At 38.2% G+C, this 72089-nt stretch overlaps 3 protein-coding genes across 3 annotated transcripts; 1 reads left to right on the forward strand and 2 right to left on the reverse strand.

The window, feature by feature from the left end:
• Positions 1 to 30757: 30757 nt before the first annotated feature.
• On the reverse strand, positions 30758 to 33547 carry LOC109239483. The gene is made up of 3 exons (XM_019406057.1): positions 33174 to 33547; positions 32059 to 33125; positions 30758 to 30852 (listed from the first exon to the last, which is right to left on the reverse strand). Exons 1-3 carry the CDS (start codon positions 33545 to 33547, stop codon positions 30758 to 30760), a joined length of 1536 nt encoding a protein of 511 aa, XP_019261602.1.
• A 4591-nt stretch (positions 33548 to 38138) lies between these two features.
• Positions 38139 to 42578, forward strand: LOC109239496 (BTB/POZ domain-containing protein At5g67385). Its single transcript, XM_019406068.1, has 5 exons — positions 38139 to 38597; positions 38751 to 38820; positions 39032 to 39646; positions 39735 to 40265; positions 41795 to 42578. The coding sequence occupies exons 1-5, from the start codon at positions 38491 to 38493 to the stop codon at positions 42329 to 42331; spliced, it is 1860 nt and encodes a 619-aa protein (XP_019261613.1). The 5' UTR covers positions 38139 to 38490; the 3' UTR covers positions 42332 to 42578.
• A 15076-nt stretch (positions 42579 to 57654) lies between these two features.
• On the reverse strand, positions 57655 to 60419 carry LOC109239497. The gene is made up of 3 exons (XM_019406069.1): positions 59804 to 60419; positions 58780 to 58990; positions 57655 to 58565 (listed from the first exon to the last, which is right to left on the reverse strand). The coding sequence occupies exons 2-3, from the start codon at positions 58858 to 58860 to the stop codon at positions 58035 to 58037; spliced, it is 612 nt and encodes a 203-aa protein (XP_019261614.1). The 5' UTR covers positions 58861 to 58990; positions 59804 to 60419; the 3' UTR covers positions 57655 to 58034.
• Positions 60420 to 72089: the final 11670 nt, after the last annotated feature.

Here is a 72089-nt window from a genome sequence, read left to right on the forward strand (position 1 = left end):
GGTTATTATGCGATAAAATACTAGGCTTTCTGCTACTCGACTTTCACTTAGTTATAATTCGGACACTTGGCCACAAAGTGTGCAACGTCCTTTTTCATGTCGTTCCACCAATAAATATCCTTAAGACCATGATACATCTTTGGGGAACCTGGATGGAAAGAATACCTAGAATTATGGGCTTCTAACATGATCTCCCTCTTTAAGTCCATCTATGTCTGGAACACACAATCTGTCTTGGTACCTCAAAGTACCATCATCTCCCCCTTATTTAAAAGCCATCGTTTTATACTTGTGAATCTCCTCTTCAGCTACAACACGTAGGGATCATCACATTGTTTCTCTTTCTCTTCAGCTACTAAGGGGGAACAAGTCATATTCTAGACAACAACTCTACTATCTTTGGAGTACGTAAATCGAACTCCTAACTAGGCTAAGCGGTGAACTTCTTTCACCATAGTTGTCTTATCTACCTCAATCATGAGTTATACTTCTCACACTTTATCTTCTTAAGCACTTCCTAAAAACACTTATAGCATTATTGTGACCTGTCTTTGACAGGTACTCTAAATATTAGAGTCCCATGCAATGGCACTAGCCTCATAACACATAAATAGGCATGATTTTACAGCTTTTCTGTGATCACTTTATCATCAATAACTAAGCTTAGTGATCATTCTACTCACTTTGTATTTCTTACACATGCTAGACATAATCCCTGTGGTAATTATACAAATTCTTCCCTCATTACCGAACTGATGTTTTTTTCTTTTTCATATCCCATGCTAACTATTCGGGTTTCAAATCTCTAACTGGACTTACTGAAAATTTTCACATCACCCCTTAGACCAAAGGTCTTATACTTGTGTATCCTTCTCTTTTTGTTGGGACCTAAATAACTTTCCTTATTTTCTGCAATTCTTTGCAGTATACGTCAATGACGACTCATCTTCCAACTTAATTCTGAGAAATCTTTCTTACTAGGAAAAACTAAATTATTCACTTAATGAAAAGCTAATGTATTCACAACTATCATGCACAATCTTAACAATTTAACTCTATTCACACTATCAAACTTGGGGAAACCCCATTTCGATAATTCCTAAAGGCTATTCTTCTATAGCTTGCTCTCCCACTGCTAGCTGATTTTTTTTTTAAACTATGTGCATAGATCACACTTAGGGAATTCATCTGTCTTAAACAAAATTAGAATATCTAACCCCAAACTTTCTATATAATACAAAATCATATCATACTATAAACATCCGCGGTAATCACTTAGTCATATAACCTAAGGGGGAACTGCCATATCTTTTATCTTACATCAATAGTTGCTTCTTATAGTAGCTTACTAACGTGGTACTTGTAGTTATGATTTGAATAAATCTAAACAACTTAAAATCATTCCTTGAAATTCAATATTGGTTGCTCTTAGTTCTCATTGCATACATCATATCTTCTAGTCATTTGCATGAGTTGTACGAAATCACATCTTTGGTAATAACAAACGTTTCTGACTCCTAGGTATTTTACCCTTAGGCTCTTTTCTGTCCAAAACTATAGTGACCAATGTTAGGGTCTGACATCTGAACTATCATCATCCTGCATGTGGCTCCATTTGCAAGAATTAAAAGAAATTGTTCTCTGAGGTCTAACACATACGATTACCATACACAAACTTATCCTTCAGAGTATGCCATCATTTGATAAATCACTTCCTGCGCCATCCGGTGAGTCTTGGTCTTAATCCAGACCTAAAATATGCGAATGTTTCACTATAATCACCGTTACTTACATTTTCTTTGCGTATCCATATGCATCACTGTATACTCACAAGTCACCAGAAATTTTGATACACTGAAAATTGGATATTTGGTAAACATAAAACTGAATACTGGCGTACTGAATAACCATAAACTTGCTAACTGAAAGACTGTATAACTGGTAACTGAGGTAAATTGATAAACATAAGACATGATAACTGCTTTTGTACTTTTTGATAAGGTTATGATCAAATCTGTAATACTATCCATTGCATCCCACTTTTAACATCCTCTCAAGTCTCATATTTACCAACCTGTACTCCATAATTATACCCCATTAGGCAATTATCCTCTCTAGGACCTTAGGTTTCACCTGCGCGTCGCTTGGGCATCCAATACATTTGGAATTCGATAGGAAGAGAAGGTTAACTATTGCTCTAAGCTTCATGCCACGATCTAGAGTAGAAACAAATGAGACAATCCTAGATGTCTTGGTAGTTAACCATTTATATGAGTGGCCGGCACACACATATAAAGGAAACTCCACTAGACACTGCTTCATAGACTCCCTAGGACTCTTGAACCTTGGGCTCTGATACCAAGCTTTGTCACGCCCCGAACCTGGGCCTGGACGTAACACGGCACTCGGTGCCTGACTACATGTGACCGAGCGAACCAACTAGCTGGCCGAATCAACATATGAAATCATAACATACTGAATGCGGAAGATAAACTAATACATGCTGATATACTAAAAGTTTGGATGATATAAATCAGAGTGCGGAAATACTAATACAATTTTGAAACATATTTGCAGCCAACATAGCTTAACATGAAAACCCTGAGACTCTGTCTAACTCTTACTCTAGTCTATGAAGCCTCTAATGAAGTACTAAAAACACTGACTGTCTGTAAATACAGAAAGACTATAAAGTAATGATAATGCCCCGAAAGAACTGGGATCACCAAATAGCTGGTACGAGAATCCTAGCGCTCTGAATCATCAACGTGTAAATCATTACCTGTATCGTGAGATGCAGGCCCCGGGCAAAAGGGACGTTAGTACATTTGAATTGCACTGGTATGTAAAGCAACTGAAAGAAAGAATTATAAATGCTAAAACTGAAAATAAGTTGATAACTGAGAATTGATAATTAATAGCTGAAATGATAATTGGTAACGGATAACTTAATTGAACTGGTAACTGATAACTTCACTGATAACTGATAACTGAACTGATAATTGGTGACTGAAATAATAACTGATAACTGAAATGATAACTAATAATTGTAACTGAACAAAGGAAGTAAGGATATGAATACTCCATCTTCTAAATGATGAACAACCTGTTTATCTGAATAAATAAACTGCGGCCTCAGGCCCAATACCTGTTTATCTGAATAAATAAACTGCGGCCTCAGGCCCAATATATATATATATATATATATATATATATATATATATATATATATATATATATATATATATATCTGTGTGTGTGTGTGTGTGTGTGTGTGTGAGAGAGTGTGTGTGTGTGTGTGTGCGCACAACTGCGGCCTCGGGCCCAAGTTTACGTATACATAACTGCGGCCTCAGGCTCAAAGATACATAAAGCATAAATTGCAGCCTCAGGCCTAAAGATGCATAAAGCATAAACTGTGGCCTCAGGCCCAAAGATGCATAAATCATTAACTGCGGCCTTAGGCCCAAATATAGGTGTTCAACATTAAGGAACTGAGAATCAAACTACAATACATGATAGTGAAATACTGAATCACACTGAGTTACATGATACTGGAATACTGGATCACACTGAGTTACATAACATTGGAATACTGAATAAGACTAGACTGAGACATGTATTCTTGAACTGATTATGAACACTGAAACTTCAACTGTTTATGGCATACTGAGTAATCTATACTAAGACTCGGGGGCATCAAACCCAAGTCTATATTGAATACGCACTGAGCTCAGAATGTTCAGAACGAAAGTCATGAACGAGTTATGAAGCTAAAGAATAGAAGTTCTACAACTATTCAAGGAACTAGGCTAAACTATATTTCTGAGGAAATTAGTAATGTCGTAAAAGAAACGTAGTGTAGGGAGAATCACTAACATTCCCAAACATAGAGAGTTAGCCTCACATACCTTGACTTCCTGCTCTTGAGCGTAATACAACGTTTGTCAACCCTTTCAACTTTAATCTATAGCAATACAAGTCAAAGGGATTCCATATTAGCTATGATGCTCATGTTTTGGTCACTTAAGTATCTTATCAAACACTTGGTGAGAATAAAGCTTCATAGTCCTTATTAATGGTGTCTCTACACCCAATAACCCATTCTCTTGTTCCTATATAAATTCTAAAGTCTCAAATGGTTATAATTAACATTATTCTTTATCACCTATAAAGTAAATAACACCCTTAACCAACAATCAACAATCAACACCCCAAAACTATAATCGTTCATGCTTTTCTATCAAACCCATCAACTCATATCTCATGAACTAGGGTTTAAAATCATTAAACCAATGCTAGAATCAATTAGAGGGTGAAGACATTACCTTTTTGAAGTTCAAACCCTTTGAATTCGAGTTCTAGGCTTCCTTCTCTCAACAATGATGTCCCAATCGAATATCTAATGATATGGAGGGTTTACCCATGTTAATAAGATGTTGGGAAATTGAAATTAACTTAGAATCACCATTAAAACTTAGCTTGGGTGGTGGAAGGACCCTTAAGGAGCTAGGTTTTTTAGAGTTCCCCTTTCTAGAGCAAGTTTTTATGTTTTGGAGCCGTGGGGGACGAAGTAGGGCTTTAAAACGACCCCCCACGAGCGCGCCCGTGCACCTGTAGACCTGACCGCACAAAACGGCAGTAACACTACCTCAAAAGAAGTGCGGCCGCGCTAGGGACGCGCTCAAGACGCGCATATCGCATACTATTCTGTAAAACGCACATAACTTTTTGTACAGGGATCCGTTCAGGCTCTATAATATATCGTTGGAAATTTATTTCAAAGGACTACAACTTTAATGCTTCAAGTTTTCCCAAATTCCTTACACATGTTCACTTAACCCTTCTGGAAGACAGACCTTCTGCAAACTTAGTCAATTCTGTAAAATCTTATGCACCTCACTTTCCATCTTGATTTTGAAACAACTATTTTACCCATAATCATCCCGATGGGACTTCACATGTTCGAAATATAAACTTACTACTCCTTTCAATCATTCATACCTAAGCCAAATTTACGGGGTGTTACATAAAGCGACAGAGAATGAACATAGATGGAAAGAAGCAAAGATCTGAACCAGATTTTGTTCACAATAGGAGAGATTTGCTTGCCATATTAGGAAAGCAATTATGTAACACCATAAATGAGTAGCCAGTAGCGAGAAAGGCAATAAGGTAAGGGAATCACTGATTGATTCCATCTTAGGTTAGAATCGGAGGGGGTAACAGGTGACGGCGCTAGGGTTTTGAGAGGAAGAAGATGAAGGAGAGGGAGTGTATAGAGACAGCGGGTTGGGCTAAAGTGATTTAGGGTTTTGGCGGATGGGTATAATTAAAAGGGGTGAGGGTGCTGTGAGTCGTTGATCTTTAGAGATCAACGGCTGTGATTTTAAAAAGGGGATTGGGTCGGGTTTTTAAACGGGTATGGGTCTGGGTTAATGGGTATTGGGCTGATCTATTGGGCTAGGGTAATTGGTAGTGTATAGGTCCTAAATTAATTAAGAAAAAAGGGCTAGATTTTAAATACCCAATAAAATCAGTAAATAATTTTTAAAAAAATAAATAATAAACAACAAAAATATCACTTGTGCATGAAAATGATTTAAAACAATTACTTAGTATTATAAAAATATAAAAAGTCATTTTTATCTAAATATTATAATTATGCATATATATGGGCTATTATTGCAAAATATGCAATTTTAGCCTAAGGATGCAAAAAATAAATAACTAAATATATATATATATATATATATATATATATATATATATAGATATAGATATAGATATAGATATAGATATAGATATATATATTACTATTTACTATTTACTATATATATATAGTAAATAGTTAAGGCTTATTATATAAGCATATATTTAATGATTTACTATTTACTTTATATATATATATATATATATATATATATATATATATATATATATATATATATATATATATATATATATANTATATATATATATATAATATTTAAGGCTTATTATGGATATAAATGATGAAAAAATTAAATAGTAAATCATTATAAAATAATTTGTGATGCAATTAATAATTATTTATATAAAAATGCAGGAATAAATTGATTAAAAGCCTTTAAAAATTATAGAGAATTATGGAAAAATATATGCTCATGTACTATTTTGAAGGTATATATGCATATTTGAAATATGCGAGAGAAAAATTGGGTATCAACAGCATTCACTCTCTCCACTAAAGCATCCTTGTCTTTACTTAAATTCTCAACGGTTTCTTTTAAGTCAACGTCTACAACCACCAAATCATCTCTTTCATGTTCTACACTAACAATTTTTTCAGTTAGAACCATTTTTTCATTCTCCAAATCGCTTATGGTTTCCTTCAGATTAACTACACACACTACCAAATCATCTCTAGTTTGTTCAGCTTCTCCTAGTTCTAAGGTCAAGGCATCTTTATCCTCTACAATACTATGATAGGCATCAATTAATACACTTGCTAATGACATGAGTTTCTTAGGGGAGTAGGATTTCAGATTTCTCTGTACATCCCTGAAGCTTACCTCATCATTGTCATCTTCATCTATCGTCTGATTGTGCCATCAAAGAGAATATTGAATCATATTCATTTCTTTCAATTTCAACTGCCATCATAGAACTATCACTTGCACCAGTTTCTTCTTCAGACTCACTTGAGAAATCTCCTCATGCTGCAAGAGCTTGCTTCACAACGTTGTTAGCGGCATTCTTCCTTTTGAAGCGTTTGTCAGGAACCGGGTTCCTTTTAGCTGCTTTATCAAGGTTGTACTTGAAGTGTTCTTGCTTCAGGAGAGAAAAATCTTTGATCAAGTGCCCTGGCTTTCTACATTTATGACAAAGGTCATAATTTTTTGGTCTGCTAGAACTGCCTCTCTTTGGTATCCCTGCATTCCTTCTGACCATTTTTTGAAATCTTTTGGTTAGGTAGGCCATGTCACAGTCCTCCTCACTCGAGTCATTGCCTTCAGCTTTGAGTACCAAGTTCTTTTCCTTCTTGGGTTCTCCTCTTTCGTTGTCCTTCTTCTTCTTCATTTCGTAAGTTTTAAGATTTCCAACTAGCTCATCTATGGTTAGGGCGTGCATATCCTTTGCCTTAGTAATGGCATTCACTTTACTCTCCCACGAACTAGGCAGAACACCGAGAATTTTTCTCACAAGCTTGTTCCTTGGATGATTTCACCAAGCGAGTGTAGCTCATTTATGATGGAAGTAAATCTTGTGTGCATATCTTGAATAGATTCATTGTCTTTCATCCCGAAGAGCTCATACTCAGTGGTGAGCATATCAATCTTAGATTGCTTTACTTGAGTAGTTCTCACATGTGCTGTTTGCAAAGCTTCCCATATTTCCTTGGCAGATTGACAAGTTGAGATCCTGTTGTATTCATCAGGTCCTATACAACACACCAAAATTTTTTTGGCACAAAAATTTTTCTCCACAGCTTTCCTATCTGCATCGTTGTATTCCTTTCTGGTCTTTGGCATCGTCTGGAGGATCTCCGACCTTCTTCGTTGGGACATAAGGACCATCACATATAATATCCCACAACTCAGAGTCTTCTGCCATGATAAAATCATGCATTTTTGTCTTCCACCACCTATAGTATTGCCCATTGAACCTGGTGGCCTATACGTAGACTGACCTTCTTCAAAATTTGGTGGAGCAGCCATAAGGATTCTTCCTATGTGTTAGCCTGATAGAAAGAACCCGCTCTGATGCCAATTGATAGAATATATGAGTCCACCAAACTATATAGAGACCAGGTCCTCTATGAGTTTCCACTGATAAGCTAATAAAACAGTAAGTAAATAAGACAGGGAGTTTTTATGTGAAAAAATCCCTGCTCAAGGGGATGAAAAATCACGACCTACACTGGTAGGATTTCAACTCCACTATGAGCAACTTTTAGATTACAACCTACGCAATCTAGGAATTAAACTCTTAATCCCTCACTAACTTGTAATACACCTATTACAAGCCACTTTGCAATACACCTATTACAAAGACTTCAACTCATGACTAACTCTAGTCATGACACAAACACTAAAGGTTTATGGTTTTACAAGGGGGTTCCTAAGCAACGCTTCAAGATAAGCAAATTAGGAATTACAATGAAGAACAATTACAAAGTTACAACTCAACTAAGGACAACAAGATACTAGATTTAGGAACTGGTCCGTAGTAGTATTAAACTTTGTTCTTGATGCACTTGAGAATTGAATGCTTGATTAGTGATTGGTTGGAATGCTTGAATGCTCAAGTTGATTCTCAAGTGTTCAAGTAATGTTTTGTTGTAATGCTCTTTGTTAATACAACATGGATGACATCACTTAAGTGATGTAAGCACTTGGTAGGTCAAATGAAAAGTGATTGCAGAACCTGCGCTATACTGTTTCTGTGTACAGTGCAGGCAGTCACTTTCGAGCTGTAGACAGTTGACTTCGTACTGCTGTCAGGGAAACACAAGGGTATGAGGTCCCTGCGTTGATTCTCTATCTTCTGAAGTCGTAGCAGTTCTCATTAGCTGGAATCTGTTGATTTGAGTTGTGTACCAAATGAGTCAGGTTGCTTATCTGGTTCTTTGACAGTAAGTTTGTTAGATCATCAAAACACAAAGCTAAGGCATAGTAAACCCATTATGTCCTATTCTAGGTCAGTGGTCTCTTCTTCATTTTTCCTACATCAAGCCCATAACACTTTACACCTTTGATGGAGGAGTGGTTGTTGCCTTTTAAGTTGAGGAATGCCAAAGAACTGGCAATTTGCCTGAGGTTGGTCCCACTTGTTCTTGACTCTTGTAAGCCATAATCAATATATCATACTACAAGTGTAGATCTGCTGAAGTGTCATGTATAAGTGTTGAGTTATTAACAGTGTAGTTTTTTTGATAGCCTAAAATTGCATAGACAAGGTAACACAACAGAAAATTACCATTAGTAAGAAGCAGAAACCTCTTCAACCTGGTTGTTTGTCAGGTGAAGTTTGGTGTGCAATCTCTGTTCGATTAACACAATGCATCCTATATTATAAGGTAAATAGATGTTCATTAAATAAGGTCACGGGTTCGGGTTGTGGAATCAACCACTGATGCTGACTGCCTACATCATACCCTAAGTCCTTAGGGTTCGGTCCTTCCTCGGACCCTGTGCGAATGCGGGATGCTTTGTGCACCAGGCTACCCTTTTAGATGTTCATTAATCAGAAAGGCGTTGCTCTTATATGAAATCCCCTAAGCCCAAGTGTTGTAGTATATTGCATATAATTGGTTTAGATAGCTATTCGCTTAATTATGGATGCATATTGAGTGTTGTAACTGGACTCAAATTTGAGATTTCAGGTTATTGCTCATTACCTTAACCAATAAGTCCTACCCCCCCCCCCCCCCCTCCCGGCTTTTATTTCAATGTTGTCCTCTTACCTCCATCCATGTTTAAATTTCAGAGATTTCATTTTGTGTGATTTTTTAGTTTTTGTTTTCTGGAAAACAGTTGAATGCTTAGCCCTTTTTTCTGAGGAATCACGTCAACACTCCATATGGAGCAGCTCTTTACTGAACCTCCGAATTGTCATACTTCAATTAGGTGGGCTTTTGCTATTTATTTGTTGGTTTGTTGGCTTACTATAACTTGATAGTCCTTTTTTTTTCTTCTACTTCTATAATGGGAGAACACTCTGGAGTATCATGGTCATTGATTGTTGCTTTAGTTGGGAGGCGGAAAGAGGATGGGAGTTAACCGGGGGTTGAAGTAGTGAAAGAGGGTAGGGCAGATCTGATGCAGCCAGCCAGGGTTGGTTTTGCACTTAGAAAAGCATAATTTACAACTTTCAGTCTTTGTGAGGGAAGGATTGCATTTTGTGATGCATATATTTCTGGAGAGAATGGAGACTCTGTCCTTAGATAAGTCCTGCAATCCATATTATTTTTCCATGATTGTATGGATAACTTAGGCATCTCTTTTACATGTTTTGGACTAAGGAAAGCTACATCTAGGGTGTCCTTGGTACGAAGGAAAATGTTTTCTAATTTTTTCATGTTTGGTTGGCCAAAATGTTTTTCAATAGTACATTTTCCTGAAAAGTTGGAAAATAACTTCCCTGGCATGCCTAAGTAAGTCATTTTCCAGATGCACATTGCTGGGCTGATATGAGGCGCCAAAGTCCCGTGCTAATGTGTTCTTTAATCATCTTTCTTTTGATGAGGCTGTGACCATTTGTTGTATATATTAACATGGCCATCTTCCGCTAATTTCCTCAAGGGAGTGTTTTCTTGACTGAAGCTGCGAGCCTGTGGTGTTCTTTTTTTTTTCGAAAAAGGGTTCAAAATGCCCTTAAACTATTGGAAAAGGTTTAAAAATACCCTTCATCCACCTATTGGACTAGAAATACCCCTCCATCCACCTTTCTGGTTCACTTATGCCCTTTGATCGTTAGGTCAATGCTAAATTAAAAATAATTATTATTCTTTTTGTAAAACTTAAAAAAAAATATTTCACAAAATATTTTCGTTTTTTTAAACTAATGCACCAGTAGTCCGCTAATTTTTTTCAGTTTTTTTAGAAAACCGAAAATATTTTTTCTTTTAAAAAAAACTGAAAAACAAAAATAAAACGAAATGTTTTAAAAAAACGGAAAAAAATATTTTTCAAAAACGAAAATATTTTGTTGATAATATTTTTTTAAGTTTTTAAAAAACGAAATATTTTATTAAATTTTTTTCTGTTTTTTACAAAAAAAAAATTCCAGTTTTTACAGAAAAAAAAGCTTTAAAAAAACTGAAAAAAATGAAAAAAAGAAAAAAAAAATTGTAAAAACTGAAAAAATAAATAAAAAGACTTTACTAAATTAGTGGACTATTAGTGCATTAGTTTAAAAAAATGAAAATATTTTGCAAAATATGTTTTTTTAAGCTTTACAAAAAGAATAATAATTATTTTTAATTTAGCATTGACCTAACGGTCAAAGGGCATAAGTGAACCAAAAAGTAGATGGAGGGGTATTTTAAGCCCAATAGTTTAAGGGCATTTTGAACCCTTTTCCGTTTTTCTTTTTTCAGGAAATTTCACTATTGGAAAATATTCTCTACTCATCTACCAGAAAATATGTGAGAAAATAACTTATTTTTTCATCATTTAATGGAAGACATTTTCCAGGAAAAGACACTCTTAGTTTAGCTTAAAGGAGGCCCACAATGCAATCTGCTATCTTTATAGCTGGAGCTTAAGTGAGTCAGGACTTGTGAATGTATAGATGACAGTCAGCCTGTATATTATTGTGCATCTATTGTCTAAAGGTGTCTGAAGTAAGTGTTGAAAATCTTTGTGCTGGATTTTTATCTTATATGGATTCCAACTCATCAAGAATCTTGACCGGACCATTCTAAAAATTATTGGTGCGGTACTGGGCCTAGTTCATCCTTCTATTTCTCCCAGTCACCAGATGGACAAGAAACCTTGTTTCTAATAGTCAGCAAGTAAAAAAAGCAAAATGTTGCTAAGATTACATTTTTTTAAACACTTCATAATCTTATAATATAAACTAAGATGGAGTAAGTTTTGTCGTAAAAAAAAGTTTTGTCGTAAAAAAACATAAAGCAGGTAAAATGTGGCATAAATTTTCAAATTAGAAAGTTGTAACAATACCGAACTTCCTCACTATATTGATAAGAACTGGAATACTAATTACACCCTTGAGATATCAATTGCAACACTCAAACTAATGAATTACAATGAAAACTATTGAAATAACAAGTAACTAAGGATAGAGATAAGAATGGGGATGAGAAGCAGAACTTAGACAAGGGGATGAGGGAATCCAGATACTTAATAACATTTTTCCTAATTCTCAAAACTGTCGATGAACCCCTTTTATCCAATTGTCACGTGCTTCCTACTCAATCTGGATCCCAAGTAAATCTCTTGTTGGTCTGTCTAATTCCTTGGGCTTTTTGCAGTTTAGCCCTAGGCCCAACAGCTTGGCTAGCCTCCGTCCAATAACTAGCCCACAAGCGTTTTTGGAGTTATCCATGTTCACAACAATACTCCCCTCCTCAATAAGAACCTTGTCCTCAAAGTTCAAGATAGGAAATTCTAATGAGCGAACATGAGCATTTGTGTTGGCGTGCACCATTGAAAAGGATTCCCATATGCAATCTTTCGTGACCATCAATGTAGTGTCAGATATTAAGTCAAATGCAGTGGCACTATCATGATCCACAAGTATCCATCGATGAGAAAGTTGAACATCCAATAGAGAAAAAGTGATCCAGCAGCCATCATCACTTAGGCACTTCACTTTAGTTGTTCATGAAAGCATAGAGAACTCATCATAATGCCAAATTGAAGATTGACCATCAGCAAAATATCCAAACGGAATAGCTTGCTGGGCATTGTCAATTGCATTACATTGCAGCTGAAAGAGAGAGCATTTCGTTTCTTGGTGAACTCCACTTAAAGCAACATCTTGCTGCCAGGTCGTAATGTCCGGGGCACTGAAATAAAAGAAAACTGCCACTATGCCCTCATAGCTTTCTGCATTATCATATAAAAACCAAGCGATAACTCGATCGATGCAACTTTAAAGCTTCACCAGTATCGAATGCATACCCAGGAATGGCAAAAATGCTTCCCCTGCCAAAGCCAATAAAGCTAACTCCTTGTGTTTGAGAAGAACTAATGGATCGGCATCGTTGCGATAAATTGAGTTTCAGCAATGCTTCATGAGGCTCTCACTTGAGAGAATGCCCCTCATGAACAAGAATCCAATGATATGAGGCAGAAGCGTGCGGGTGATGCTTAAATCTAGTTGACAATGCTGCAAGAAAGTCACACATTAGAGCACCAACAGTTGCTAGTCCATGCGCGATCCTCCCACGATCATGTTGGATAATTATCGCGTCCAAATTATCTTCAGTTGTTGGAAAGATATGACCCATAACAGCATTGTTCAATTTGTCAATCCATGAATCTACAGCACGGCGCTTCGAACTTGGTCGCAGTTCAACAGAGTGCACGACTTTGTTTAGGATATCCAACAGGAAGCCAGAGAAAGGTGGTTTCAGGATTCGTGGAGGCCAAGGTTGAGTGTTGCAAGAACCGTCCTCCATATTATTTCTCTCTCTCCTGTAGCTAAACTTACCGGGATCAAAAAGAGGGAATATATCCTTATGCATCAACTGGATTCCAGCTAAAATGAAGATGTCACCGTAAAAATTTGGTTGATTAACCACAGTACACCAGTACTTCTCCTCATGTGGAAATTCCTTCGGAAAGATGTTAGTCAGAATAAATGGAAATCCCAAACTTGAAAATATGTTAGTGAATAGATTCTGTGATGGAACACCCATGTGGTCATTCAAGCTTGATCAAATTGCAGTGATAGAGCTAAAGAAGTCCATGCCGAGAATAACACATACAGCGTGTACGGTGCTCACAACTTGAAGGACCTTGTGGTGTCTCATATTAGTATGGATCCTGTCCTCAAGCTGTGAGGCAAGAACAATATGAGTAGTGCATTCCCCACCAAATGTCTCATTATAGTCACTGAAGTATTCACCTACACAATCATGTACAACCGTTCCGCCATAAGCTCCATCGAACTCTTGGATCTGTAGCAAGGAAGCAAAATGTGGATGCTCCTGGCTCACAATAAAGTTGTATACATTGAAAAGCTCTTTCAGTTGCATCATAGGAAAATAAAACTCCAAGCTACCATCAGGTTCCAAATGAAACACTGTATAGTAGGGAACAAAAATTCTATTGGTATCCTTTGCAAGCAGTTCTTGAGCTTTAAACAGATAAAGAAGGGCACAAGAAACAATCACAACAATCCATATAAAAAAATGAAGTGAGTAGTTCAAGCATGTAGAGCAAATGCAGTCACTATGGTGGTTCGCTACTATGAAGACGGATAACGTGGAAATCTATCATAATCAACATAAGGACCAGGATCAAAGATAATATACGGCAAACCAGACCTTGTTTTATGAACTAGACCAAACAGAGAAAACACGAGTATAGTAGCTTTAGTGATCCGAATATGCGGTGACTGTGTGGAGTAACTTTCCGCTAATACCTGGAGCCCTTTCTGTATTTTCTGCTCCCGAGCAAACTCTATGGATTTAGACAACAAGAATCCTAGAAGATCGCGTTCCTGCCCAGTATCAACCCAAATGCATCTGTGTGAGCCAAAGTCAAGGCAAAGTGACACTTGATTTTGAGTAACCCCACCAATATCTCCAAGAGAATTACGCAAGCATGGAATTGTGCGAAACCATTGTGTACCATCAAATGGAAATTCTATTACAGCAAATCTCACACTTGCATTAGACAACACAATTCCTCGGCTAGTAAAAACCAGAAGATCCGATGTATCCCAGTGATGAGATTTGTCAAACAACTGAGCAACAGTAGTATCTCGTGAATGTTCTTCCTCCCCGGTATTAGGTATGATCGTACCATCAAACACCTCACTATGTACCTTTGTTTGGAAGCTGGAATTTGCGCATAAGCTATCGTCGTGCACCTTGGATACTGTAGTAACAGAGTTGTCTCCCCCATGGGCAATAGCGTTAAGATCATGAATGCTTAAGCGCATTGCGGTGTGTGAACTGTCGTCGAACACCTGATCATCAATAGTGGCAAAATGTTTCGATACGAATTCCACTACCTCTACTGATTTTGCAGTCCGAATTTGAGGTGCTTCTATATCTGCAGGAGTTGCAGTCGCAGTATTACTTCTAGTAATCAATGCCATGGAATCTACAGTTTCACACTGCACTGGCAATTTATCGAGCATATGGGCCGCCTTCGAGTTTCCATTTTCATATGCCGATTCAAATGCCGATGATGTAGGAAGAAGGCTTGGAGCAGGAAAGGGAGACATAAGAGCTGATTGTGACACTATAGGGACAGGATTAATGTAGTTAAAACTAACCTGTGAGGAATCAACGAGACGCCTCACCGGATATGTTTCTTTTTGCTGGCGAAAATGCTGAGTAAATTTCTCTTTGAAATGTGCCCAATCGAAAAATTGCTTGTTCCGAAACAATCAATTGAACCAAGTAAGAGCTTCACCATCAAGGTAGAAGGAAGAAAGAGGTAGCCAGTCCTTCTCTGAGAAGCCAAGGTAGGTGAAGTACCGCTCAGCTCGAAAAATCCAACTTTTGGGTTGCCGATGCCGTTAAATCGGTCTAGTACCACCGCTGCCATTGGAGTCCGATGGATGAAAGCACCAATGTAACAATACCGAACTTCCTCACTATATTGATAAGAACTGGAATACTAATTACACCCTTGAGATATCAATTGCAACACTCAAACTAATGAATTACAATGAGAACTATTGAAATAACAAGTAACTAAGGATAGAGATAGAATGGGGATGAGAAACAGAACTTAGACAAGGGGATGAGGGAATCCAGATACTTCATAACATTTTGCCTAATTCTCAAAACTGTCGATGAACCCCTTTTATCCAATTGCACGTGCTTCCTACTCAACCTGGATCCCAAGTAAATCTCTTGTTGGTCTGTCTAATTCCTTGGGCTTTTTGCAGTTTAGCCTTAGGCCCAACAGCTTGGCTAGCCTCCGTCCAAATAACTAGCCCACATGCGTTATTGGAGTTATCCATGTTCACAACAAAAGTTCAGTTCCCTGCTAGATTAGTGTTCAGTAGAATTTTGTCTTTGTGTCAGGGGCAGATGCACGCAACTCGAAGCGGCGTCGGAAAATTTTACTAAATACACATATAGACACTGTAGACAAAGAAGTAATTAATTAAATGACACTATGTGACAAACTAACTCGCCTGGTCTGATGGGCTGCGCCACTTTTTTTTGCACATTTTTAAAGCATTTTTAGTTTAAAATTAGATTATGTGAGGATTGAACTCTCTATCCTCTAAGATAAAAATATTAACTAAAGTGATAAATAAATAAACAAATATAACATGCAATTAGTTTAGTACTTATAACTTAAAAGGATTTATTACTATAATTTGAAAAAATATTACTCTAATTTTTATACAATATACAACTTCTAGGTGACCGAATCTGCTGGTGCTACTCTTATCAACTTTTTATTTTTTTATGTCGTTTTAGTGATTTGTTTCTTAAGTAATAACACCGCTTGCAAAAAATCTTGCGTACGCCCTCATTCATTCATGCGGAAGACTAAACCGTCTCTTTTGACTCTTTCAATTGAATGCCATGAAAGTGAAAGGTCTTTCATTTATCTGCAGGCTATTACTCTGATTTTATGTGTACACTGCTGAATAACCCAAAAAAAAGTAATATTGGATGTCATATATTTCTGAAATCGCTTCGTGAATGCATCAAATCATGCATAATAACATCCTGATGTGGCATTTAGAATTTCCTTTCCAAATCCCCAAATGTGAAGTTCCTCGCGGCCCTTGAAAGATTAACAAGGTTGACAGCATTGTAGCTGCTTTCAATTTTTTTTTTGTTTTTAAATAATTACTCCCCCCGTTTCATATTAGATGAGGTACTTTCCTTTTTAATCTGTTCCAAAACAAACGACATATTTCTAAATTTGAAAATAATTTAACTTTAAACTCTTCATTTTACTGATTTACGCTTAATGAGAAGCTTTTATAGTCCCTCAAATGTCATGGCCCCACAAACCTTTTACCCCTTAAGCTTTTAAGACCACAAGTTTCAAAAATCTTCTTCTTTTTTCTTAAACTCCGTGCCGAGTCAAACTACCTCATCTAATATGAAACGGATGGAGTAAATAACAGCAAACATTCATATCTCATGTTACTTTATATTCATCACTGTCAGGTTTGGATGGAGTTTAGGGGTCTGATGTTGAAATAACGATCCTGTAGAATTGTGATCTATATCTGCTGGACAAACTTGTATTCCAACCATCTAAATCTGTTTTCTGCAGAAAAATTGCTGCTTCATTTTGTTTATGCCATCAATTATTTTGGTGTAGGTTTCTATTGAAGACTGAAGAAGACAATACGAGCTGCCAGGGTTGATGCAGGAGAAATAGGGTGGCTGCCTAATGGCCACTTACTCTGGTCTCTGAATAAGATGACCCAATACTCTCTCTCTCGCTTTCATGTGAATCCTGTGATAGGTTTTCTAAATCCAACCAAATATTTTTTAGGATAGAGATATATCAGTCATCATAACTTAATTATGTACGAAAACTTTTTAACTGCATGATGTGAAATAACGTACCTGGAGGAGCCCATTGACACCAGCTATTTTATTATCGACAAATGCCACAGCAATCATTCACAGACAAGGTCCAGTGGGTATGCTGTTCCAATTATACGAAGCTAGGTCCTATTCTCCTGCTCAGATATCGGGTCCAATTAATCCTTGTAGCTACCTTACTACTGCATCTGCATGCTGTTCAGGTTGCAATGCCGACACACTTATTTTGACCATGGTGGGTTTATGTTATCAGGGGCGTACAAACCGAACCGGAAAACCGCATCAAGCCGAAAAGTCAAACCAAACCGATTAAAAAACCCGATGAGGTTTGGTTTGATTTGGTTTGGTATTGAGTCAAAAAACCTGAACCAAATCGACATATAAATATATAATTTTTATATATACTTTTATGGCTTTATATAGAATTTTTTGTTTAAAAATGTCGAGAAATATTTGATATTCATTTCTGGGATGTAATATTATATAGAATATGAAGTGCTCCATTTTTATTAACTTTGAATAATGTGTTGTATGATCAATTTCTCATTAGGTGTAATTGAACTGCGTCAATCTCTTTGTTTTTCCATATTCATATGTCAAGATCTCTTATATTCTTATATCTTTTTCGAATTTGAAGTGGTATTCCGATAATTGAAAATTAAATAGAACATATCATTATTTAGGTATCATATTGATTTTTATGTTTAATTATTAAATTCGGTTAACTTTGAAAGTGTACATCAACGAAAATTTATTGTCAGACAACTAAAAAAATAACTATCATGTGTTTCTAAGAAAATTCTCCCATAAGAATATTTTAATAGAGCATATGTTTGTCAATTTTTTCAATTTTTATTAAACATATATTTACTTATAAAAAATTCAACAAAGTAAGATTGACATATTATTCATGTAATAAAAAACTCGAAAAAGCCGACAAACCAAACCAATCCGAACCGATATAAATAGTTTGGTTTGGTTTTCATAAAAATCGAACCAATTAACCCGGTCCACGTACACCCCTAATCAGCAAGTGAGATCGCACCTACTTGGACCACATAGTTAGATCACATATATGTTTTGAATGTATTTGTATAAGAAACTGTATCCAATTAAAACTCACTAATTCTAAATACTAGAGCCATACTTTGCAGTTATACATAAGCAAAATACTGAAAATCGAATTTACTCTTCCTATTTCTAACCATCGGGGTCTGGAGGTGGCTAGTGGAAGACGTTCACTTCACATTCCTTGAAGGGCTTTGAGTTTTGAAACTTGGCAGGTGTGATAACTTTACTCAAGGGTCCAAAACCCGACATAGACTATTTTCAGCATTTTCGGCCCGAGTTGTGACCTCATATTATATATCTCAAGTAGAGTGATTCTCCCCATGAACCTCTACATGTGATGTTCCAAAAATATAAATATGTAATTTACTAAATTAAAACCTATTGTTGAGTTCAAAGATTAAATTTTTCTCCAGCGTTCTATGCCCTGAGCACAAAGTTTGGGGTTTTGCTGGGTGAAAGGTAGTTTGTGGTGGACAGTAAAACAAAAACAACATACCTAGTATTAATTCACATTGTGGGTGCTGGGGAGGATAGTGTGTGTTTACAGTAAAAATAGTAATAACAATTAAATTTGTTGATGGGACTCTAAAAATACGTGATCTATTTTTATGCTAGTTGTTTAAGCGAATGATGCTATGTGTATGGAATTTAGAGACGAAATGCGAGCTAAAGATAGAGCTATAATCAAACTGATGAGCTAGCCAATCTGGGCCTCGGGCAGACCGATACGGGGTCTCGAGGTTGATTTCAGGGCTCGAGCTCGAGCTATTAAGGGTAACCGGGGAAGGGCTAACAGTTGTAAGATAATCAACAAAGGCTTTTTATGGCCAATGATAAGCAATAAATGGAGAACAAGTATGAATGTAATAAATGAGAGCAATAATATCAAGAGAATATGTTAGAGAAAAAAGAGAATGTTCTTCTATATTTCGTGTGGAGTAATTGGAGCAACTCTACTTTACAAAATGACAAGGGTCCCCTTTATATAGGAGGGGAGTCCCTACATAGTACAAAATGCATTAATTGTAAAGATGTGGGATGGGACAACAAGACATGATACCCTGGTTCGGGTCCAGAGTAGATCGGCTAGGCCCTGTCAGTATTAGCCGTGTGCATTGGGAACTCCCCCTCTTCATCATAGTCGCAGTTTGCATCATCCTGGGGTCGGGTGTCGACGACCCTCGAGGGAGGATATTCAGCTGTGGCCTCGAGCCTTCGAGGCGACCTTTTCGAAGTACCTTAATGACAAGAAAACGGACCCTCCGATTTTGCCGTTTACAGATAGTCCCCGCGTTTCTTAGAGAGGAACGATAAGAAACGAATTTGACCCCCGATTCTTCGGGCTTCCTACGATGGCGTCACACTGATGATGTCAACTTATGACGTAAGCCTTCGCGATAGCCAAAAATGTCCCGTCGTTTCGCTTTTCCAAAATCGTTAAAAGTGTTATGATTTTACGCTCATCAGAGCTATAACGCCGCAGCCGATTCAGCTCCCAAGGACGCATTAACCGTGCCTACCGTTACGCCTTTCGAAAATAATGGCACCGTTGGTTACGCAATCATCTTTCCTATAAATGGGAGCCTCCTGGGATTAACCTTTCATCCAAGTGCCTTCCCATATTTACCCTACCTTTTCCTCTTTCCATCCTTATCCGCTGCCGTCCGCCATGTTTGAGGCCCATGGCCTCGCGATTGTATGGCGGTGCTTCTATCGGCCATGCCAAGGCCTACCTCCTGGACTTTCCTCAATCAAGTGAGATTTTGCTGTTTTGTTGTTGTTGTTGTTGTTGTTTCGAGATGATGAGACAGGGAGGCTGATCTCTTCTGTCTGTGGAATGTGTTTGGACCATACACCGCTGCTCACGAGGGTGATCGGACTATTCTCCGCTGCTCACCCTCCTACCCCGGCCTGGTGCACTACACCCTCTTTGATTTTCTTGGGGTGGTGATACTATCTACTAACTGTTGTATCCCGTGGCGGGGCAACGTCCCAAGAAGTGGCTTTGCAATAGTAGTACTGGCGAAGTTCACACTAGCCAGATTTTTCACCCAGCCACTTCTTTGCCCCTTTCGGCTTCTCCTTCGTCACTTTGCTCTGGCTCTCTTGCTTTCCCCTTCTACATCTTCCCTTTTGAAGATGCCATTCTGGAGGGTCGAGACGAGACTCCCGAGGGTACGGCACTTGGAAGATATTGTCTTTGAGGTCGTGCGCCCGAGGGGATGCTATCCGAAGGCGCTGTTGCCGAGGTCGTACCTTTGAGAGTAGGCTAAGCTCTTAGACTTTTGCTATGTGTGCCCTTTTTCTTCCTTGTTTCTGTGTAAGGACCCCTTGCGGGCTTTTGTAATCATATGTAAGGACCCTTCGTGGGCTTTTGTAATCATATGTAAGGACCCTTTGTGGGCTTTTGTAATTGGATGTTTATGAATACAAAGATGTTTCTCCAATTTTGTCTTCGACGCTTGATGTGTTTCCTTTTATTTTTGTTTATGAAGATTCCGAATGTATGGCTCTACCAGTCGGTGCTAATTTCGAGCCTGGATCGGGCCGATAAGCCTGGGTCTTCGGACCCCTTACTTTGGGTCGAATAAATGCAACGCTTTGAGCCTTAAAACCGCGAATTACCATTTAGGCTCCATGGAAACCTTTGAGGAGAAATTTGCTCGTAGGTCCGTGGACAGGGATTGCCTTTGAACTTTCGAGGGCAGTCCCCAGGTGGAGGTTCGCACAAATCCGGACCTCCCGGAAACCTGTTTCGAAATAAGAGTAGATAGCCTTGAGGTGCTCTAGATAGATCCTGGAGGAGGGTTTGTCCGAGCTCAGGCGGTACCTCGGGGCCAATCCTATATGGGTGGAGCTCGAATGTTTATTTCCTTGGGGACCAATTCCCTTTTGGCGAAAGTCCCCGAGGTCGGGCACCACCTCCAGACTTGTAACGATGTCATTGGCTTCCTGGAGCCCAATTCCTCTCTTTGATGGAGGTCCTCGAGGTCGGGTACCACCTCGGGGTTGGCGACGATGCTGTCAGCTTTATGGAGCTATCTTCTTTCAGATGGAGATCCTCGAGGTCAGGTACCACCTCGAGATTGGCGACGATGTTGTTAGCTTCTTGGGTAGGCGGGTCATTGCCGTTGCTTTCCATATATAGGGCCGCTTCCGCTCCTTTAGAGATCTCACCATTTTATATAGTTATCCTCCCGTTTTGGCGTTGAGCCCTTCATTACCTCAGTGCTAAAGCATTTGCACAGGTTCCTGCTTCAGTTCTCTAGCCTCGCCATAGCCATGACTGCTACATCGGGGCCTGCCGCTCCCGATGCTCGGGATCAAAGAGAGTTTACCTTGAAGATTATTTCTTCGATAGGAGAGGGGCACCTTGAGTTAGTGAGGAGAGACTGCGGATGGGGGGAGAGAGTAGTGTTACAGACACTTTCCCCGAATGAGGGCATCTCGGATCACGCTGATGGATTCCTGAACGTGTACACGTATCCTTTCATACTGGGCCCCCGCGATAGGGTTGTGCTCGACTTCTGTTAAAGTATTGGGTTACCTTGGCGTAGATACATTCGTCGTTCTGGCGAGTAGTGTTGATGATGAGGTTCTTTGCGGAGAAGGCGGGGCTTGAATTTACGCTCAGTCATCTCATTAGGCTGTATCGGCCCTTTCACTACCGAGGTCTGCTAACCTTGTCGTGTCGGTCGACCACACCCTTCGTTGTTGAATATGAGGAAGATGGAGATCGGGAGTGGATGAGTTGGTTCGTCTGGGTCCGAACTGCTGACGTTATCCCTGTGGAACTTATGCCATTCCCCAAGGAATGGAATTATACACGTAAGTGGTACATCCCGTGCCTTCTCAGATTCGTTTATGGCGAAGGCTAGTTTTGTAACTGTGTTTTTTCCTTTTCTGTAACGGTTTCATGGGCGCAAGGCCACGTTCCTGATCTGCCTGGTTGTGTCCGAAAGCTGGCGACCCACTCGACTTGCGACGAGCGCAAGTGGCGAACTTTGTACCGAGGTAGATGGGAGGCAAAACATCGCGGTGTGTGTTTGTACTACTTTTTCCTTACCCTTCGCGCATTTGGAGAGACATTTTCCCTTTCTACGTATTAATCGTGCTACTGTAGGTATCGGAGAGCCTTTTGAGGCGAGGCCGTGCTCCTCCGAAGAGGGGGAGGGGTTGCCAGCTCCCGGGCTGAAGAATGACAATAATAAGCGGGATATGCGTTCGCAGGGCGATGGCGTTCACAGTGAGGCGAAACACGATCGGGGCTTCGAGATGGAAACGCCATTTGAGCCCGCCGCGCCCGTAGTTCCTGATTCTGGAAAGGTGGTTTCTCCGAGCGACCGTGCCTCGACCGGAGTCGCTTCTTCTAGGTCTTAGGGGACTAGATTAACAGATTTTCCCTCGGCCTTCAAGGAAGTCCGTCGGCTTCACTTCATGGTGAGTTTCGACATAGGCCTTTTGAATCCCGTGTCTTTCTTTCCTTATCGAGTTTTCTTTTGCAGGCTTTTGACAGGCTTAGGTCCGAGCTGCTCCGTCATGGAGCCAGGCTCTGGAAAGCTCTAGATGAGAATAGATCCCTCAGGCTCCTTTGCGAGGAAAAGGAAGTCGAGCTGGTGCACTTGTGATATGAGGCGTGCCGGAGCTCGAATTATGAGAGCTACTTGATGGAGCAGGTAATTTTCCGTCCCGGGTGCGTGTGCGTTCCGCCTTTTAGCTTCTGAGGCTAACACTACGTCTATCCCAGTTGCAAAAAAAGACGGTAGCCCTGGAACATCTTTGGGATGAAGCCGATCGAGTCAAGGAAGGCTTGTGACGAGCTAAGAGCTCGGGCGGAGGTTCAGACTTCATAGGAGAAGGATGCCTTGGCTAAAGCTCCTGCCTTCGAGGTTCAACTTCGCTTAGCTCATGATAATGCTTTGGTTCAAGCGGATATGATCACCAAGCTCGAATCCGAGCTTTCGAAGGTCAGGGCTGAGATCGTCGATGCCTGAACCGGAGCAGCACTGAGCCGAACTAAGGCTCATCAGGAGATGGCGATTTATTTGAAGGACGCTACCGCTGCTCAAGCCGAATTGAGGAGGATCCTCGATCGCGGGGAGAGGATAAAAGATATGCTTGCTGCAAGTCTCGTAGAAAGATTCTCGAGGAGATCTGCGTTAGGGGTTTTGTCCTCTCGGAAGAGTTGGCGCGAGCGAGGGAGGACGAGCGCGATGCTCGGTTGCTTCTATCTGGCACCGAGGAGAGTGAAGATGAGGCTGGTAGGTCGTAGCTCTCAGGGGTAGGGCGTAGATTTTGCCATTTTGTATGTAGCATTTTTAGAGCATGTTTGTAGATGGAGAATGTGTTTTTCTGCGTATGCGCATCAAAGAAAACATTGTGGCTTTACTTTTTCTGTACCCCTTTCTGTCTCGAATTTGGCCAGGTGAACTGGTCTCAGAGTCAGTGAGAATCCTTAGATTCGTGATATGGCCCTGAGGCTCATTAGGCTGGCCCGGGGGCTCTTACGCGCTCAGTCGGTGCGACCTTTAGTATAGGCTGGCGTTTGAGCTCTTATGCTTTTGCTCAACTATTTTGGGTTTGGTCCCTGAGTCAGATTCTGACTCGAGCCCATTTGACCCTCATGCTTTTATGTTTGCGTGGGCTGGCGATAATGGCTCTTACGCCTTTGATCGAAGCGGCCCTAAGGCTCATTAGGCTGGCGACAACGGCTCTTATCCTTCGCCCTGAGGCATATGTAGTTAACTATTTTGGGTTCAGTTTCCGTGTCAGGTTTCGACTCGAGCTCAATCGACCCTCAAGTTTTCATGTTTTGTGTGAGCTGGCGATAATGGCTCTTACGTTTTGGGCCAATGCGGCCTTTTAATGGCTTTATTTTCCTCTCGCTAAGGACTTTTGAAGTAATTCTTGCCTGACCCGTCGACGGTTCAGGATAACCTCGATTTTGAGTCATTTTGCAGCGATGTTCGAGCACCTCGGAAGGTTTGGCTCGGAGGCTGAGTAGCTCGAAGCCTGTGATTTGGAGCTGACATGGTCGAAGCTCTTTTGCCTATACCGAGGGTAGCCTGTTTGACCGGTTCTTTTCGAAGTAGATTTGAAGTAATGGCCTGTGATTTTATAGCGACTGTCAGGCATCCCCGAGTCGTGTTAGTTTGGCTGGTACAGCCGTATGATCATAGTCATTTGTGCTTGGCCGGAGCCATTTTTGGTCCCGAGTGAAGTAGTGTAGGTATCTATATCGAGGGTATGCCTTTTTAGGGGTCTTACAAGTTCGATATATAGCCTAAACTTCGGGATCGAGTTTATACCTGTAGTAAGGTCTTACAAATTTTTCATGCCTTTGAGGTCTTACAGTTTTAGATACTTGGTACAAGTATTGTTCATGTCTTGCTTGAGGTCTTACAGTTTTGGATACCTGGTACGAGTATTATTCATGCCTTGCTTGAGGTCTTACAGTTTTGGATACTTGGTACGAGTATTGTTCATGCCTTGCTTGATATCTTACAGATATTATTGTTGCCTTATGTAGGTCTTACGAGACTGAGTCTGCCCGCTCGGGGTCTTATGGCCTCGGGTTTTTTATTGAATGGCGATTGGCGACAGTCCCCGAGTCATCGAGGGTACCTTAGCTCGGAAGCCATCACTTGTAGATTTCGTATTGCCTCGTTGAGGGCTTACAATTTTGGAGATCCCGACCCTGAGGTCGTGCGTTTTTGAGATTTTGACGCCAGTCCCAGAGTATTCGGGGCACTTTCGGCCTTAGAGATGTTTCGTGATTTTCGTGTTGCCTCGTTGAGGGCTTATGAGTTTGGAGTCCTAACCCGGAGGTCGTTCAGGTGCTGAATTGTCAACGCCAGTCCCCGAGTGCTCGGGACGTTTTGAAGGAGGAATTGTTTTTGCGAAAATGCTGAGTTTCCTTTGGAGTATGAGATGCTTCGATAAAGGTATTCTTGGATTACTTGATACAAGTACATATGTCTCTGCCATCGGGGGCCCGGCTATACGGACACGGCTCATTCGACCATTTAACCCGGTACATCATTTTCCTATTGAGGCCCTATTTGGTGTTTTTTGGCTTTTCCGAGTGGATGATCTTCTAGGGGATGCCCTCCAGTGTTCGAGGTTGATTGAAAAAGAAGCCTCGAACATTTGTTTGGATCTTCCTAAGGTAGCACATAGGTGTTTCCTCGTAAAAAACCTTGCCGGTAAAACCCTCTTCGGGACCAAAAACTCGGTCGAAGGAAAAGAGTGCAACGAATGCTTTAAAACCTTAAGTTCTTCAGGCTGGGTCAACACTTTGACTGCTTTAATCGGGCGCCTGCATAAGGGTTAGTGCGAAAAAAATAAAAAAATAAAAAGGGAGACATTCGTACCTTAGTGTGGGATGTGCCGGCGATGATACGAGGTCTGATGCGTCCTTTTCGCTTGTAATGAGGACACGGTACGGTCCTCTGCTATGTTTAATCGGGTCTAACTGAAGATGTATTTTGATTACCCTTTAGCTCTTTCATGAGTGGAGGTAATGGTGTCGGTGCCACATTGTGCACCGCAAACATTTCCCTTGCCGCATGTTGTTCCCCGTAGACGGTTTTGGTCCCGTCCTTTGTTGGGAATTTCATCATTTGGTGGAGGGTGGATGGTACTGCTCTCATGCAGTGTATCCACGGTCGTCCGAACAAGGCGTTGTACCTCATGTCTCCTTCGATGACATGAAATTTGACATTTTGGGTCGTACCGGCCACGCTAACTAGGAGGGTGATTTCCCTTTTCGTCGTTTCACTCGCCATGTTGAATCCGTTGAGGACTCGAGTGGCGGGTACGATTTGGTCTAGCAGTCCGAGCTGCTCTATTACCCTCGACCTCATAATGCTTGCCGAGCTACCTGGGTCCACGAGCACACGTTTTATTTGAAACGTATTTACAAGGAAAGAGATTACCAGTGCGTTGTTGTGAGGCTGAGACAAGGTCTCAGTGTCTTCCTCGCTGAACGTGATTTCTCCAGTGATGGATATTTTTGTCTTTCTCATTACGGGTTCTTGCGGGGCATCAACGCCTCCCAACATCATGTGAATGACATGTTGCGGTCCGTGAAAGTACAAGAGAGGGGTGAATTGTAGTCTTTTTAAATTTGTAGTCGACTACTCTTTAGACCTAGTCGACTTATGCGGAGACAGCCTGCACAGAACTGTTAGTTCTTTCGATTTAAACAAGTATTAATCACAATAAACAATAAAGGAACAAAATATAATACAAGAGCGATAAAGTAAATGACACCAGGAATTTTGTACTGGTTCGGAACCAATGTGGTATCCTAATCCAGTCCTCTTGGGTTGCAAGAGTGTTATCTTTTAGAGCTCTTTGTGAATTGAATTGAGTACAATCTTTGTGATTTTCAGCGATCACCACCAATGCTGACAGGGTTGGTTTTTACTCGCTCACTGATCGCTACCTACTCCGCACCAATAAAAGGTAGCAAGAGAGGGTCGCAATAGCTTTTACCCGATTTTGGGTTGGGATCGAATACACAGAGAGCTAGGATTGGAGTCGAGTATCTATCTAGTTGAGGATTGCGTGTGTGCTCTTAATTGGTCTTCTATTCATTTTTGGATTTTCTTTATAATTCTATTTTTATCAAACTACTAATTGAAAATGCAACTAGATTAAGCTAAGAGATAAATTGCTACATGATATATCTAATAGTTTAAAGGGCACTAGGGTAGTGACCTCCACCTAGGTGGCTAATTGACGGGTAATTGCACCTAAGGCTCGATTGACATGATTGGGGAAATATGTTATAACCGTTACTCAATACTACCAACTCTACACCTCTCGGTAGAAAGAGTCGTTTTGCCCAATTGACTCTCTCGAGACCAATTGGGTATGCATATATGCCCGAGCAACTAGGGTTCAAGTCGGGTAATTACTCTCTCGAGATTTAACCCTATAATTGGGACTATTAAATCTCTTGAGTCCATCCCAATTCCTTGTTGGGTCAATTTTGGAGACTTAGGCTCTCTTTCTCAAGAAGAGCCAAGTCAACTTAGCACAAACTAGTGTTTGCAACCACTAATTCATAAATTAAACCATAAAATTGACCCAAATAACAAACACCCATAATCAATCTAACCTTAAATCACAACACCCATCAATTACCCACACTAGGGTTGAGCCACAACCCTAGATAATGGGTTTAGCTACTCTTGCTTGAAGTTAAAATCAAAGAAATAGATGAAGAGAAAAACATATTAATTAATTACTAAAGTAAATACAAAGTTTCAATGATAAAAACTACGTAAACATGCCAAAATTAGCTAAGAAAGGTCTTCTCACGAGTGCAGCTGCAGTGCTAAAATATCTGATACCCTAAAAATAGAAAAAGGTTCTATTTATACTAAGCTGGAAAAACTGGACAAAAATACCCCGGCGGGGTCAGTGCGGGCCGCACAAAATGGACTGCGGCCGCACTAGGCTCTTGGATTTGAAATCTTGGCTCTCTGAACTCAGCCTCCGCGGACCGCGCAGAATGGACCGCGGCCGCGGAGGCAGCTAACGCGGTCCGCACAGAGTCGACCGCGGACCGTATAGGCTTGATGATAGGCTCTAGACATCTCTCTGAAGTTGGCTTCCGCGGACCGCATAGAATGGTAGTGCGGCCGTGGAGTATTCAGTGCGGACCGCACAATCTCCACTGCGGTCGCACTGCTTTAACGCTTGATTTGCCAGTTCTCTGAATCTCCCTAGTGCGGACCGCACAGAATGGACTGCGGTCGCACTAGGCTAGTTTGTCCTGAGTTCCTTTTGTCTTTGATACTTGTGCAGGTTTCACTCCTTGTTGAGCCGATATTTGACATGTCGTCACTTTGTTGATCAAACCTGCAATCAAGCACAACTTATTAGCCTTTTGGGTCTATTTTGTAAGAATTTATAATCAAAGCGTAAGCAAGAAAGAGCATGAAACATGTCAAAATCCGTAGTTATCATTCACCAACAACAACCCTTTGGTTTTTCACTCGCTCACCAAAGAAACGAACAATGACACAACCTCTAGGACACACTGCCTCTCCAATATTTTTCTGTCTCTCTTCTCTCTTTTGGATACACAGTAAATCTACTAAAGTGAATAACAATTCTTGTTAAGAGTAGAATAAAGAACTTGTAGTTAGATAGATAATTGTATAGAAGGCTGCGTGATTTTGCTGTTATAAGTATCTTATCTTTTATACTTGGTCGTTGAATATTCTAGCCGTTGCAGCGGTCTTCTAATTTTGGAAAAGGATTTCCTTTGCTGCTGCTCCAACTTTTCTTTACTGCTTCTTGCCCTTTTGAACATGACCGCAATCTATAAGGTAGATTTGGAGATCTTCTGTTAATGCAAACTTTCCTTTTGAATTGGACAATTTGAATTTTCAATCATGATGCCAATATCAATTCTTTCCTTGAATAGATCCATGATTAATAATTCTCTGCTATATATAATCTTTATGAATATCTACTTGAGAATAGTCATGATAATCAATCAAAATCCCTATGATTTACTTTTCCATGATTGTATTAATTCTTGATTGATTCCAGTAACTCATGCTTCTTTCCATAAGAACAGTACTTTCCATCTCATCCGTAGTAAATAAGCTTCTTTGTGCAATATTCCTTAAATTCAAGATTTGGCCAATTCCTTGTAGTACTTGACCTGGTAAAAATATCTTTCTTAATAAAATATTTCCTTTTTGATAGATCTCAACAAATCTTTGACTCCTTTTTTGATCTTGAAAAATATCTCTTTCCATAATATAGAATATACTACACCCATAATATATTTTCTTTCCATAAAAATATATTCTTCCTTTGTCCTGTAGTATCTCTTTCATATAGTATCTTCCTTCGACACGATAATAGATCTTCTTCACGATTTTAGCAACTTTCTTTCAAGATGTCTAAAAACTTCCCATCCATAATTTTCGTAGATTCTTCTTCTGATATTGTAGTAAGCCATTCCATATTTGAAATTTCACTTTCAAATATTATTCCTTTTATGGCGCTTGGAGATCAAATCTTTGAAAATAATCTTCCTTGATAAATTCTTCGCATGATATCTCTTTTCCCATATTTGTTTGGATCTTTACCAACATCTTCTTTCTTGAATAAACGTATACAAAAAATAAGATTACCACAAGTAAATGTTCTTTGATTATTAATTTTATTGGTTTGTTATCATCAAAATTAATACGTGAAACCTGAAGCTAACAATCCCCCCCTTTTTGATGATGGCAAACCATTGAGTACAAAAGAAGAAAATTTAATCAATGACTTAATTATAGACTGTTTACTTCCCTGAAGTCTTCCTCTCGAAATACGTGTAGTACATGAAGTGTGAACTCCCCCTCACTCTATGCATTCCTCAGTTATGCTCCCCCTGTCTCCATACATTCTACCTTATTCGAACTTTTGTACATATTATTTTCTCCCCCTTTTGTCATCATGAAAAGGGTATACTTTTTAAGCAAGAGAACAAAATAACAACTAATCAAATCTTAATATTTTCCATAAGACCATCAAATAGCATGAGACTACATGATCATTTCAATTATCAAAACTAGTACGCAACTGAGAACTATTATCCATATGCATCTAATATTTATATAAGTAATCAGAGAAATTAAATACCTTTAAATCAAATTGACAAGTTTGAGATGCAAGGCATTAGTAATCACTTGAGAGCATATATAAAACATAATAAATTAGACATGCACTTTAGGTGGACCAAAAGATAATTTCAAATGATTAAGGGATAAATAATGGTAGAGCATATTTTGAGTCACTAGACCATATTAATAAGGAAAAGTTTTAACAACCATTTGAGTAAAACTTTTCAAATAGTAGGTATAGTAAAATAAAGTAGTAGGCTGGAAATATTTGTAGATGATCAGAATCTTAGTCAAACTTCAACCTATGCTTTGAAACACATAAATGATAATCACAAAAGAGGTAAGATGATAATGAATTATTTTTACTACAAAAGAATACATGAGAATGATACCAATTTCTTTCCTGAAATGAGAAAGTGTCTCAATATCCTCAAAACATGCTTCCATGTTACCTTACCTGTGGTACATTTCTCTTTGGTTAGAGAAGTAGATGGCTCACAGGGTTATCAGTACTATGAAGTTCTAAAGCAAGCCTCTAGAATAGATTTCTTGAATGCTTGGCTTTATGAGCGAACTTCCTTTCATGCTTTGCACTTCTTATTGTGAAGCCTTGAGCTATAAGTTTACCCATGTTATTCACAACCTTACCAACTTATCAGGCTTTAGATATTCATGATTGCAGCTCCTTTACTTGGTACTGAATTTCTATACTATTAATTCTTTCAACTTTGCTCAACAAATTTTACATTAATAGAATCCAGCATTCATCGTTTAATGCTTTTTCATGACTGTCTAGTTCAACTAGTATAAATATGTCACTAGCAATTTATCGCAAGCTATCAACTGCAAGTTCTCCATCCAAAACAGTTGCAACCAAAGGAAATAAGATAACCAAAAATTGATTTTTCTCCCTTCCCATAGCTAAACAGAATTTCATTCAAGATAAGATCCAACGAAAAATATTAAAGCATATTAAGCCAATGATGACAATTTATGCAAAAATGATGTTTTCTTTTCAAGTTTGCTTTCATCTGAGGCACCAAACTAAGATGTGAAAGATCATGCTTGTTGCAAGAAAATGTCAGACAAATACTACTAAAACTCGCATCGATGATCACAACAAATGCGTTATTTTCTTATTAAAAAAATATGACATATGCGAAAGTAAGGATAATCATGAATAAAGACATATATATTTACCTTCCAAGCTTTTGGTAAGTATTTGCAACAAAAAAGATAGAAATAATCTACACTTGATTTTTTTTCCTTATATATCTCACATAAGGTGTCCTCTAATATAGATCCAGAACATAACCCAATTAAAGCGAATAATAGAGATACATACCTTTTGTCTTCAAGATTTTCAGTATTTCCCAAAATGTTCATGTGTAAAAGTGGCCTCAAAGTTAAATAACTTTCTTGGTCTTGAGTGAAGCATTAGTATTCTTACCAAGAAAGTACTATTACACAAATAATTTACTTCAAGGATAATCTAAGACGCATATAGGCATGAGTCAAGTTCGTACGATATCAATATAATCGCATGCTTTCTTGTCCTAATATCTTATGCAAATGACATGGTTCATGCAAGACATGTACTCAAGCTATTTAAAGTCTCTAAGTCATGGATAAAAAATAATACCAAATAGAATAACAATGTGATATAGCTAGTGGACTCGAAGTGCATATAGATGACTAATATGCATATACTAGGTTATACTTTACTAAACCAATAGCTAAACGTATATCACCTAATGCACCGAGAAGAACTTGAATAGACCTTAGCGATACCAGTCACTCTTTTAGATCATACGTCATATTTCATTCATCCTCTGTGAATATGTAAGAACTTTGAAGCATGTTCCTCGACCAGCCAATACGCAAACATCTTTAATCCTTTTTATGGCTGGACTAAGAATTCCTGCAAAATAAATTAGTTTGTTTTTGGTACCCAAACCTTTTTGGGTCCTTCATGGTTAGTAGCTTGTATAATTGGAGATATATGTAACTGTTTAGGTGTCCAAACAAATTTTGATCTATCATGACTTTTGGCATAATTACATGCAAATGCCTTATGTCCAAAATTACTACAGTAGTGACATGTAACAAAAGAAGTAGAGTATTTACCAGCAGGTGCCTTAGTTGACTTGAAGCTTTCCTGAGTCGACTTGTTTGAAGTAGGGCGTCTACTAGTAGATCCCTTATTAGTCAACTTGGAGTTATTAAGAAAATGAGCCCGCTTGTTCGGTCGATCAAACTGGTGACGGGAAGATATGTGCAAACTATTCATTTGTTTGTGAAGTTCCACATTTTCTTCTTGAAGTAAGTCATTTTCAACCTGATATTCTTCGAGTAGAATATCCCACTCTTCCTTTTCCTTTTTCAAATTGTTATATTCTTCAAGTTGGGTCTCCAAGTTTTTCTTCTCACGTTTAGTCTTCATGAGCTCATCAAGAATTTTTCTCATATCTTCTAAAGCCTGTTCTACGATACTTTGAAGTTCATTACATTTATCACAATCTTGAAATCTTACCTCACTTGTTTCACTTGGGGCCATGATGCAGTTGCTTGTAGATTCCTCATGATCGTTGTCTGATATATCATCATCACTCCAGATACAAAAAGATTTTCTTTTCTCACTTGTCTCACTTTGTGCCATGAAACAAAGGTTGGCAACTCCGTTATGCTTTTTATCTGGCATATATTCATCACTCCATACGCTGGAAGATTTTCTCTTTCGATTGCCCTTGGATAGTTTCCTTTTTAGTTCTGGACAGTTGGCTTGGATGTGACCATAATTTCTGCATTTGTAGCACTTTCTGTCATTGTTTTTCTGCTTACTTATTTCATTACCTTTTCTAGAACTTGAATTGACTCTTCCATTTTTCTTGCTTCTTCGCGTCGTGTTAGAGACAACTCTAGAAAATAATGCAATATCATCTTGATGTTTGTCTCCTTCTTCTTCGGCTTTACTTTCAAACTCAGCAATAGTTGATTTAGAAACAACGCTCTTTTTCTTCTCTTCATGTTCATGCTTTTTGAGATGGGTTTGCTCAAAGGTTGTAAGGTCTCCACGAAGTCCATCATATGATAGTTTGTCGAGATCTCCGTATTCAAGAGCAACAACGTTTGGTTGCCATAAGGTGGGTAAACTTCTTAGAATCTTTCTGACTTGTTCACCACTTGAATATGGTCTTCAAAAGGATTTTAGATCTCCGGCTATTTTGCTAAATCGGCCAAACATGTCTTTAATGGATTTATCTTCCTTCATTTGAAACAACTCATAATCACGAATCAGGCGGTTTATCCTTGTCTCTTTTACTTTACTGGTACCTTCATAAGTAACTTCAAGTTTATCCCACATTTCTTTGGCTGTGTCACAACTTGATATTTTCTCAAATTCTTCTCCGCTTATAGCATTGTATAATAGATTTTTTGCCTTTGAATTTATCTGCACGATCGCTATATGCTCATCAGTATAATCATCAATGTCAAGGGTTTCAGTAGATACCTGTCCTTCTGGTTTCTTTTTTGATTTGGAATGTAGGAGAGGAAAGTCACCCTTCTTGATGACTCGCCATGCTTTGACATCATAAGATTTGATGAAAGCTTCCATTAGAACTTTCCAGTGAGTGTAATACTTTCCGTTAAAGTATGGTGGTCTTAATGCAGAAGTCCCCTCTTGGAGTAAGGCTCCGATAACTGTGTGTGCTGATATGATCTTTTCTCACTTGCTGTTAAGCAAAAGTAAAAATGCGAGACCTGCTCTGATACCAATTGAAAGTACAAGGGGGGAGGGGTGAATTGTAGCCTTTTTAAATTTCTAGTCGACTATTCTTCAGACCTAGTCGACTTATGCGAAGATAGCCTGCACAGAACTGTTAGTTCTTTCAATTTAAACAAGTATTAATCACAATAAACAGTAAAGGAACAGAATATAATACGAGAGCGATAAAGTAAATGACACCAGGAATTTTATACTAGTTCGGAACCAATGTGGTATCCTAATCCAGTCCTCTTGGGTTTCAAGAGTGTTATCTTTTAGAGCTCTTTGTAAATTGAATTGAGTACAACCTTTGTGATTTTCAGCGATCACCACCAATGCTGACAGGGTTGGTTTTCACTCGCTCACCAACAACTACCCTTTGGTTTTTCACTCGCTCACCAAAGAAACGAACAATGACACAACCTCTAGGACACACTGCCTCTCCAATATTTTTTTGTCTCTCTTCTCTCTTTTGGATACAAAGTAAATCTACTAAAGTGAATTACAATGCTTGTTAAGAGTAGAATAAAGAACTTGTAGTTGGATAGACAATTGTACAGAAGGCTGCGTGATTTTGCTGTTGTAAGTATCTTCTCTTTTATACTTGGTCGTTGAATATTCTAGCCGTTGCAGCGGTCTTCTAATTTTGGAAAAGGATTTCCTTTGCTGCTGCTCCAACTTTCCTTTACTGCTTCTTGACCTTTTGAACATGATCACAATCTATAAGGTAGATTTGGAGATCTTCTATTAATGCAAACTTTCCTTTTGAATTGGACAATTTGAATTTCCAATCATGATGCCAATATCAATTCTTTCCTTGAATAGATCCATGATTAATAATTCTCTGCAATATATAATCTTTATGAATATCTACTTGAGAATAGTCAGGATGATTTAATCAAAATCCCCATGATTTACTTTTCCATGATTGTATTAATTCTTGATTGATTCCAGTAACTCATGCTTCTTTCCATAAGAACAATACTTTCCATCTCATCCGTAGTAAATAAGTTTCTTTGTGCAACATTCCTTAAATTCAAGATTTGGCCAATTCCTTGTAGTACTTGACTTGGTAAAAATATCTTTCTTAATAAAATATTTCCTTTCTGATAGATCTCAACAAATCTTTGACTCCTTTTTTGATCTTGAAAAATAATCTCTTTCGATAATATAGAATATACTACACCCATAATATATTTTTTTCCATAAAAATATATTCTTCCTTTGTCTTGTAGTATCTCTTCTATATAGTATCTTCCTTCCACACGATAATAGATCTTCTCCACGATTTTAGCAACTTTCCTTTCAAGATGTTGAAAAACTTCCCATCCATAATTTTTGTTGATTCTTCTTCTGATATTGTAGTAAGCCATTCCATATTTGAAATTTCACCTTCAAATATTATTTCATTTATGGCGCTTGGAGTTCAAATCTTTGAAAATAATCTTCCTTAATAAATTCTTCACATGATATCTCTTTTTCCATATTTGTTTGGATCTTTACCAGCATCTTCTTTGATAAGTAATTGTATTGGTTTGTTATCATCAAAATTAATACGTGAAACCTTGAAGCTAACAGTCCGCTCGTTTCGTTCTTCTTAGCCGCCTCTCTTTCTCGGAACTGGTTTTTGGCCCGATCACTTAGGAATTTTCGGAGATGACCATTGTTGAGTAGTCTGGCTACTTCCTCTCGGAGCTGGTGGCAATCCTCGGTCCTGTGGCCATGTGTGTTGTGGAATTCGCACACCAGGTTATGGTTCCTTTGCGAAGGATCTGATTGCATAGGCCAGGGCCACTTGACATCTTTGATTTTGCTGATGGCGAAGATAATATCTGATATATCGACGTTGAAGTTGTATTCTGACAGGCGAGGTGCCTCTGTTGATCCTTTGTTCATGTCGAATCCGGCTTGGCCGATGAGTCCCCGAGGATTCTGTCCTCGGTCTATCCTTCGATCGTTTCGAGGTGGGTTACGCCTTGGGGCGTTCATTCGATCTTCGGGATGACTGATATCTTTCTTTGTTTGGCTTTGGCTCCTTTGCCAAGAGCCTGCTTAGGTATACCGAGCCCGTGGGGGCTCCCAGCTAATCGTCCTCGACCCTGATTTTTGACTGGTATCGGTTATGAACGTCCGACCAAGTCACGGCGGGATATTCGACCAGGTTCTCTTTCAGCTGCTTCGAAGCTACCGAGCTTCGCTCATTCAGACCTTGAGTAAAGGCTTGTACCGCCCAGTCGTCGGAGACCGGGGGTAGTTCCATTCTTTCCATTTGAAAGCGGGACACAAATTCCCGTAGCATTTCATTCCCCCTCTGCTTGATTTTGAAGATGTCGGATTTCCTGGTGGCCACCTTGATGGCCCCGGCATGCGCCTTTATGAAGGAATCTGCCGACATGGCAAACGAGACTATAGAGTTCGGGGCCAAGTTATGATACTACATCATCGCCCCTTTAGAAAGTGTTTCTCCAAATTTTTTCAACAGGACGGACTCGATCTCGTCGTCCTTTATGTCGTTTCCATTTACTGCACAGGTGTACGCGGTAACGTGTTCATTGGGGTCCGAGGTACCGTTGTATTTCGGAAGCTCCGGCATTCTAAACTTCTTCAGAATGGGTTTCGGGGCCGCTTCCTGTGGGAACGGCTTCTGCACGAATTTCTTCGAGTCCACACCCTTCAGTATCGGGGGCGCTCCTGGAATTTGGTCGACCCTTGAGTTGTAAGTCTCGACCTTCTTATCGTTGGATTCTATCATTTTTTCGCCCGACTCGATCCTTCTGGTGAGGTCTTCGAGCATCTATACGATGGCGGGATAGGCTATCGACCCATTATTGCTTGACCTCTCCGGTACCTGTTCGGCCGGGGGAGCTGTCCCCGGTGCTACCGTGCTAGAAGTTTTCTGGTGACTTTGCAGCTGAGCAATAGCCAGCTGTTGTACCTGCAACATTTCAAAAATAACATGAAGGCTAACTTCCCGTTCTTCTCGAGCAGGGGTTTTTTGGGCATCCTATTGGTCGCCTTGGTGTATGCCCCTGTTAGTGTGGGAGCTTATTTCGACGTGTCGAGCGTCGCATGAGATTCCGTCCGCCGGAATCGGTCCTGGCGCGTTCTCAAGATTTTGCGGCGGCTCACCAACACCCCGAACGACCACACCATTTTCTCTGTGGTTTTCAATATTGTTGTTTACTGAATTAGACATTTTAACCTGCAACCGAAGATCTTGGACAAGAAAAAGTGTGAAAGATAACTTGCGTTATGTGATGAAACCAACAAGAAAATAATTACTATTATCTTTGGCCCCACGGTGGGCGCTAAACTGTTTACCGCGAAAATGGTAATAACAATTAAATTTGTTGATGGGACTCTAAAAATACGTGATTTATTTTTATGCTAGTTGTTCAAGCGAATGATGCTATGTGTGTGGAATTTAGAGACGGAATGCGAGCTAAAGATAGAGCTTTAATCAAACCGATGAGCTAGCCAATCTGGGCCTCGGGCAGACCGATACGGGGTCTCGAGGTCGATTTCAGGGCTCGGGCTCGAGCTATTAAGGGCAACCGGGGAAGGGCTAACAGTTGTAAGATAATCAACGAAGGCTTTTTATGGCCAATGATAAACAATAAATGGAGAACAAGTATGAATGTAATAAACGAGAGCAATAATATCAAGAGAATATGTTAGAGAGAAAAGAGAATGTTCTTCTATATTTCGTGTGGAGTAATTGGAGCAACTCTACTTTACAAAATGACAAGGGTCCCCTTTATATAGGAGGGGAGTCCCTACATAGTACAAAATGCATTAATTGTAAAGATGTGAGATGGGACAACTAGACGTGATACCCTGATTCGGGTCCAGAGTAGACCGGCTAGGCCCTGTCAGTATTAGCCGTGCGCATTGGGAACTCCCCCTCTTCATCATAGTCGCGGTTTGCATCATCCTGGGGTCGGGTGTCGACGACCCTCAAGGGAGGATATTCAGCTGTGGCCTTGAGCCTTCGAAGTGACCTTTCTGAAGTACCTTAATGACAAGAAAACGGACCCTCCGATTTCGCCGTATATAATGTGTATGCAAACCTCATCCCTACGTTGTGAGGAGGGAATATTGTCCTCTAATTAATTGGTTGCAGGCACTAAATTGTCAGTACGTATTTTAAGATGGGTTTTGAATCCTATATTGGATGGTTTTGTGCAGACGTGGAAGGCCAAATCTGACTGGGTCAAATTGGTGAATGCCACGATAACTCACATGGAGAGTCATACATCTCTTAAATGAAATGAATTTTAATTTTAAAAGCAATAAGAAAATTGATGAAAAGGGAAAAAAAAAAAATCAGGTATTGCCAATTCTGTGTCTGTGGATGAGAATAGTCCCCACCCACATTGAACAATTGCTACTATTTCTTTTGGCGCCATTATCTCATCTCTTCTTTAAAACTCTCTGTTTCTACGTCCACACACTGAACCAAATCCTTTTCCACTCTATTTAACCCCAATCATTCACATAATACCTTTAATACCACTCACATTTCTGCTGTAGGGGCTCCTCAAACATGATCTTTGTTCTGCTGACATTAAGACCTATTATGGGAATTGTACCAATGCCTTGATTGATAGTGAAAGCTGATAAAAATAATTCAATTATTAGGGGCCAGATACTGTTGATTAAATGCTCAGACATTGAATTAACAGAAGCAAGGAAAAGAACATGTCTTTCTGGTTTTTGCTTCATAAGGAAACGAATCCTCTACGGTAGATCGAATATGATGAACATTGGCAAGACCCTTTAAAGATTCAATCATGAAGGATCTTGATTCAGAGGGGGTTGAACAACCCTCTAGTGTTAACAATATGTTCACAAAAAAGAAGGAGCTTCTTTCCACTGCTATGAAGAGGACCTCTGATTGGTATGCTCTATATATCTTGACTTCTTATTGCGCTTTCTAAAAGGCAGCCCCTTTCCATGTACTATTATTGAATTATTATTCTGTTTTTCAAGATACTCACTGTAATGGCAATTGTAGGTACTGATAAATGAGTTACCTGTATAATCTTAACAGGATTTTCTCCCAAGAGATCCCAAGTGACGTAACTGTAAATGCAGGCGGATCCGCCTTTTCACTGCACAAGGTGCGTTGTTCTCTATGCTTTTGTCGTAACAAGTTATAACTAAACTCCACGCACAATACAAACTGTTGTTGGTTTTAGTTATATTCCTATTTGGATTGAGTTATCAGCCCTGGTCACTCCTCAATGAGAATCTGAATTTAACTTGGCAATTTGTTTCTTTTTTGATGATTGAATCACAAGGTTCAATAATAATTTGTTGCGTTCCATGCAGTTCCCTTTGGTCTCAAAGAGTGGATACATAAGGAAGATTATCTCAGAATCCAATGATGCTGATGTTTCTACAGTCGAAATCCCTGATATACCCGGTGGATCAGACGCATTTGAACTTGCCGCAAAATTTTGTTATGGAATTAATTTTGAGATAAGCACAGAAAACATTGCCTTGCTGAGATGCGCAGCGGAATATCTTGAGATGACAGAAGACTATGCAGTTGGGAATTTGGTTGGAAGAACTGAGGCCTACTTAAATGAAGTAGCTCTTAAAAGCCTAGCTGGTGCAGTTTCAATTTTGCATTCTTCAGAAAGCCTACTTCCCATTGCAGAGAAAGTAAAACTGGTTAGTCGATGCATCGACACAATTGCATATATTGCATGCAAGGATAACCAATTCTGCACATCAGGTAGAGCAGAGTCTGGTACTAACGGATTGAATTCACCCACGTTTTCAAACCCGAAGCCTATGGTTGATTGGTGCGCTGAGGATTTAACTGTCCTTAGAATTGATTTTTTCCAAAGGGTTCTAATTGCAATGATGGGAAGAGGATTCAAGCAGTATGCACTTGGACCAATATTAATGCTCTATGCACAGAAGTCTCTTCGAGGTTTGGTGAGGCCTTGTCCTATAACATAATCTGGATTATTTGGTTAAAATGAAATATTTATGCAAATAGTAGTAATTCTTTTGTTTATCACAGGAAATATTTGGAAAGGGAAGGAAAAAAATTGAGGCAAAACAAGAACATGAAAAGAGGGTTGTTTTAGAAACAATTGTTAGTCTTCTCCCAAGGGAGAAAAATGCATTGTCAGTTAGCTTTCTGTCAATGCTGCTCCGAGCTGCAATATATCTAGAAACCACGGTTGCTTGCAGACTTGACTTGGAGAAGAGGATGTCATTGCAGCTTGGTCAGGCTGTATTAGATGATCTGTTAATTCCTTCATATTCCTTCACAGGGGATACATTGTTTGATGTTGAAACCGTGCAGCGTATCATCATGAATTTCCTTGACAATGAAATGGATGGAAGTCGATTGGGAGATGAAGAGTATGTGTCTCCTTCATTAAGTGACATGGAGCGGGTTGGGAAACTTATGGAGAATTACCTTGCTGAAATAGCCTCAGACCGTAATCTATCCGTTTCAAAATTCATTAGTCTTGCTGAAGTTATCCCAGAGCAAGCAAAGATCACTGAAGATGGGATGTACAGGGCTATTGATATTTATTTGAAGGTATGCGCGATGATTAATTATAAATTTTTCTATGCATATTTACACATACAGGAGCATTTTCATAGATTTAGATCATGTTTAGAAAAGGAGAAAACCTTGGTCCTGATTGCTACATGGTAATTGTCATGCTAAACTTAGTAATCTTGATTGAAATGCCTTCTACAACAATGTACCTCTTGGTCCTAGCATAATTATGACTGAGAGAAGACTTTGGGAATAAACCAAATCAGAAAATATGTTACCAATGAAGAACTAGTCATTTTCACAAAATCCTTGCTCCTCAATTATTTTTTTTGCAGGCATTTCTCGGTCTGCCTCATGAGTTTGACCGAAGCCCATGTCCTATACTCCTTTACCCTACAACCATTTTGTGAGACTGATGTTGTCTGGAGTTTGGAATCTCATTTCTTCCCCTGTCCTGAACATGTATCTCATGGTGCATTTATCCTGCACCTGGTTTGAACTTTGAATATGTGTTCAATTCAACTCACCGCGTCTTACTTAGACCATATATATATATATGTGTGTGTGCAAAATATTATAGATATTACGTTTTGAACCCATAATCTAAATCTCAGAACCTTGAACCCACTAAGTTTAAATCTTGGATCCGCCTCCTTTTGCATTGCATAGGGTCATTGCTACAATGTGGTGGCTCTTGTTTTCTCTTTTCTATGTTGCAGGCCTTGCTGTGCATAGGTCTTCATACTTGAGGTCTTTTTCTATCATTTGACACCTTAATGTTAACCAGGGTGAAATAAGGATCTGGTATCTGCTCGTTGACCCTTCGCTTTCTCCTTTCAGCTGTAGGTCAAATTTGTAATAACATCCTAAAGGATCTTGTGTGCCAATACATACTTCATATATGGTATCTCATCCTAAAGAAGAAGCTCGTTTATATGCTCATATATATGCAAACTCGCCCCCCCCCCCCCCCTGTTACTCTTTCTAATTTAAAAGGTAAGAATAGACTCAATAGGTTTTTGCTACAGAAGCTCTGAATCTTATTGCTATTCAGTCACGTCACATAATAACAAGATCTAAACCATGTATACCATTTGATCATTTTTTTTTTTGCTTTTGGTGCCAAAGGGTATTAAGTAGCATCCATTCATTGCTTAGTGTTTCTTGAGTACATAATAGTAATCTGTTTGCCTCCAACATCTCTAAGACAAACATAGGAAGAAATCCAAAATGTATTATCCTAGTAGACTCCTTCATCCTACCACCAAATTTGGCTAATTGATTTGCTACTTTTGTTCTGCTCCTTGTAATTATGCTCAATCAGAGGGTCTCCGAGCTGGCTGAGAAATGATATTAGAATAATGTGAAATCCCATTTGATGATCTTCACATATGTTGTTAGTACATCAAATATATTCTTGAACAATGAGTTGAACTTCATCAGAAAGTTTAAGCTTTTTAAAATTCAGAACAAAAGTGTGGAACCCTTAAACCATGCTAATCAGCATTATCTTCATACCGGTTAAAACTACTTTCATCTTTCTAATGTTTTTGCATAATTTGAAGGCACATCCAGCTCTAAGTGATATGGAAAGAAAAAAAGTTTGCGGTGTTATGGACTGTCAAAAGCTATCTAGAGAGGCCTGTGCTCATGCTGCTCAAAATGATAGGCTCCCTGTTCAGACAGTTGTGCAAGTACTTTACTACGAGCAGCAACGCCTTCGTGAGGTCATGGACGGGAGCCAACTTGTAGCAACTGAACATCCAGCTCTAATTCCTTCTAAAACGAATCAGTTCTCCACTGATATCCGTCCTGTTTCAGATGAGGTCTCTAGTCTAAAACGAGAAAATCAGGAGCTGAAATTTGAGTTGCTAAAGATGAAAATGAGGTTGAAAGAAATTGAAAAACCTTCAAACAAATCAGCTGCTAGCAGCCCTTTAGTCATCACTCATCCATCTGCTGATAAACCTCCTTTGCCAAGAAAATCTAATTTCATAAGCTCAGTATCCAAAAAGCTTGGAAAATTTATTCGAGCCGATGGACTCACAGCCAACAAAGGCCGAAATAAACCAAGTAAAGATAGGCGTCATTCTATATCCTGATTTGAGCTAGCTATATTTGTCGTTGGGTTGAAGAATTATTATTACTGCATTGTCTGAACATATATGATACTGGATTCAAATTTTAGTTTTTATTTTAATCGTGCGAGTTGTATGGTAAAGTATAAATTTGGTCATGCTTTAATCCAAAAATTGTATTTAGATGGACGTGGACGACTTCCTGTACATTATCTATGAAAGATTTGTAATTTTGGTTTCTCTTATATGTATCTTGAAGAAAGATTTGCAATCTTGAGATGTACAAGCAACAAAATATTAGTCTCACTGGAAAAAGTAGTTCTCATCTATAGCTATTAGCTTCTGCCATTTCCGGGGGGCAAGAAACGTGGACGTGATCAAATCAGGTTGGATTTGGTCTCCATTAGTGTGGAAAATGGGAGAAAATGACTTAACTAATGACTGACAAACAGCAATAGAATATTTTCATTATACTGAAGATTTTGTTGGAATTACTGCACGTCAGGCCCAAATTGAAGAAGGCCCAACTTAATATTCTGTCTATATTGTACTTTTATTTATGTATGTAGTCTGGATTGGGCTTAAGCCCAAATAGTAATTTCCGGGTCATATATATAAGTAATAGAGGTTTCTAGAAACAGAAGAAGCATTCATTTTTTGTTTTCTGATACAATAAAAAGATAGCTCTTTCTTCGTTCATTCTAATACAAGCCCTAGATACAAATTGATTCAATTCAATCTTGTTTCACACATTAACATGGTATCAGAGCGATGATTCTGTTCCATTTCACGCTGCTGGTTCGTCCGATCTTAGCCTTGTTCATTTTTGTTCAAGTTTCATGGGTTCTCGGGAATTTCGTTGGTTTTTTGGTTGCTTTCATCAATTTCTCGTTTTTCTGCCGAGGACTCTTTGATTTGCTGTTGGTTTTACTCCGAATTAACCTCTTACAATGTTAATTGTGGCATGTTTGAAGTCTTTTCCGCTGAATGCTGGTTTTGAGTTCTTTTTCGTGAGCTAGGGTTTCTGACATTGTTACTGGTTTCTTCAGTCTTTCTCTGCTTGCGATTTTGAAGGTTGTAGTTCTTCCGGTCGCGAAGAACCTTTGGTATTGTGTTCTCCGCTTCTCTTGTTCTTACATGCCTGATTTGTGTGGTGTTTTTTTGATTCTGTAATTGTTTGTGCTTCTACATCATGGTTGTTGCGGATACCTCTGTTAGCTCTAGCAACTCTAGCACTTATGTCTCAGATCCTTCATATCCTCTTCATCTTTCATCTTCTGATGTCCCTGGGATCTCTCTTGTTTCTAACCCTTTTTCTGGGACTGGTTTTGGAGGTTGGCGAAGGAGTATGATCATCTCCTTATCAGCCAGATACAAAATTGCCTTTATAGATGGGTCATGCCCTAGACCTGCTGATGACTCTCCTCAAATTAAATTGTGGGATAGGTGTAATAACATGGTCATTTCGTGGATAACTAGTTCCTTATCCCATGACATTGCTGAGAGCGTCCAATACTCAGAAACTGCTCAGAGTATTTGGAACCAGCTTAATAAGAGGTAAGGGTCGGTTGACGGGACCAAAGTGTTTGAATTAAAAAAGGAATTGGCTTTCACTAATCAGGGTTCATTAGACATTGCTTCATATTTCAATAAGCTGAAGAAACTTTGGGACGAGTTGGCCTTCTTGCGCTCTAAGTATGCCAACGATGTAATTTTGGGGGTAGGTCTGAGGAGGAAGAGGAGAACAAACTTTATCAGCTTCTCATGGGGTTGAACGACACTTATGTTAGTGTCCGGAGTAATTTGCTCATGATGCAGCCTCTACCTTCTCTAGATAATGCTTACAATATTCTTCTCCAAGATGAAAGACAAAGACAAGCCAGTCCTAGTCCTCAGTTCAACAATGAATCAGCCTCCTTTAATGTCAACTTTCACATTTCTGTTAACAAACATCCAACAGTCAATCAACTTCCTATTCCTCCAAAACAGTATATTCAAAGAGTCAATTTTGATCAGACAAAGTCCAATTTGGTGTGCAAATATTGCAAAAGACCTGGGCATCTCATTGAGAAGTGCTATAAACTTCATGGTTTTCCACCCAATTTTAAGTTCACCAAAGGGAAGAGAATTGCTGGGAATGTTGAAGTTCAGAACCTTGGTGTAAACTCTGATTCAACTAATCTTCCATCTGAGTGTCCTCCTGACTCTGGTTCATTGGTCCCTGGGCTAACCAAAGAACAATACACTCAATTGCTACACTTGCTGCAGCAGAATCATGTTTCTGATTCACCTACTCAATACGGTCTTATGGGTTCTGCCAATTTTGCTGGTATGGTTCTTTCCCCTGCTTGTGTAGGTGTTAGTTATGGTGCATGCATGCTAACTAGAGTTAATGACTGTATTTGGATTATAGATTCTGGAGCCATAGATCACATGACTTCTAATAGAGACCTTCTTTTTGACATTAAGCCTCTTGTTATTCCTTATCTAGTTACCCTTCCTAATGGCTACAAGGTCAAAGTCACTTGTACTGGCTCCCTGCACTTCTTATCTTTCACCTTGCATCATGTTCTCTATGTTCCTAGCTTTCACTACAATCTTATTTTTGTCTATAAACTTGTCTCATATTTGGATTGTGATCTTCTATTCAACAATTTTTCTTGTCTTCTCCAGGGCCCTTCACTGAAGAGGCCAGTGGAAGTTGGTAAAGTGGAGCATGGTCTTTACAAGCTTCTGGTAGATGGTTCTTCTACTGTCTCTACTGCACTTACTTCCACTTGTGATTCTGATTCTGTTTCCAGTTGTAAATACCATTCTCCATTGTTTCCTGCATCCCATTGTACATACCAATCTGATGTCAATAAAATGGAGATTTTATGGCACAATCGATTAGGGCATATGCCTTTTAGTAGAATGAAAGACATTTCTGTTCTTCCTTGCAAATTCTCTAATAAACAACCTTTTGTTTGTTCTATTTGTCCTTTAGCTAGACAACCTAGGCTTCCTTTTCCAGATAGTTACATTAAAACATCTTCTCCCTTCCAACTTGTCCATGTGGACACCTGGGGCCCCTATAGCAGCCCTACTTATAATGGTTGCAAATACCTCCTCACCATTGTTGATGATTTTATAAGATCTACTTGGACTCATCTCATGGGATCTAAGAGCAATGATTTTCCTTTACTGAAAGCTTTTACACTACTACAAATAAGACATGTAGCGGCAATACAAAATGGCTTTAGCGGCAATAATAATAGCCGATATAACTTTTATCGGCCATTAGTCTTTTGCCGCTGAAATTGGGGTCGGCAAAGCCTTTAGCGGCTTTTCTCACAAAAGCTGGTAAACGGTATATTTTATTGCCGCTAAAAATTATTATCTTTAACGGTAATTATTTGCGGCAATTATAATGGCTACTAAATCCAATCCAAAACGGCTAATTATACTTCTTTAGCATCCATTATTATAGCCGCTACATTCAAAATAATTGCCGCTAAAAATTCGCATCTTTAAGGGCAATTATTTGTAGCAATTATAATGGCTACTAAATCCAATCCAAACGGCTAATTATACTTCTTTAGCATCTATTTTTTATAGCCGCTAAATTAAAAATAATTGCCACTAAAAGTTCGCATCTTTAATGGCAATTATTTTGTGACAGCTAAAATGGCCATAGTATCCCTTCTGCAAATATCTTAGTTTGCCTTTTTAGCTTCCATTGTAATGGCTAATATGTTTAACTAAATTGCCGCTAAAAGCCAATATCTTTAACGATAATTGTTTTACATTAATTATAAATAGTTTAGCCACAATTAATAATAGTTACTACATTCGTATATAATATGACTCAAATAAAAAAATATATTAATATTAATTCAAAACAAACATAATGTATCTCATTAATCTTAACAAATAAAAGGAAGTACTAATCAAATACATTAATATCACAGTAACTTAAAACATAAAAATATATTGTTTAGACTAAATAGCTAATGTCATTATATAACTAATCCAAATGTTGGTCTTCAAATGATCTCCGCAACTTTTCATCATTTTGAAATCTTTCACCCACTAAGTTATCCAACATTAGATGGTATGACCTGAAATTATAAAGTAATTGTGTCAAAAGATAAAGTATGTGAAAAAACATCTTGAAGATTCCATCACTGTTAGAGCAGCTAACTCCCTCACCTAACATCTATAAGCAAAAACAACTAAGCTAAAATATGAACATTTCAATCAAATTGATTAGAACAGACAGGGAAAAAAGAAAAATAAAGTAAATTCAAAGCGACTGTCAGCAGGGTCATTTATCAGATTTCCTCCACTATGCAGTCTCTCATCAAATTAAGGAAGCCAGGTATTCAAAACATCCCTCATAGGTGGCTACGTGCAAAGAATAATTGTCAAAGAAATAAGATCTGACGAACAAGAGCGGAAAGAATTATGAAGAGGTACTTCTAGAGGAAAGAAAATTCTGAGCACTATGTTCTTTATCTTGTCTGCCATCAAAGAAAATATGCTACCATGAGAAGAAATTGAGCACTTTCCTATTCGACTACTGTATAAGCTTCAGGATTCAAGTATCATAAAGTAACACAAAGAATAGGTTTGTACCAAAAACAATGGTCTCAAAAGCAACACTCACAATAATGAAACCTCTTATTGGTACTAGTAGGATTTTACCATATTAAAAGCTGTAAACATGGAAAACTAAGCTTAGTTATCAAGCTTACCAAACTCTTTATTCTTTGTTGAGATAGATGCAATAACTTTAAAAATAAATTAGCTATAGTTTTCCATATTATTGCCTTATGCTTGTATTTCAAGAGGAGACCTCTAAATAAAGTATTTATATTCTAAAAATCTCGAAGAAGTCTACCTCTATTCCTCAAAAAGGCTAGCTCTGCAAATTATTTGCAAGCTACATGGATTATAGTCAGGAAGATTATGCGAAACTTTTGCTAGATTTATTTAACATGATGGAACCAGTAGAGAAGATCATGGAGGTGATATTGATTCAAATCGTGAGGCTACTGTAGTTACTGTTGATCGAGCATTAGCCAGGATTAACACAGCTTTGGAGCCGCTTGTGGTGAAGGTTAATAACGTTGACAAGGTAACTGGTGAGAAGGAGGAGGAAATACCTGGGCAGGTGGTTAATAATTCAAGTAATGCTGGTACTATTTCAGCAAAAATAGGTGCACGATCTGTCGCACCTGATACTCTTGAAGCAGCTGTGCAAACAACTAGCTTAGATGCTGATGTTAGTATAGGATCAGGTGTTAAAGGGGATGGGAACTATTCTAATGGCCAAGGGCATGATAAGGATCAACAGGTTACATAAGTAACAATTATACCTACTGCTGCTAATAGGGGAGATAAGCACTTACAGTTACTCATATTAAGCAGATTTTCTTTTGTGTCATGAATCTTCCATTTGGAGTAGTCATACTACAGAAGAAGAAAACATAAACCATGTAAAAATTAGTAGGAACCAAACCATCAAACGCATGGAGACAACCTAGCTTGCAAAAATAAAACAAGTCAGGGATTTTCAAACTCATCTCAATTAGATTACCTGATTCCTGGGGCTTTAAACGGATATTCTGGAGGATCTTCCCATAATAATATCCACCTAATTATAGGAGATGGTATCATTTCATGAACAACAACAACAAAAGCATAGTTTGTGGCAAATGAAAAATATTCAATGATGACATCATGACAATAAAAAATTCCAACAAGATGGATAGGAGGAATAAGATTAGCCAACAATATTAGCTAATCATATAATACGAATACTGACCTGCAAATGATTTTCCTTCACTCACCTCCAAAACATAATCTGGACACAAATTTAGGTAGAAGTTAGGAATATCCAAGCAACCAAATGATGAGTTAATAGATAAAGTGAAGCCAAAGGGAAAAAGAAAAACAGAAGGTGGGCCTCCCAGCAAATAAGCTTATTCAACTATACTTATTAGAAAAAAAGCATCATTTTTGAGTCTCAATTTTATTCCAAAACTAGTGATATAACCCGCGTTTCGCGCGGTAAACGACATATAGCTAATAATTATTTTTAAAACTTTTTATAATTAAAAATAAATCTTTACTCTCTCATCAATATTATCTCATCTAAGCTCCAACTGCAACTCTATCGGTTATTCGACTTATATTCAAGATTGATAATACCAAATGGGAAAAGAAAATATAGCTCAACAAAATCAACATCGATTGAGTGAGAAATAATGTCTTCTTAAGATACTGTACCAGCAATAAACAAATATTTGCAAATTTAAATAAAGGAAGGAGAAGAAATGGGAAACTCAACTTTGTTCTTGGAAAATATTAACTTTCATAATTTTATGTTTAGGAGTAATAAAACATAAATAGACGGATATTTAATATATTACCTTCCTAGGATAAACTTCTAACATTTTCAATAATAAAGCTCTATTCTTTCCAATTCTGTCGTGTGAAAATAAATTACAATAGTGCCAAGTGCCAACTTTTCATCTTGGAATGGTCCAAAGTAGACCGCTAAAGTTAAGATACACAAAAATCTGCCAAATTCACGAAGGGAATAATACTTATATGTAATCTTTCTTAAAAGTGAATAATTTTGTTTTGGTGAAGACCATTCCAGAGACAAAGAAAAGACCTCAGTTTCAAGAAACTATACTTCTTGAAGGTCGTATGTTTTGCTGCTACTCTGCTCTTGAAAGACATTTTTTAATTTAATGAATTTCTCTTCAGTGGATCAATCAGCAGCCTTCTCATAAAGAACTGGCATACACAATTGAACAACAAAAACAAATAAGAGAACCCAACAGGCCAAGAAAGTTATATCGGTCATTATTTTTACATCAAACTGTTACTATGATACTTTGAACGTAAATGTTATGAACATACTTTGAGGAAGACACAATTACAATAAGAAGCTATAGCTCATATATAGCTATTAGCTTGTTTACCTGTACATGAAAAGGTAGTGTTGCTCTCTATCTCTCAAGTCGTAAAACTTTGCAGGGTAGGGAAAAAAAGGAGCAATAATTTGCATGTAAAACAAATTAACTTGATAGAGCCAAATAAATAATCCATAGCAGAACCTTATAAATCCCAATCTAGAGACAAGAATACTCGAAAGCAGTGGCAATATCATTTCTTAATTTCTCAAGGGCCTTATCAATAATCTCAAGAGGCAAAGCATTTTTTTAGCTCCTCTACCACAATCCCCAACCTCTAGTTCCACCTTTACAGATACATCATAAAACAAAAGAAAAAATCACAAAAGCAGCAAACCACTCATAAACAAAAACTTATTAATGAAATTTAGATATTCCATGGGCAACCATTGTTGGGATAAATGAAACTACTGACTCATTCCATTTAGGCTTAGCCTTCAATGACATCACAATGTGATGCTTCGAAACAGAAGCTGAGAGCGATCCAATTATAGAGAAATACGCAATAGAGACATTGCAAAGGAAAAGATAAGTTAGAAAATGCCTGCTAACTAGAAAGAATAAAAACTAAATGGAATCATATGCAGCTCCCCTTCAACATTTTACATTGAAGAAATAGCAGAAACTAAATGGATATTTGTTAGCAGGATGCTAGCACCGATAATTGGATAGACTTAAAAAGAGTACAAATAAACACTTAATCTATTTGAGTCTAAAATTTTATATACAAACAACATATCAACTGTTAGAAAAGAAAGTATTTATCAAATTTTAGACTCAAATAAATTATTCTGCCCGCCAGCATGTACATAAACACAGAACAAAATTATTTTCTCTATTTAAAAAATAATAAAGAGAACAAAAGGTGAATTTTAGATATAAAGTAGAAATTTTAAATAAGCTGAAAAGACACTGGAAATGGATATTCGAATCCTTTCTGATCACCTGCTAGCGACAACGCAACAGAAGTGATGTCAAAACTTCTTTTGAATAAAGAGATAAAGATTTTAGAATTTTACAATTGCTCCTATATCTATGATCTTCTCGGCTTCAAGGTAGTCTTCTTTGTTGAGTTTGTAGAAGAGAAACTATTTCGAAAGATTTCAGAAATGACACTAAATATTAAAAAAGCGCATGCCTGTGCAGAATAAATCAAGTAAATAGCCGCAGTTATAGAAAAGTTATAATAAAATTTGGTACCTTTATTTGATGAGAGACTGCATAGTGGAGGAAAATCATTAAGAGACAGGAGAATAATGCAGAAGCAAATAGGAGGCAAAGCTGTTAGATAAGTAAACTCAATTTCTAATTTTTTATCCCGACAGGCAACAGCTAAGCCTGGTAATCCGTTTCTCAATAGTTAAGGCTTAGGAACATTGGTGGATCCAGAAATTAAAGGATAAAAAGAACTTACACAGAGATGTGTCTTTTCAGAGAAAACAATAAACAGGGAGTATCAGAATCTTTTTAAAAGGTTTCTTCTATACTCCAAATTCCAAATGCAAATAAACTATAATTTTAGAGGTTTTTTCCTGATAACAGTCGACAAGTTTCCACAAGTCATTACATTCAATTACAATTTTAAAACGACAACCAAAGGATCAGACAAGTCTCCCAACATAAAGGAGAAATTTAGATATAAGAGATAAGCGGCCGAAACAAACTTCCTAAATCAGGATTTTCTACATCCAAATAAGAACAACCATATAACATGACTTTTACCAGATTAATGTACACAAAATCTATTTGTAAATCAATCGACAAACATCAATCCAAAATCTACTGTAAATCGATTGCAAGCGAGTGATTTAACAGGGGGAAAAGAGAAGTTAACAGGGGAAGAAAAGAAATTACATGGGAAGAAGATGGACGGGCACTACGGCAGGCTGTTGACGCAGCAGCGAGTTAGGAACTGATTTACTGTAAATCAATCGACTAGCATCAATCCAAAATCTACTGTAAATCGATTGCAAGGAACTGATTTACTGTAAATCTACTTTAAATCGATTGGAAGAAAGAAGTTAATAGGGGAAAAAGAGAATTTACCTGGGAAGAAGATGGGCACTGCCGTTGACGCACTGTAAATCACCGTAAATCGCACTGCCGTTGATGCACTACCGTTGACGCAGCAGCGAGTTAGGTTACAATCGATTCAGCGACAGTCGATTCAGCTAGTTAGGTTTTTCTAGTTGTTTTCTATTGTTTTCTAATTGGGGAGGGAAAGGATAAAAGGTATCAAAAAAATTTGAGGGAAAGATGTTTCTTTTTTTGTGCAGAGGAAAAGTTAAAATAATAAAAGATTAATTTCAATTAGTAATTTTTAGTGGCTATTATTTTTTATTGTCGGTAAAAGGATATATTTTACTGGCTAATTGTTATATGCCGCTAATATTTAAGCCTAAAGAATTTATTAGCGACCATTGCTTTATTGCCGCTAAATAATTGCCGCCAAAGGCCTTTTTTGTAGTAGTGTTATAGCCATGGTACAAACACAATTTCATATAACAATTCAGTCAGTAAGGAGTGATAATGCTTTTGAATTAGGTTCCAGTAATTCTGCCAGTCAATTCTTTCTTGATAATGGTATTATTCATCAAACTTCATGCCCTCACACACCACAACAGAATGGTGTGGTGGAGAGAAATCATAGGTATTTGCTGGAAACTTCTCGAGCTTTATTGTTTCAGTCCAAGTTACCAATCAGATTTTGGGGTGATTGTATTTTGACTGCCACATATCTTATAAACAGGTTTCCCTCCAAATTGCTCAATGATAAATCCCCTTTTGAGTTGTTGTATGGTCAACCTCCTTCCTTCTCACATCTCAGAACCTTTGGTTGTCTTTGTTATTCCATAGTCCCCAAGTGTCATAGGGACAAACTTCAGCCAAGAGCTGATCCTTGTGTTTTCCTTGGCTATCCACTAGCAAAGAAAGCTTACAAGGTTTACAATTTGGTTACCAAATTAACTATGATTTCCAGAGATATTGTGTTCTATGAAGATATCTTTCCTTTTGCTATTTCTACTTCTTCTTCATCTTCTCCTTCTCTCTCTTTTCCTCAGTCCTCCTCCTTTTTCCCTGAACCTGATCCTGTCCCTTCCTTTCCTCCCTCTTCTTCTTCTTCTATGCCTATTTCTCCTTCTTCTCCTGACCCTAGTACCTCTTCACCTATTCCTTTTGTTTCAGCCTGTCCCCCTGCTCCAAGAAGATCTTCCAAACCCCATAATCCCCCCAGTCACCTTCAACAGTACATCTGTACACTTCCCCAGTCCCTCTGTGGCTCTAGTGCTTCTTCTTCCAACTCTCATTCTTTAGATAGCACTGCTGTTACTGAACCCTACTCCTACCAACAGGCTGCCTCCATTCCAACTTGGCAAGAGGCCATGCAGAAGGAATTTGAGGCACTTGAGGCCAACGATACTTGGTCGATTGTTGAGTTGCCTGAAGGCAAAAAGCATATTGGCTGCAAGTGGGTTTACAAGATTAAATATAAGGCTGATGGTTCAGTTGAAAGATATACAGCTAGATTAGTTGTTAGAGGGGATACACAACTTGAAGGGGTTGATTTTAATGAAACATTTTCTCCTGTGGTTAAATTCTCTACTATTAAATGTTTAGTTGTTGTAGTTGTGAAACATCAATGGTCTCTTTTTCAATTGGATGTAAATAATGCTTTTTTGCATGGTGATTTAGATGAGGAGGTTTATATGAAACTTCCTCCTGGTTTATGTGTTTCCTCCCTTTCTGGTACTTCCTCCCCTTTGGTCTGCAGGCTTCAGAAATCACTTTATGGCTTGAGACAGGCTTCTAGGCAATGGTATGCCAAGCAGTCTCATGCCCTTTGCTCCAAAGGGTATTCTCACTCTCTGAATGATTACTCCCTTTTCTTCAAAAAATATGCTTCTTCCATTGTGTTGCTTGCAGTGTACGTTGATGATATAATTGTTACTGGTAATGATTTGGATGAGATTTCTGCTCTCAAGTGCTTCTTGAATGATCAGTTCAAAATCAAAGACTTGGGTGTTCTGAATTATTTTTTGGGTATTGAGGTGGCCTATTCCAGTTCTGGGTTGTTGCTTCATCAGAAGAAGTTTATTAGGGATCTTCTGAAGGTTCATAACTGTTCAGATGTGTCTTCTGTTACTTCTCCCCTTGACTTGAATGTCAAACTAACAGCTGATTCTGGGATCTTCTTCCATCTCCTGAGTGTTATCGCAGCTTAGTAGGCAAGTTAAACTTTTTAACACATACTCGACCTGATTTGTGTTTTGCTGTGCAGCATTTAAGTCAATTTCTCCAGGCCCCTCGTGCTCCTCATATGCAGGCTGCTCTTCATCTTCTCCGCTACCTCAAAGGCACTTCTGATGTTGGTGTTTTCTTCAGCAACTCACCTTCTACTTCTGTGGCTGCCTATTGTGATAGTGATTAGACCGCTTGCCCTGACACTAGGCGGTCTGTCACTGGCTTTTGCATCTTTCTGGGTGATTGCCTCATTAGGTGGAAAGCTAAAAAGCAACCTGTTGTTTCTCTCTCTTCAACTGAGGTTGAGTATAGGGCTATCTCCAAAGTGGTTGCTGAACTTGCCTGGGTAGTGAGGCTCTTATCAGATCTTGGTTTCCCTGTTACTGCTGCTATTCCGGTCTACTGTGACAACCAAGCTGCCATCCACATCGCTAGGAACCCTGTTTTCCACGAGCGCACCAAGCACATTGAGGTGGATTGTCACTTCATCCGAACCATGCTTGCTGATGGTCTTATCTCTCTCCACCATGTCTCAACATCCGACCAGCTGGCTGACATCTTCACCAAGCTACTTACTGGGCTTGCTCATCATGCACTTCTTCCCAAGCTGAGGGTTGTTCCACCCTCCAACTTGAGGGGGGGGGGGGTGTTGGAGTTACTACACGTCAGGCCCAAATTGAAGAAGGCCCAACTTAATATTCTGTCTATATTGTACTTTTATTTATGTATGTAGTCTGGATTGGGCTTGAGCCCAAATAGTAATTTTCGGGTCATGTATATAAGTAGTAGAGGTTTCTAGAAACAGAAGAAGCATTCATTTTTTGTTTTCTGATACAATAAGAAGATAGCTCTTTCTTCGTTCATTCTAATACAAGCCCTAGATACAAATTGATTCAATTCAATCTTGTTTCACACATTAACAGATTTTGGTAGATTTTGATACGCTCCCTCTGTAAGGCTTTCAGCATCCAACATTGTTACGGATTATCGATTGACAATGCTGAATATTTTCTGCTAAAAATACTATAATAGTATTAATTAGTATCAGTGCTATCTTTTGTGTTTCAGTAGTTCCTCAAATTAAGATAAAGCTTTGGAACAAAAATGAATTCAAGATCTAAAGTCAGTGGGTTCACAATAAGTATGATCTTATTATATGTACACGTCTTAAATTTGTATATATACCGATAGGAGTGTCAAATGGGCGGATTGGACTAATTTGGGGAAGGTCAAAATGGGCTAAGTGAATAAGTGAGCGGGTACCCGTCCAAAAATTACTTGAGCTTATATGAGCTGGGTCAAAATGGGCTAAAATTTGGGTCAGAACCCAACCCACTCAACTCTTATTAAGCTTTAATTAATATGCTTTGTTTTCTTATAAATTGTTTAATTATCAAATAAGACTTTTTTTTTTTTGTTATACTCATATATAACATATCAAACAATAAAAAAATTATTTTTTAGATATTTTAGAAAAGTTACTCATGGATTAATTTGGAGTAAAAACTAGTCCAACTTTAGATGGACTGAGATGTGTTAGGTCAAGATGGACTGAGTTCAACAAATGGGCAGACCTAACCTTGGTCTGGTTGGACGGGTCAAATGGGTTTGGGTTCAAATTGTCACCCTCAGTATACATAATTCGAGCCTAAAATCGATATATACAGGCAAAACTCGTCCTAAATCCGCCTCGCCTCTGCATTTGGAGACTGAAAAATGAATGGCGGAGTAGAGAACATAGTAAATTATCATCATGATCAGGCAGGGGAAAGCATTATTCTAATTCTAGACCTGAGGCAAATTATCATCATGGTCATAGAACATAGTAGTACAATGAAAAGTGTATGCTTTCAAATAACTGATGCTTCGTTAACTTTTGAGATCAGAAAATATTCAAGAAAAAGATAACTCAACCCAATATATTATTGCAGAGAGAAGCCTTATTTATTTGGATCGAGAATCTCATGTTCATTTGGTGGCAGACAAAACTATAGCAATTCCTACGCAACTGTTGGTAGGAGTAGTTTCCATGTGGTTGGTGGAAAACGACTAACAATAAATTAGAGAATTTTAAGAATCATCTTATTCGCTTTTCCTCTATTCTTTTTTTCCCTCCCGTTGAAGTGGAAATTAACAAAGTCTGGTTAGATCAGATTCCTATCAACTTCTTTAAATATATTATCACAAATCTAGCTCTATCTAACCCCTTTTATGTTTGTTAAATGACATCCAAGTTGGAGAGTGGAGATTATGTCATAAAAGTGAAGAATCTCTATTAGTACAATGAACCTGAATAATTGATGATGAGTGTTTCTCTTGTTCTATATATTTATTTCTTGAAGCACTTTGAGATTCCTATTTGATGTGGTTCTCTTCGATATAGAGCCAATTTGGCTTGGTTGATTGACAGAACTGAAAAAAATACCTTTAATTATTGAATTTGAGTTTATAAATAAGTAATTAATTTGTGTTTGAATAAAATTGCTGGAACCGATAATAAGTACTATATTGGTGTATGCCAACACTGCCGCTTTAAAATGTTTCAAAATCACCTTAAAGTTGTTCTAGAAAATATTAATCTAAAATTAGCATTGCAATGGAAAAGAATTGGAATTGAGAGCGATTTAGAGGTTTTGTGTTGGGAAAAGTCGTTTGAGGATTACAAAATTATTAGGAATAAAAAAAAATTCCTTATTTATCCGTTTAATAATTTCTATGTTTAGAAATTAGTTACTTTTTTTATTTATTTATTTAGCCATAACAATCTCATGGAATACAACTATATCACATAAACGGGGATAATAAAAGTTTTAATCAAACCAAAAATACTTATAAATTGAAAAGTTCAAACTTATGATTTTTGGGGGCATTTGCATCTATACCCGCTTTTTAGGTCATGTTTTAACTTGTACCCGTTTTGGAAAAAAAATTGCAAGCGTACCCACTTCATCGCGTAACTTCAGCATAGGGCCTGAAGTAGCAAAGACAATCACACAAACTTCAGCATTCTAGTAGACGGGCCTGAAGTAACAAAATTGCTGAACCAAGTGTGCTGAAGTTTTTGTTTGTAATTGCTGAACTTCAGCATGTTTTAGTTGAAGTTTTTCAGGTAAACTTAGTGTTGGCTGAAGTTTTTGTTTGTAATTGCTGAACTTAAGCATTTTAGTAGCTGAAATTTTGTTTTCTATTTGCTGAAGTTTTTGTTTATAATTGCTGACTTAAGCATTCTAGTAGCTGAAGTTTTGTTCTCTATTTGCTGAAGTTTTTGTTTGTAATTGCTGAACTTAAGCATTCTAGTAGCTGAAGTTTTTCACGTAAACTTAGTGTTGGCTGAAGTTTTTGTTTGTAATTGCTGAACTTAATTAAGCATTCTAGTAGCTGAAGTTTTGTTCTCTATTTGCTGAACTTCAGCATGTTTTAGATGAAGTTTTGTTCGATATCTGCTGAACTTCAACATGTTTTATGCTATCATGTAATTGATTTTTTGTACAGATAATAAGTTTATCATAAGTAGAATTAGTAACTTAAAAAACTAAATAAATGATTTAGCACAACAGGTTAAAATGCATTGATAATGTACACAGTTGAATCCAACAAGTTACTATCATCTTCTTCAAAACTCACTTTAGAAAGTTATTTGTAATTTATTTTTAAATAATCTGATAAACATACTTATAGCAATCATCCACATGAACTGAAGTTTCATAGCAGCACCAACAGCAGCAGAAGAAAGAAGAGAAGAAGAAAACGAAGGAGGAGGAGAAAGGGGGCTGAAATTATTTAAAAAGTGGGTACAAGTTAAAACTTTTTAAAAAAATAGGTATAGGTTAAATGGAGGCGACCAAATAGGACGCCCCGTGCAATTTTTACTGATTTTTGACTAATTTTATCTTATAGTAAGCATTTATGATATTTACCAAAGGCGTAACTCTTTGGCATACCAAGACTACCATCATACACAAGGACAAAGTTGAAATTTCAGGACATGATATGATGAAATAAATGACTTAATTAGAAAAGAAAGAAAAAAGATGTCTGGCTTGACTTGACTAGCATTAATCTGCAGGAGCAAGTTAGAGATGATTTCAGAAAATGGAAAGATATTGAATGAAATAAAGGGAACGAACCATCCTCGAGTTTAACGTAACAAAGAAACCTTCAGGGAATTGATGTGATATTACAGACTCAATTCTCGCGGTGTAGGGCAATCACATAAGATTCCCATATAGATATTTTGTGAGTTAAGTACAAACGACGACTAGTCAATTTTATATCCAAAAAACTCAAATCTAATTAAGCTACGTACTTTGGGTGGCTCTCAAATCCCAAAAATACCGTTAGTGAAGCAAATAGGACCAATCATAACATAAATTTGATCCTGCAGCTGAAACAAAATATACTAAAAATTCACACAATTTAAATCACAGAAGTAGTCGGTAGGATGAAGTTTAAAATCTTATCACACCGACTGATCATCAGCTCATAGATCAAATTTACTTTTTTGTTTTTGGTTTTTTTCAAGTCATATTCAAACTCAAAACTTGAAAAAGCCAAGGAGGATTATTCAACGAATCTTGTCTAAATTGCTCTTCAACATTCGGATTACTTTGTCTTGCACCAAGCTGAAAACTTGGATTCGAGACGGGTAAATTCTCAAGTCTCCATTTATGGCCATTTAGATCATTTCTTGGATTCCTTGCTGAAGTTGAAGGCTTTATAATTTGGCTAGAAGAGCCCGTGGAATTAGAAGAAGAAAAACTTGGTGCAGAATCAGAATTAGCTATTTTTCTCCTGCGGTTGTAACTTGACAGGCCTAAAGTTAACTCGAGTTCAGTCTCATCTTCAATATTATTATCTTGACCAACTGATTCTGCAATATGCTCTTGATCATTTGGCCTTATTTCCAAGTCAAAACATTGACGGGTCTTCTTGTTTGAATCAAGAATATTATGATGGTTGACCACTTGATCTTTCACTTGTTGCCGGCTACTTGAAATGTTTTTCATCAGTAACTTCTGGGTTTGATATAGACGATGAAGTTCGTACACCTGTGTTCCGGAGAGAACATGTAATTAACATTCGTGCATACAAGTGTGCAACCAAAGACAAATAATGAATCAAAATGAGTGTGATCTTATTATAATTATAAAGTTTACATATCTTTTCAAATATGTGTATACATATAACTCAAGTAAAAGTGAAGTACTAGTTTATAAGAATATATATGGGGATAGGAGAAGTAGTGAGTACTATTTTGATTACCTGCTCTCTGAAGATTTCCTCGTGCTTTAACATGGCCATCTTCATGTATTCCTTATCGTATGGATTGAGAAGCTTCTCCATTTTCAAAGCTGCCTCGGAATTTAGATTGCTTGAAACTGAAGAAATTCTAAGAAGAAGAAGGGACGTTTCTTTAATTCCACTCAATATCGGACGGAATTTTGAATTAATGTATATCCCCGCTTCTAAATCTCTACATAAAAAGAAGCAGAAATCAGGGTAAGTTTCTTGAAAATGAATAAAGAAATAGTTGTCATTTATTTGTAGTATAAAGTAAGTTGATAGATGTCAAAGGCTGCTATCAGGCTTCCAAATTTGTCGCACAAATGTTTTTGATGACTTAAGGAAATTAACGCACCCCTTTTATGGCATGTATCATTTTGTTTGTTATACTTATCCTTACATAATTACTGTCAGTTTGGGCCACGCAATAATTATTAATATTACAAATTCCTATAGAGCATGTCTTAATATCACTATCATATGAACAGTAGTTATCGCGTAAAATCAAGTGCATACCAAGAAAAAATACAGATATTTTTCGCCAAAACAATATGCACATGCATCTCCGCCAATTAAAGCCAGTGTTTATCCTCGACTTGCTACTACTTTTTTTCGAAATTTCAGCTTTCTTCAATTGTTGGGTTACAAGGAAGAAACATACTATCGAGATAACTGTTGCAGAAGCCAGCGACTTACATATTGAGTTGTACCATTTAGTTCCCTTTAGTGTATGAAGGAAATTAAGGAAGAGGTTTGCTAGTCATCAGATAAAAATTTTTGAGTCTCAAACAAAGTGCATAATCAGATAGATCGCTACTAGAATTAATTTTTATCATCACCAAATGACTAAAGAAATTGATCATACCCGAGACTAATGCATGCAACCTTAATTTCATGTAGATGAAGTTAATATCTCATAGCAGTAACAAGAAACTAGGATTATATTATACAAAATTAAGATACTCCAATAAGTAGAGACGTGTGATCAATTGAACTTCTTTACCTGTAACGTAGTTGTACTTTTTATGAAGAGAAGAGAACAGAAGAGATAGGAGGTGAGAATTTTGAGGAGCTTGGAAAAACTTGAAACTCAGGCTTTCTTTCTTTTGAAAGAAGAGCTAACACCCCACCTTTGCCTTCACATTCCCCAGTATATACTGACCCGAAGATAGAAATCAAAAAAAAAATATTAAAAGAAGAAAGAATAAAATCGCATTGTTAGGACTGCTGAGGAAGAATTTAAGATTCTCTTTTTACAAACACAGAAATCAAAGCAAATGTTGTTGCATTTTTGGAGTTTGAGGAAAAGAGATAGAGACTAGCTAGTTAGGGATGTAGGGAGGAAGCATGCCAAACAAATCCAGTGGCCTTAGCCAATGTGATTTGAGTTTTGTGAAAGAGATGCCCCAGACAAGTCCAGCACTGCACACCATATTTAAACATTTTCTAATCACGATAACATATTAAATAATACATATATAGTTGTACTGTCATATAATGCAGGGGAAAGAATAATATATAGTTGTATATACATATGTGGATCACACCACAAAGGGGAGTTTAAGGCAATCATCAAAATAACAGCTTAGGAATCACATGCAATACAAGAATACAATATAACCTTAATTCTGTACACAGTTGTCGCAACCTTTACCTTATACTTGTAATAGTGTCGTATCTGATATTGTCCCCAATCCCCATCCCATTCTTGTGGCCTTAAAATGGGGGGGGTGGGGGTGGGGGTGGGGGGGGAGTGGTGGCATCACCTGGCCCGCCGACAGTAGATCTGATCCTGGCCGTACCTTTTGTGGGTACCCTTTCGTATGATCCAAAAGTTGATCAACTTATCTTGAATATTTACCCACATCACGCTACCCCTCAATTATTGTACACACAAGATATAATATTTTTTTAAAAACAATTATGTGTTCTTAGCTTATGATAACAGATTTAACTTACATACATTACAATATAAAGATTTATTTCACTATTAGTATAATTTTATCGATCATCACAATAGTTATTACTATTAATTTTTAGGTTACCGTATGAAGCTTGATACTAATTGATGTAGATCAACAAACAATTATGTTTTCTTTACTCATGATTAAAATTTTAACATATATATACTAACAGTATAAAACTTTGTACTATTAGTCGAATTCCATCTTTCATATCAGATTATTACTTTAGTTTCGAAGTTATCATACTAATCTTATTTGAAAGTACAAGGGGGAGTGTGAATTGTCGAGTTTTATTTTTAGTATTATAAGTCGACTAGTTTACCAATTAGTCGAGTAGAGATAAGAACAGAATAATAGTCATGCAGAAATAAAATGCAGGAAATAAAAACAGTTGTGATTCATTGTGGATTCTACTCCAGTCCCCTTGGGTTGCAAGGGTGATCTCTTTCAGTGTTTGAGGTTTCTCGAGTATAAAATGGTTGATGTAGCTTTACACCAGGAGCTTAGTCTCTATGTCACTTTTCTCTTTTTGATACAATGCCTCACCAGTGTTTGTCTCTTTTTCTTCACTCACTAATTACACAGCAGATCTAAAAAAGAAATACAATGCTTGTTTGGAGTAGAACGAAAAGAGTTATAATGGTTCGTTCAAAGTATGTGGAACTGATGTATATATATACTTCGTGAGACCTTCTTGACTCTTGATTGATGTGAATCTTGAGATATTACAAACCCAAGGGAGTTGATCCTTCAAAGGAATCATAAATTGATTCTTTCCAAGAATAAAGTCAAGTTTCCGTTGATATTCCTTGATTTGTGATCTTGACAGGCTGTTCATCCGCTAGGCATATCTTTCCCGTTACTTGAGTGATCGCCGATGGATCCCTTGATTTTGGGCTTCAACAATCTCCAGTGCAGCGCTTCGCAATCTTGTTTTTCTTTGATTTGGGACCTTCCTATAATAGCTTTCGTCAATCATCTATCAAATTATTGATTGATTCTTCTTCCGCATCTCCGCTGCTTCTTCCTTTTTCATCTCTAATCATTGATACTTTTCCTTTTTCTTTGCTTCTAGAGCTCCCGTTAATAGATAGCTTCCTTAATCCATACCTGAATGATAGGGCTTCTTGATTCCTTTGTTGTATCCCTTGTGATCCTGCACCAATGTGATATATTATTTTTCATCACTAAAACTCATATTTAAAAATCTTCCCCTTTTTTATTATGACAAAAATAATATATATAAACAACAGTTTACTTCCCTATTAGCCTGCTCAGTTGTAGTCGGCTCCGCCTCACCATATGCTTCAATCAACTCCCCCTCAACAGGTGCTGCATATGCTTCAGTCGACTCCCCCTCAACAGGTGCTGCATATGCTTCAGTCGACTCCTCCTCAATAGGTGTTGCATATGCTTCAGTCGACTCCCTCTCAACAGGTACTGCATATGCTTCAATCGATTCCCCCTCAACAAGTGCTGCTATTTGTCCCGCAATGTTTGACTTCTTTTCTCCCCCATTTATGACATTAGCAAAGAGGGGAATGCATATATATAGTTGAAATTAAGTACAAACATGCACATCATAGGCAAATATTAGCAAATTATAGGCATGTAGAGTTTAGCAAAAGTAAAGAAAAATATCCAGCGACTAGATATCCAGTCCGAAACCGCAAAATGGAAAAAACAAATTGTCTGAAACATCCACAACTAATGACGCAAGAAACAAGTGAGAGTGTTGCAAATCGCCTCCTTCAGATGCTCAAAGCTGGCATTAGCTGAAAATGTCACCCCATCAATCCTGTTATGTACTTCCTTGAAGGCTTTGACTGCGTTTTCTACACGTTTGAGAATTTTGACCCTTATCTTTGAAACGTCGGACCCAGTCTCATTGGAGATGGCATGGATGTCCCCAACCGTAGATTGAGATGCAGCAAGAAGGTCCTTGATGATGGTCAACTTGTTGTCAATAGCAGTCAATTTCTCTGCAAGATCAGGATCACCTACAGTATGATAGGAAACAGAGGCTTTGATCTTAGAATCAGGCTGAACATTCTTGACTTCACCTTCCTGTTTCTTCACCCAGGAGACCTTAGTAAACACATACCCCATACTGGTAAAAGCTCTAGAGTTGTGGGATTTTGAAACAGAAACAAAGGGGTATTCTGAGATAGAGATGTTGTGGGCTTCAAAGATGTGGGTGATAGCCATACCATAGGGTAGACTAGTGGGATCATCAACACTCTCAATCATGAAGTTTATGAACCATGAGGATAGTTTAACCTTAAGTTTGGTCACAAGACAGTAGACAAGAAAGGTGTCTTGTTGAGAGAAGCTGGAGAATGAGCCAGTGCGAAGAAGAAGAGTAGTTGTAATAATGTGGGCCAGAACTCGGGTTCGAAACTAACATCACTAGGACCTAACTGGTTAGGAAGGAAATCAGATGAACACTCAGCAATACAATGTTTTGCTTGATCAAAAGAAATTTCAAAATCATCAGGCCAAGTATTCTTGAAAAGCATGGGAAAATCGGAGCACTTACACTGAAAAATTAAGTCAAAAATGGCACAATCAAGAACAATGTGTTTTCCTAAAACTAGGGATTCTAACTTATCAGGCTTTCTAGAGTGAAGATTGGCATAGAACATTCTCACTAAAGGTTCATAAACTTTGGGAGGGGGCACAGAGAAGAATTTAGATCATCCTTGAAAAACAAACAGATTATTTACCTTACAACTAAGGGCCTCCATGTCATCAAGGTCGATTACTCTGCCGTGAGAAATGGGCTTCACTTTCAGAGCAACAAAAAAAACCTATTTGGAGTATCCCAGAAATTGAGGTCGAACTCTAGAGAACGCGAGAGGTCTACTTTTGATTTATTGGGGGTAAAAGATTCAAGGGGGTCTTCCATGAGCCTTTTACCAAGAGCTTTTTCTCCTACTTGGTGAGAGTGGTCAGATGGTTCTGCCTGAGAAGAGGCAAACCCTTCTGAGTGGTCTGACCCTAGGTCTACTTGTTCTGGAGGCTGAGAAGAAGGTTTTCCCTTGGAACGAGTACTTTTTCTAGTGGAGGCAGAAGGATGCTTGGATGTTTAGCCACTGAAGGATTTTGAAGAAGGGTTTCTGAGCGATAGGAACAATGAGGGCAGGGGAGAATGGCTCAGAGGATTAAAAAGAAAGGATTTTGACGGTTCAGTGCAGGAAAGGAAAGGGTGTCTGTGAAGGGTCATGATGATTGATTTTCCTCTCATGAAAGCTGCGACTGGTAGGAGAAGAGAGGGAAATCGGAGGCGCTTAATTAATGCATACTTACAGAGAAAATAAAACTAAAAACATTAGACACGCAAGAATTAAAATTAACACATAGGTCCTAATTTTTATGATTAAGCGAAATAATGCCAAGTTGTTCTCTTAGGGAGAAAAATCTAACTTCAAGTAAAGGCTTAGTAAAAATGTCTGCTAATTGATTAGTGGTGCCAACAAATGATAATTCTATATCTCCCTTAAGGACATGATCTCTAATAGAATGATATTTAATGTCTATATGCTTAGCCCTAGAATGATGCACAAGATTCTTTGAGAGACATATAGCACTAGAGTTATCACAAAATATTTGAATAAGTTTAAAAATAGTTCATAGTCACCCAGTTGATGAGACACCCAGAGTAATTGTGCACAGCATTGCCCAATGACAATATATTCGGCCTCCGTTGTGGATAATGCAATTGAGCCTTGTTTCTTACTATTTCATGATATTGATTCCTTTCCCATTAATTGACATGTTCCGATGGTGCTTTTTTTGTCTTCCTTATCACCTGCAAGGTCAGCATCTGAAAAACCTTCTAGCTTAATATTGTTAGAACGTGGGTACCATAGTCCATAAAAATAGTTCCGATGAGATAATGAATTATTCTCTTTACTGCAGTCAGATGCGATTTCTTCGGAGCGGACTGAAATCTGGCACATTTATACCAACTAAACATAATATCTGGTCGATTGGAGCCAATCATTCCACGATACTTAGTTTCATCAACTGGATTTCCTTTTTCGTCCTTGTCGAGACTTGTTGACGGGCTCATTGGTGTACCAATTGATTTAGCACTGCTCATGCCAAACTTTTGAATTAATTCTTTTGTATAGTTTGTTTGGCACACAAAATTTCCTTCTTCAGATTGTTGAATTTGAAGTCCAAGGAAAAACGTAAGTTCTCCCATCATGCTCATTTCAAACTCACTTTGCATAAGACTGCGAATTCCTTGCACAAAAGAGGTTTAGCACTTCCAAAGATAATATCATCAATAGATTAGAATAATAAGATTACCTCCTAATAATCTTTTGATAAATAATGTAGTTTACCTCTTGTAAAGCCATGGTCAAGTAGAAATGAGCTAAGCCTTTCGTACCAGGCTCGTGGAGCTTGTTTGAGTCCATACAGAGCTTTAGTCAACTTATACACATGGTAAGGGAATTTTGAGTCTTCAAAATCAGGAGGTTGTTTTACATATACCTCATCATCAATAAAGCCATTTAAAAAAGCACTTTTGACATCCATCTGGAAAAGTCTAAATCGTTTGAATGATGCATATGCAAGAAGAATCCGTATAGACTCTAGTCGAGCTATTAGTGCAAAAGTTTCATCCTAGTCGACTCGTTCTTGTTGTGAGTAGCCTTGTGCTGCTAGTCTGGCTTTGTTTCTCCCAATATTTCCATCTTCATTTAGCTTATTTCTGAAAACCTATTTGGTTCCAATTACGGTAGCATTTGTAGGCTTAGGTAGCAGTTCCAAGACTTGATTTTTATCAAATTGATCGAGTTCCTTTTGCATTGCTTGTACCCAGCTGGAGCCTTTTAAGGCTTCCTCAACCTTCTTTGGTTCGATCTGAGAGATTAGTGCTACATTTTCCCTTTTCTTGAAAGATCCCCTGGTTTTCATTCCTTTACTTGCATCTCCAATGATAAACTTCTGAGGATATTCCGGTTCACTTCTCCACTCATTTGGACGTGTTGCAATCGTATGAGTAGTTGACTCCTTCTGTGATTCTGGTTGATTATTGACAGGTTCATTAGTCGACTCTGTGATAGTGTCTGTATTATCAGTCAACTTTTGTGACTTGCTTGTTTGTGATGTTTCTTGGCTGATATCTTCATCACCTGTAATAATTCCTTTCTCGGTCGTAGTGTTATTTTAATCAAATATGACAAGTACTGATTCTTCTACAGATAAACTACATTTATTATAAACTCTAAATGATCTAGTATTTATGGAATAACCTAGAAAAATACCTTCATCACTTCTTGGATCAAAATTTTCAAGATTGTCCTTACCATTATTGCGGATAAAGCACTTGCTACCAAATGGATGATGATAGGTTACAAGTATCTTATTTTATGTTTTGATGATCTAGCAAACTTACTATCATGAACCAAATAAGGAACCTGTTACACATTCTCAGGACCTTAAGATCGGAAGGTTCCAGTTTGGGATATGGCTCAACTCTTCAGAGTCGAAGGAACAGATGAGGGAACAGGTCTCTACCAGCTCCCGGGGTAACTGTACGAAGTCAACTATCTAGCTGGAAAAGTTGCTGCCTGCACATGCTACAATATAGGAACAGTGCAGCAGTCAACTTTCTGTGGAAGGCTTTTTACCTACCTTGCTTACATCATTGTAAGTGATGTCATACGTGTTTTATTAACATCAAGGAAGGTAAAACAAAGTCACTTGAACACTTGGAGAATTCATTCAAGCACTTCAACAGTGATTAAGCTTCTGATCAACATTCTCAAAGTGTATCAAGAACAAAGAACAACACTACTACGGACCAGTTCCTTATATCAACCAATTGTTTATGTCCTTAGTTGAGTTGTAACTTTGTTAATGTTCTTACCTGTAACTCCTACTTAGCTTACTTAGAAGCAGTGTGTAGGAAACTCGTGTAAATCATAAACTCCCGTGTTTTTTGTGTTTTGGCTAGAGTTAGTCAAGTTGTGAAGTCTTTGTAATAGAGGTATTACAAAGTGGCTTGTAATAGGTGTGTTACAAGTTAGTGAGGGATTAAGAGGTTAATTCCTAGGTTGCATAGGTCGTAATCTAAAAGTTGCTCAGTAGTGAAGTTGAAATCCTACAAGGGTAGGTCATGGTTTTTAATCCCATTGAGCTGGGAATTTTTCGTGTAAAATTCCTCCTATCATTTACTTACTGCAGTGTGCGTGAGTTCTGTTGAGCCTGATAGAGAATCGGTTCTTTATAGAGTTTTGTGGACCCTTATAGTCTATCAATTGGTATCAGAGCGGGTTCTTTCTATCAGGTTAACACCTAGAAGGGATCCTCATAGCTGCTCCTCCAAACTTCGAAGAAGGCCAGTCTACTTACAGACCACCTAGGTTCAATGGGCAGTATTATGGATGGTGGAAAACTTGGATGCACAACTTCATCATGGCAGAAGATTCTAAGCTATCGGATGTCATATGTGACGGACCCTTTGTCCCTACCAAGAACCTTGGTGACCCAGCTGTAGTCATTGATAAGTAGGGATTGTGACCTCTTATTTGCTCTCTTTTACTTGCGTTTTAGATTAAAAATGCTTAAAGGCATTCCCGAAAACTAACGAAATGTGCTTACTCGAAGGAATATTGGGAAACGAGCCAAATAAGTCAAAATAAACTCATAAAGGAGTCAAAAGTGAACAAGAGCCAAAACTGGTCAAAGAGGCTAGCAGTGCGGACCGCACAATTCTAGTGCGGCCGCAAAATGAGATTCAGAGAGGAGGTTTTAGCCAGCTTAGACAGTGCGGACCGCACCAAAAATGTGCGGCTGCAGGAGATCAAGAGCAGCCGCAATCATTATTATACGGTCCGCAAGATTGAAGAATCAAAGAGTTGTTCCAAAACCAAAAGCAGAAGAGTGCGGACCGCAGCAACTTTGTGCGGCCGCATAATCAGAAGTGCGGCCGCACCTACTTTTATGCGGACCACAGAAGCCTGAAGTTCCAAGCCCAAAATTCACAAGACTGCGGACCGCACTAGAATTGTGCGGCCATAGAAGCCCATTTTGCGGTCCGCATCAAAATTATGCAGCCGCATAACCTCCGTAGGGGCATTTTGTCAGATACTTTTAGCTTAGTATAAATACAACTTTTTGTCATTTTTAGGTCAAGTTTAGTTTGTAGAGGTGCACCTGAACGGTTTTCTTTACTTCTTTCAGTAATCTTGTATTAGATTGACTTCTTAACACTAGATTTTCTTAATAAAAGATTATATCTTAATTTCTTTATTTTTCATGAGTAGCTAAATCTTTAGCTAGGGTTGTGGCTCAACCCTAGTGTGGGTACTTAATGGGTATTTAATTTTAGGGCTTGTTTGTGATTGGGTTAGCAATATTTAGCCTTGTTTATGCTTAAATCCTAAAATTACTAGTTGCAAATATTGATTCATGCCTTTTGACCTAGTCTTTGCTTGAGAAAGAGAGACTAGATTTAGGAAAACTTGGCTAACAAGGAGTTGGGTGAACTCAAGAAATTGATAGCCCCAATTAAAGGGTCGAATCTAGAGATAGTGAGACCCGACTTGAATATATATCACTTGATCTGTGCAATACCCATTTGGGCTTGTGAAAGCCAAATTGGGCAAAATCACTCAAATTACCGAGAGGTATAGAGTGAGCAATTGTGTGTGATTGCTATACCACGAACCCGATAAATCAAATATGCCCTATAGTTTACAACCCGTTAGGTAGCCACTTAGGTGGAAGTCACGACCCTAGATTCCTTTACCATTTGAAAAACGCTCAAAACCAAAAACAATTTCTTCTAGTTAATATTCGCAATCATCAGCTAAAAGTAGAAATAGAAAACAACCAATGAATATGTGGAAGTACAATCTAAGTCACATCATACATTTACTCTAGTTATATACCTAATCCAAATTCTAACTCCCTGTGGATTCGATCCCGACTCGTGTTGGATTTATATTGCTTCGACCGCCTCACTACCTAATTGTGGTGTGAGTTAGGGTGAGATCAGCCATCCCCAAATCGAGGAAGCAATTCAATGACGTTGATCGAAAGGCCATAGAAAAGAATTTTTGTGCAAAGAAAATTCTTATCTCTGGCATTGGTCCTGATGAATATAACAGGATATCAGCATGTCAATCAGCAAAATAAATCTAGGAGGCTCTTCAGACAGCTCACGAGGTAACAACACAGGTGAAGCAATCCAAGATTGATATGCTCACAACTTAATAAGAGCTCTTCAGGATGAAAGATGATGAATCCATCCAAGATATGCATACTCGATTCACCTCCATCATCGATGAGCTTCACTCTCTTGGTGAAATTATTCTGAGAAACAAGATTGTTAGGAAAATCCTTAGTGTACTCCCTAGTTCTTGGGAAAACAAAGTAAACGCCATTATAGAGGCGAAGGACTTGCAGACACTGACCATGGATGAACTTGTTGGAAACTTGAAAACTTATGAAATGAAGAAGAAGAAGGACAATGAAAGAACAGAGCCTAAGAGGGACAAGAACCTGGTCCTCAAGACGGACAACAATGATTCAAGTGGTGAGAATGGTGATATGGCTTGCTTGACAAGAAGATTCCAGAAGATGGTTCGCATAAATGGAGGCATTCGAAGTTCTAGCAAGCCAAAAAATTATGACCGCTATCATAAATGTGGCAATCCAGGACACTTCATCAAGGATTGCCCTCTCCTAAAGCAAGACCAGTACAACAACAACTTTGACAAAGCAGCCAGAAGGAACCCAGTTCCTGATAAATGCTTCAAGAGAAAGAATGCCGCTGACAAAGTTGTGAAGCAAGCTCTTGCCGCATGGGGAGACTCCTCCAGCGAGTCTGAAAAAGAAAATGATCATGGTGGTAGTTTAATGATGGCAGTGGAAATTGAAGCAACTGAGTATGACTCAATTTTTGCTTTGATTGCTCAATCTGATGACGATGAAGATGACAATGATGATGAGGTAAATTTTCTGGATGTTCAGAGAAATCTGAAATCTTATTCTCATAAAAAGCGCATGTCATTAGCAAATGTATTAATTGATTCTTACCATACTCTTATAAATGATAAATATGCATTAACTATGGAATTAGGGGAAGCTGAACAAACCAGAGATGACTTTGTAGTCGTTGTAGTTGATTTGAAAGAAACAATAGAGAACCTGAAAAATGAAAAGGATGCCTTAGATGAGAAAATCACCAGTATAGAACATGAAAGAGATGATCTAATGGTGGTTATGGTTGACTTAAAAGAAACCATTGAGGGTGTAAGTAAAGAAAAAGAAGCCTTAACTGAGAGAGTTGCTAATATTGAGTAAGAGAGAGATGATCTAGTAGTGGTGGTAGTAGACTTGAAGGAGAAAATTGAGGAACTTAAAATGAAAAGTAGGCCTGGAAACTCTGAAAAAGGGAAAAGAAGTTGCGAGTGAGGCACACATTAAGCTTGAAAATGAGTTAAATTTAGTGTAGACCAATCTGTGTGCTGAGCTTGAGAAAAACAAATAGCTTTAGGAAGAACTAGGAAGAATTAAGAGTGATCTTGAAAAATCTCTTAAGTGGACCTGGTTCTCTGATGTTATTATTTCCATGTATGTTAACAATGGGGGGAACAAGCAGGAAATTGGGTTTCAAAGGGAGAAGACTCCCTACAACCCTCATAGCAAGTATGTTACTGTTCCCGACAATTGACCGTGTACCCACTGTGGTAACAATGGGCACCTCCAGGAAAACTGCAAGGCCAGGGTTTAGTCTCATTAGAAAAATAAAGCCTTTGCTGAGAAAGTAACTATTGCTAGAGGAACTGGTCCTTCACATAGAAAACGAATACTGCCTGCTTGGACTAAAAGAGCACTCATTCATCCCTTCCCTCATTACAAGTGACCCAAACTTGTTTGGGTTCCTAAACCTAACCCTTGATTTCCTTGTGCAGGTAGCAGTGAAGGGGAGCAGCCAATAATGGTACATGGACAGTGGTTGCTCAAGCACATGACTGGAAATACAATCGATTTCCTTTCACTGAAAGCCCTGCAAGGAGGGAGTGTATCCTTTGGAAATGACAAAAAAGGATACATTCTAGGCGTTGGAAGGATTGGGAAGTCACTCACTCACTAAATTGAGAACGTGGACTATGTAAATAGCCTGAAGTACAGTCTCTTAAGTGTTTCTCGGATATGTGACAAGGAAAATAAAGTGGAATTCTTGTCCAAGATATGCACAGTGACAAATCCTGTGACTGGTGAGGTGGTGCTTGTGGCCAAAAGAGATAAGAATATTTATGTTGTTGATTTTGAGTCCCTGCAAAGTGGTGATATAAGCTGTTTGAGAGTTGTTGATGACGATGCTGAACTATGGCAACGAAGGCTGGGGCATGCAAGATTTTCACTACTGAATAAACTGGTCCAGAAAGACCTGGTTCCTGGTCCGCCCAAGTCGAGCTTCAAGGAACACAAAATGTGCGATCCTCGTGCAAAAGGAAAGCATGTCAGATCTTCATTCAAGCCCAAAAAGGGAAGTTAGCACCTCAAGACCACTTGATCTTCTTCATATGGATCTATGTGGACCAATAAGGGTGCCAAGCAGAGGAAGAAAAAGATATATCCTTTTGATAGTGGATGACTACTCCAGGTTCACTCGGACTTTGTGCTTCAGAACCAATAATGAGACTTTTCAAGTATTTGTGGCCTTTGTCAAGAAGATCCAAGTGAAGATGGGAACAAATGTGGCTTGCATCAGATCAGATCATGGGACAGAGTTTGATAATGTCAGATTCGATGAATTCTGTATTGAAAATGGCATTACCCACAACTTCTCAGCTCCAAGAACACCACAACAAAATGGAGTTGTGGAAAGGAAGAACAAGACTCTTGGACATATGGCGCGGAAAATGTTAATTGATAGTGGTATTACAAAGAATCTCTGGGCAGAAGCTGCCAATACTGCTTGATATTTGGTGAACAGGTGCATGATCAGGTCCCTTCTAAACAAAACACCTTATGAGTTGCTCGAATGGAGGCTATCAGAATTCTTATTGCCTTTGCATCTTATATGTTATTCACATTGTTCTAAATGGATGTAAAAAGTGCATTCCTGAATGGCTTCCTCAAAAAAGAAGTTTATGTCAAGCAGCCTCCTGGATTTTAGTGTCACGAGCAACCTGAGTATGTGTTTAAGCAGACCAGACATTGTGTTCAACGTGGGTCGCAAGGTTCCAGTCAAATCCAAAGGAATCTTATCTGAAGGTTGCTAAAAGAATTTTAAGATATCTTAAAGGAACACAGGACCTGGTTCTCTACTATCCTTCAGGTGAAAATTTTGAT

Source organism: Nicotiana attenuata, unplaced genomic scaffold (genome assembly GCF_001879085.1).
Source record: "Nicotiana attenuata strain UT unplaced genomic scaffold, NIATTr2, whole genome shotgun sequence".
NCBI lineage: Eukaryota > Viridiplantae > Streptophyta > Magnoliopsida > Solanales > Solanaceae > Nicotiana > Nicotiana attenuata.

Excerpts from the sequence above, each read along its gene's own strand:
- LOC109239483 (XM_019406057.1), bottom strand. The coding sequence starts at position 33,547 with ATGGAAGCTTTCATCAAATCTTATGATGTCAAAGCATGGCGAGTCATC. Across the intron at positions 33,126-33,173 it reads GATAAATCCATTAAAGACAT|ACCATATTCAAGTGGTGAAC; the intron begins GTTTGGCCGATT and ends ATCCTTTTGAAG. Across the intron at positions 30,853-32,058 it reads GTCAACTAAGGCACCTGCTG|CTATGGGAAGGGAGAAAAAT; the intron begins GTAAATACTCTA and ends AATTCTGTTTAG.
- LOC109239496 (XM_019406068.1), top strand. The coding sequence starts at position 38,491 with ATGAAGGATCTTGATTCAGAGGGGGTTGAACAACCCTCTAGTGTTAAC. Across the intron at positions 38,598-38,750 it reads ATGAAGAGGACCTCTGATTG|GATTTTCTCCCAAGAGATCC; the intron begins GTATGCTCTATA and ends TAATCTTAACAG. Across the intron at positions 39,647-39,734 it reads AGAAGTCTCTTCGAGGTTTG|GAAATATTTGGAAAGGGAAG; the intron begins GTGAGGCCTTGT and ends TGTTTATCACAG.
- LOC109239497 (XM_019406069.1), bottom strand. The coding sequence starts at position 58,860 with ATGGAGAAGCTTCTCAATCCATACGATAAGGAATACATGAAGATGGCC. Across the intron at positions 58,566-58,779 it reads AGGAAATCTTCAGAGAGCAG|GTGTACGAACTTCATCGTCT; the intron begins GTAATCAAAATA and ends TCCGGAACACAG.